The 72,089-nt window shown below is 44.2% G+C and overlaps 1 long non-coding RNA gene and 1 pseudogene across 2 annotated transcripts in view, besides 3 other annotated features; both read right to left on the reverse strand.

Annotated features, from left to right (window-relative positions):
- Nucleotides 1,736-2,606, reverse strand: HSPA8P10 (heat shock protein family A (Hsp70) member 8 pseudogene 10; annotated as a pseudogene).
- Nucleotides 21,869-23,068: an enhancer, noted in NCBI's record as "CDK7 strongly-dependent group 2 enhancer chr2:235673486-235674685 (GRCh37/hg19 assembly coordinates)". NCBI's record gives its function as "activates an origin of replication core promoter dependent on BRD2, BRD4, P300/CBP, MED14 and CDK7 cofactors, with strong dependence on CDK7, by STARR-seq in HCT116 cells {active_cell/tissue: HCT116}" and the evidence as "EXISTENCE:reporter gene assay evidence [ECO:0000049][PMID:35650434]".
- Nucleotides 29,330-29,831: an enhancer, noted in NCBI's record as "H3K4me1 hESC enhancer chr2:235680947-235681448 (GRCh37/hg19 assembly coordinates)". NCBI's record gives its function as "activates a minimal SCP1, AML or CMV promoter by ChIP-STARR-seq in primed H9 embryonic stem cells {active_cell/tissue: H9 hESC(primed)}" and the evidence as "EXISTENCE:reporter gene assay evidence [ECO:0000049][PMID:30033119]".
- Nucleotides 29,832-30,331: an enhancer, noted in NCBI's record as "H3K4me1 hESC enhancer chr2:235681449-235681948 (GRCh37/hg19 assembly coordinates)". NCBI's record gives its function as "activates a minimal SCP1, AML or CMV promoter by ChIP-STARR-seq in primed H9 embryonic stem cells {active_cell/tissue: H9 hESC(primed)}" and the evidence as "EXISTENCE:reporter gene assay evidence [ECO:0000049][PMID:30033119]".
- The window catches only part of LOC101927896 (uncharacterized), a 95,712-nt gene continuing 73,827 nt past the window's right edge, over nucleotides 50,205-72,089 (reverse strand). Inside the window, exons 7-9 of one of the 2 annotated variants that reach the window (XR_002959457.2) lie at nucleotides 60,932-61,113; nucleotides 55,771-55,887; nucleotides 50,205-50,829 (exon numbers count right to left, since the gene is read on the reverse strand). This is a non-coding gene — a long non-coding RNA (uncharacterized LOC101927896). Of the gene's footprint in view, nucleotides 50,830-55,770; nucleotides 55,888-60,931; nucleotides 61,114-67,643 lie in introns of those variants that run through there. The other variant, XR_007088126.1, reaches the window with a different exon arrangement.

A 72,089-nucleotide genomic window follows, 5' to 3' on the forward strand; every position in this document is an offset into this window, starting at 1 on the left:
TTTCTCAGAGATTCCTTTAAGAACCATCTCCATGAAAATCATTTCTGAACTTTCTATAAAACTTCACAAAACATTAGTCATTAATTTGCTTAATGTTCCCTTCAGAAGGATCCACAAGATAAATTCCTCTCTGAATTTAACACCCCAAAAAAGTCAGCCTTCTGAAGAAATGGTGTCTAGCAATGAGAATTATATAACTTGTCCTTAGCTTTAGCTCCTAGGGCTGAAAGTTTTGTGTCTACTTCAGGTAGGTTAATAACTGGAAGGACCTTCAAGCTGATGAACACTCTTTGAGTTTTTGTTAATGCTTATTCAGGAGATGAAAAGTGATTTATTCTCTTCCTTTTCTAATGTCAATTTTAAGTGGATATTTATTCTCTAGGACATGAGTTGCATTTTTTTTACTTTTTTATAGACCTGTTTGTTCGAACAGGTCTGTGAGAAAGTAAATTGTAGGAAAGTGTTCACTTATTTTTCTATATGCATAATCAAGTATCGGAATGCTCAAGAATTTGTATCACAGCTAAGATACTGCCACTGTAGGAACTTGGGTCTGAAGTCTCTCTTCCTATGTTTGACCAGCTGGGTAGAACGTGCATTTACTGGTCTTGGTGGTGGATGCAGAACCAGCACAGGGAGCTCAGCCCCTCAGGAACTCCTAGGACATCTTCTTGGTGTGGCTTCTGCCCTCAGGGCAGACTTAGGATGGTGGGTTGGCAAGACATTCTCTAGTTTATTTTTTATAGAAACTCCTGTTCTCAGTAGACTGACTCTTGTCCAGCCAGTTGATGATTGCATTGTACTTGTCTTGAAGTTTCTCCTCTTCCACAGTGGCCTTCTGATTGAGAGCACAGGAGTTCAGTGAATGGTTGAAACCCAGCTTGCCTCTGTGCTTCTCCTCTTCTGCCTGTGCCTCTCATCTTCTTGCTCCATGAACTCAGTATCTTCCTTTCTCAAAGACATCCTTTGTCTTCAACAATCACAAACTTCTTCTCTTTGCCTGTGCTCTGCTCTGCTGACACACGGGGCTTCCCATAGGCCTCAGAGTCATAGTTTAGATCAACTTGAAGAATGCTGTGGACCCTCAGGCAGGTTGTCATTGGTCATTGATTGCTGTCTCATTTTCATAAATCTGAGTAAGTGTATGATGCTGGTTGTCTGAGAAGCAATAAAGTCTGCACTGCTTAGTGGCCCAGCAGATCAGAACAGAAATAATTCCAACAGAGACTTCTATTCCAAAGATCCTTGAGAAAAAAAAAAAAAATCCTAAACATTGCTAGATCTGTGCCAGATTAAATTGTGGTCCAGACAGCTTTATCTAAGTGACAGTCTCATCCTATCATTGAGAAGTCCCACGTAGGTTTCTTATTCTTTGACATATGACAGAGTGCCCCACTAGGGTGATGTTATAAATCTGTGACCTCCTGGGCATGGTGGATCATGCCTGTAATCCCAGCACTTTGGGAGGCCGAGGCAGGTGGGTCACCTGAAGTCAGGAGTTCGAGACCAGCCTGACCAATATGGTGAAACCCCGTCTCTACTAAAAATACAAAAATTAGTTGGAAGTCTTGGCATACACCTGTAGTCCCAGCTACTCAGGAGGCTGAGACAGGAGAAATGCTTGAACCTGGGAGGCAGAGGTTGCAGTGAGACAAGATCATGCCACTGCACTCCAGCCTGGGCGACAGAGCAAGACTCCATCTCAAAAAAATAAAATAAAATGCAATATACAAATAAATAAATAAATCTGTGACTTGATGAGTTTGCTGTTTTGAAGGGCTCAGGTACCAGGGGCCAGTGGACAAGAGACCATTCAGTTCTTCAAGCTGAGGATGGATATGGAGAATCAGTTGCTTTATGGGGCAGGAGGGCTCAATCATATTCATGGTTAGATGCTTGCAGTAAGTGTGGAGGTAACAGAAATCCCTTTTGGTTTTTTCACACTTGAGTTTGGCAATGACATCATTGACCATTCAGTTGTCAAAGTCTTCTTTAACTCAAGTGGATTTGCTCAGATGAAGATTTGACATAAAAGATACCATCTTCAGAAGGGAGAATAGATACATCAAAATGCCACTTCCACCTTCGAAGATCAATATAACTCTTTTAACATCAACCTTCTTGTCTAAGCCATGAACAGATGCAGTGAACATTGTCTCATTGATGATTCTGAGCACAGTGAGACTGTTCATGCTTCCAATTAAGAGATGAAATAAGCAGACCCATGATGACAAAACAGTAACAATCCTCCCAGAGGTAGCTTCTGCAATCTTCTCCATGTTTTTCAGAAACGTAAAAGACACCTTCTTGGGATGGAAGCTTTCATTCCCTCACGTGTACTGTACCTGGGATTACTGCCACACGCCACCACCACCACCATCATGTAAGCCCCACCCAAATATCCAAACAGATCCTTAGTGATGAAATGGTCTTGGTAAGCTTCAACCACAGTTTGTTTCATTGCACTATCACTGATCATCCAATCAATTGTTTCGTGCTGGTGAGGACCACAAAGCTTGGGATGGTCCTGTTTTCCTGATCATTGCCTGGATTTCCATGTCCCCCTGCTGGAAGATACCCACATAGCAATATATGGTGCCAGGACCAACAACCTCAGATCCATGTGATATCATTGCTAGTCCTCACCCAGGAGAGCACCAGGCTCCAGGAGGATGGGTCTGGTTGTTCAGCAAGTGGTGTAAAAAAAACAGGAGCTCTGTGTGCTGAGTAGAATAAACAAAAACTGATTTTTGACAAATAAAACATTTATATCTCTTTATATTCTAAACTAGATATTTATTTCACACTAGACATAACATTACATTTTAACTCTTCAAAATTATTTTGCATCTGACAGTTTTCCCGTCACTCATAACTGAAGTGCATTAGTCACACTTATTAAGAGTAGAGATGATTTTACGTAGCTAAAGGGTCTTCTTCCTAATAGCCTCAGAAATGCTTTTCTTTTTACCTTTCATGTTGGCCACACACAAAAAAAATCCCAATTTTCTTATAGCTCTTGTTCTCATTTCTATTTTCTTTTATAATTTTTAAAATTATGTCTCGTCTTTTAAGAGTTAGGTGAGTGCAAAAGTAATTGTGGTTTTTTGAATTGTTGGAATTTGCCATTTGATATTGGAATACATCTTTTAAAAATGTGGTTATGTTATACATTGTTTTAATAGGCATTTCTTGCTTTATGTCTTTTTGCTAATGACTTATTACTTGCTGTTTATTTTTGTGTTTATTTTAGACTATGGAAATGCTGTTAGACAAAAAGCAAATTCTAGCGATTTTCTTATTCGAGTTCAAAATGGGTCATAAAGCAGTGGAGACAACTCACAACATCAACAACACATTTGGCCCAGGAACTGCTAAAGAACGAACAGTGCAGTGGTGCTTCAAGGAGTTATGCAAAGGAGACAAGAGCCTTGAAGATCAGGAGCATAGTGACTGGCCATCAGAAGTTGACAATGACCAATTGAGAGAAATTATCGAAGCTGATCCTCTTACAACTACACCAGAAGTTGCCAAAGAATTCAACATCGACCTGTCTGTAGTCCTTCGGCATTTGAAGCAAATTGGAAAGTTTAAAAAGCTCAATAAGTGGATGCCTCGCGAGCTGAGCGAAAAAAAACAAACAAACATCGTTTTGAAGTGTCATCTTCTCTTATTCTATGCAACAACAACGAACCATTTCTTGATCAGATTGTGACATGCGACGAAAAGTAGATTTTATAGGACAACCAGTGATGACCAGCTCAGTGGTTAGACCAAGAAGAAGCTCCAAAGAACTTCCCAAAACCAAACTTGCACCAAAAAATGGTCATGGTCACTGGTGGTCTGCTGCTGATCTGATCCACTATAGCTTTCTGAATTCTGGCAAAATCATGACATCTGAGAAGTATGCTCAGCAAATTGATGGATGCACCAAAAACTGCAACACTTACAGCTGGCATTGGTCAACAGAAATGGCCAATTCTTCACAACAATGCCCTACCGCACACCACACAACAAAGGCTTCAAAAGTTGAACGAATTGTGCTACGAAGTTTTGCTTCATCTGCCATATTCACCTGATCTCTCACCAACCAACTACTACTTCTTCAAGCATCTCAACAACAGGTCTCATCTTTTAAGAGGAATCTTAAATGTTTTAAGTTTAAAAAAATAACATAAATGACTCATTCCTATGAAACAGGATGACACCATTTGTTTTTTGGCTCCAGGATTTCCAGAGACTACATCAGCCCCCTTCCAACAAATTTCTGTTTGTTGGAATCTAGTTAAAGGCAAGCCTGTTATTGTGCAAAGTTCTCAGCAGAGACAGATCTAGGCCAAAGAGAAACTATTTCTCCATGTTTTGTTTTGTTTTCTTCAGGAAGGTGACATCTGCTTCTGCAGGAATAGCATCTTATCTACACTCTTTTCTTCACCTGTGTGAAGAGTTGCATAGGGAAACCTGAATTAATTAACTGTGCCATATTTCCAATTTATTCCAGGGATGTTTATGACTTCTTTATGAATTGGTACCTGCTTCTTGCTCTGGCTCTTTTTTCTAGAACAGAGCCTGGTATATATTAAATCCTTAGTAATTGTTGCTATATGGTTGCAATTTTTTTTTTTTTTTTTTTTTTTTTTGCCATTCTGCTTTGCTCTCTTTTGCCTATACTCTTGAATTTTCTCACTTTCTTCCTCGCTCCCTCCTGTGATTGCTCCTTTGCACACTGTGTTTCCTGAGATAACTTACATGTAATTGTGGCCAGCAAAACTGGAGTCAAGGGACACCCATAGTTTACGAATGGTGGCAGAAAATGTGGTATTTAAACAAGGGTTGGGATAGAGTCACCTAACGGATTCATTAGTCAGTGTATTAGTCCATTTTCATACTGCTATGAAGAAATACTCAAGACTGGGTAATTTATAGAGAAAAAGAGATTTAATGGACTCATAGTTCCACATGGCTGGGGAGGCCTCACAATCATGGCAGAAAGTGAAGGGGGAGCACAGGCATGTCTTACATGGCAGCAGGCAAGACAGCATGTGCAGGGGAACTGCCCTGTATAAAACCATCAGATCTCATGACACTTACTCACTATCACAAGAACCACGAGAACAGCATAGGAAAAACCCCCACGGGGTCCCTCGCATGACACATGGGGATTATGGGGGCTACAATTCAAGATGAGATTTGGGTGAGGACACAGCCAAACCATATCAGTTAGGAAGCTGTCCCTTAAATGGAGGACAAAGTGATTTCCCAAGAACTGCTTCTTCTCATCAGAGGATCTTAAGCAACAGAGAGAGTTTAACTCCTGACTTCACCCACAATAGTAGGAGGCTGGGTCCTTGGCTCATCAACAATCCAGTCATGAGGAGGGAGCAAAGGACAGGCATGTGTGTGTCAGCCAGAAGATGGATATAACCAGAGGTTTTCCCCCTGACATCAAGAGATACAGAGAGGTGAAGGTCCAGACTGTGGTGGAATTATGTCCAGTGACACAGAATTTTGTGCTAGGCACTGAGAACAGAGAGCTAAATGGAATTGACACAGTCCTTGACATCACAGTGCTTACCATCTTGGCAAAAAATAAAGAAAGATATATAGACATTTATTTCTGATGTATGACTGAATGATCCGGGGACTCCCCATTCCCCTGCTGAAACAAACAAGCAAATCCTGAATAAAATATCATTGAAAATGCACTAATAGCCTGGGAAAAAAAATAATGTCCTCCAAGAATTCATGTCTTCCCAATACCTTGTGAAGGGAAGTAAGGTATATAACTAACAAACTAGCAGAGGTGGGAAATGAAATAGGAAAACTACTCAATAATAAATCCAAAGAAAGGGAGAAAGGAGGGGGAAACATAGAAAAGGGAGGATAATAGAAAGTACAAATAAATATGGTAGAAATAAATCCAAATATATTAATAACTACAATTTTTGAAGGGAATGTGATACTACAGGTTTAAAAATATCAAATTACATTTTTAGATCAGACTAGATTTTTTTTAAATCCACCTACCTCTACTTACAAGAGGCACACCAAATTATATGTCAACAAAGATATTGAAAGTAAAAGGTTGAAAAAAATATACCAGGACAATGTTAAACAAAAATTAAACTATGGTATGTAATTAATAACAGATAAATCAACCTTAGAAAAGTATTACTAGAGATAAGAGTATCTTAGTCCATTTGTGCTGCTATAACAAAAATACCTGAGACTGGGTAATTTATCAAGAACAGAAATGTATTTCCTGCAGTCCTGGAGAACAGGAAGTCCAAGATCAAGACTTCTGTCTGGGCGCGGTGGGTCATGCCTGTAATCCCAGCACTTTGGAAGGCTGAGGCAGGCAGTCACGAGGTCAGGAGTTCGAGACCAGGCTGGCCGGCATGGTGAAACTCTGTCTCTACTAAAAATACAAAAATTAGCCGGGCATGGTAGTATGTGCCTGTAGTCCCAGCTACTGAGGAGGCTGAGGCAGGAGAATCGCTTGAACCCAGGAGGTGGAGGTAGTGGTGAGCCAAGATCACGCCACTGCACTCCAGCCTAGCGACAGAGTGAGACTCCATCTAAAAAAAAAAAAAAAAAAAAAAAAAATCCATACTTCCACAGGCTCAGCATCCCCTGAGGGCTGCTCTCTACTTCCAAGGTGACGCCCTGTCGCTGCATCCTCCAATGTGGACAAACACCACATCCTCTCTTTGCATGACAAAAGAGATAGAAGGGGAAAGAGAGCTGAACAACGCATGAAGCCTTTTTTATAAAGGTCACTCACATGACTTAATCACCTTTAAAGGCCCCACCTATTACCATCACATTGCTGATTAAGTTTCAGCACATGAATTTGGCAGAGGTGTGCCATATAATGCTAAAAGTACAGTTCATCCAGTAGATGTACCCATTAACAAAGCTTAAAAATATAGACAACAAAAATTTGACAGAACTACAAATAGAAACAAAAATAGCCTGTAATCCCTGCACTTTTGGGGCTGAAGCAGGAGAATGGCTTCAGGCCAGGAGTTCAAGACCAGCCTGGGTAACACAGTGAGAACCAATTTCTGTTTAAAAAAAAAATACCAAAATTGGCCAGGTGTGGTGGCATGCACCTGTAGTCCCTGCTACTTGGGAGGCAAAGATGGAAGAATCACCTGAGCCCAGGAGTTCGAGGCTGCAGTGAACTCTGATCACGCCACCGCACTCTAGCCTGGGCAACAATGAGATCCTATTTCTCAAAAAAAAGAAAAGAAACAAAAATATCCACTTTTATAGTGGGAGATTTTAACATACTTCCCTCAATAATTAATTGACCAAACAGATGGTTAACGTTAGGTCTAGGGCATAGAAAATACAAGCCTGAAATATTTTATTGTGCCAAGAAATACGGATGTTCTCACAGAATGATGGGAGTATGTCAAAAGAACACAGGAGCCAGTTTGAAGAAGCTTCCACTGGTCAAGTCTGGGATAATTTGAACATCAAAATTTTAAAAATAGGCCAGGTACAGTGGCTCACGCCTGTAATCCCAACACTTTGAGAGGCCAAGACAGGCAGATCACTTGAGCCCAGGATTTTGAGACCAGCCTGGGCAACACGGTGAAACCCTATCTCTACAAAATATACAAAAAATTAGCCAAGCATGGTGGCGCACACCTGCAGTCTCAGCTACTCAGGAGGCTGAGAGATGGGAGGATCACTTGGGAGGTCAAGGCTGCAGTGAGCTGTGATCGTGCCACTGCACTCCAGTCTGGGTGACAGAGTGAGACCCTGTCTCAAAAAAAAAAACAAAAACAAACAAAAAATTGTTAGTGATAGTAATGGAGTATAAGTCTCTGAGAAAAATAGTAATCAATTATCTGAATTAATTACTAAATGCTAACTAATTACTAATTGCTAATTAATTACTAATTTACTGAGCACTGACTATGTACCAGGAGAGTGCCTGGCACCTAGTAAGTGCTCAGTAAATTATAACTGCTTTTATTCTCATTTTGTTATTTGGATATATTATTACTTCTCCCAAATCTTTGGGGCATGCAAAGATTTTTAAGGTGCTAAGGTTTTTAATCAGTCTGTTATACTGTTTTATAAACTGTTACTAAGATAAAATTTTAAAAAAACAGTGTTGAGTAAAATTAATTGAATCAGTAATGATTAATTACTAATTAATTAGTAAAAGTTAGGGAGAAGCTCTTCCTCACAGTAGAATGCCAACTATTAAAGCTAAAAGAAATTATGGGATTAGAAAAATCACAGTTTAGCAACCAACACAGTCTTACTAATTCAAGCAAAAACTATCAGCAGATGAAAATTCTGGAGGGGCAAGTCTGATAAGGAATTAGAATATTTGTATAGTCTCAAAGTGTCTCCCCACATGCTACTTACTCCTTATTAACAAATAAGTTCCTCACACTTAATCAGTTTATTGAACAGCAGAGAAGCCTGACCAACATCATCTTGACTGGGTGATAAAAGAACTTAGTATGCCTAGTAATGGCACACACTGCCAACATCCACATTCCTCCTGATAGAAAACACTGAGACAGACACAGTCTCAGTTCTGTGAGATTCCTGCCAAAAATGCACCACCTGAATTAAATTATGAGAAAACATCAGACAAGCACACGTTGGGAGATGTACAAAGTAACAGGCCTGGATGCTTCAAGAATGTCAAGATTAGAAAAAGACAAGGAATTGGATGGAGACTGAAGAGGCATACCTACCAGGTGCAAAGCTTGATCCTGACTTGCATCCTGGCCTACGGAGGGCACTGTAGGGACAATTAGATGGGGTCTGGAGGATTTGATGGTGTAATGTATCAGTGTTAATTTCCTGATTTTCAGAGCTGAGCCCCACATGCAGAAAATTCCTTGCATGAAGAAAACTGAAGTGTTAAGGGGTAATGAGCCATCATGCCTGCAGCTTATTCTCAGTGCAGCCACTACCAATTGATTGGAGCTAACCCATCAGGAAAAACGCTCTCTGCCATTTTAGAACTATGTGACCTTGCAGTTTTCCTTCCTACCTGCATTTAATTATTATCATGACCAGATTTCCCAGTATCAACAAACACATTCATAGGAGAGATGGGGATAAAATTTGACTTTCCAAATACCTAAGGCTGATTTTGAGATGTGCTGCTATAGAAATAAATGAGAAAAAGAAGTGAAAAACTTAGGAGGAATGGAAATAATCTCTGAGAATAAAACCACCCACGCCTCTCATTTTGCAAAATGCCCCTTGCCTGAAACTGATGTGCTTTCTTCTGCCATAGACCTCAGTCACAATGGGTCTTCTTGCTTTAAAGGCAAATAACCTTCATATGGCGTGACTTCCCAAATACTGGTTATGCTCCTAAAATTCTCCATTACAAGTGAATTCCTAGCACTTCCTAGACAGCATGCTGTCGTGGAAAGAGGAGACTAGGGTCAGTCTGTCTGAGCTCCATGCCCAGCTCACCCAATTCTCAGCTGTGAGACCAGGGACAAGTGACTTCCTATTGCCCAGGTCAGCCTCTCATCTAGAAAGCAGGGTAAATACAAATGGCCTCAGAAGATTTATGAGGCTGCAATGCAGCCCCACTGTGGGCTGAGTGGTAGAGTGCCTGGCACATATAGCTGCTTTTATTCTCATTTTGTTATTTGGATACATTATTACTTATCCCAAATCATTTGGAGCATGAAAAGATGTTTAGGATACTAAGGCTTTTATTCAGCCTGTTATACTGTTTTGTAAACAATTACTAAGATAACAAATTTTAAAAACAGTGTTCTGAATAAAATAAATGTCAATGCAATTTTGTCATGTTGCTCACAGAACTGACCCTGTGTCTTCTAGGCTTTTCCCCTTCATTTTATGAATTATGTGTTCCTTCGACATCAAATAAATGCCCAACTGTTACCAGTTGAAGGTGTCCAGGTTCTTGGCATCAAAGAATTGGACAAAATGCACAAAGTAAGGAAAGAATGAAGCAACAAAAGCAGAGATTTATTGAAAACCAAAGTACACTCTACAGTGCAAGACTGCGCTGCAGCAGAGGGGCCAAAGAGCCCAGATACAGAATTTTCTGGGGTTTCAATACCCTCTAGAAGTCTCCCACTGGTTACTTGGTGTACACCCTATGTAAAGTAGTGACCCACAATCAGTCTGATTGGCTGTGGAAAGCAACCAATCAGAGACTGAAGTTACAAAGTTACACTCCTATGCAAATGTCTAATTGGTTGCATAAAGCAACCAATCAGATATACTTTCAATTTTCCATCTGCTACACAGATGGAAAGAGGGACGGGGTTTGCAAAGGGACTAGCCTCCCATCCTTTTGTTACTTAGGTGTGGAAAGTTGGTGTTTTCCTTTTGATTTAGTTTTAGGAAGTCAGCGTGAATTGGCCTTAGGTTCCCTGCCTCCAGACCCTATTCTCCGGCCGGCAACCCTCACCTTGGGCAGACCTACAAGAGCCCTGACATTGTGCACCTGCTTATGTGTGCGTCGTCTCCCTGGAAGGGGCACAGGAAGCTGATGATGGTGGTTGCCCCTGGGAAATCAGCTGGGTGGATGGGCACAGTTGGGACAGAGATGTCCTCTTCACTTTATACCCTTTTGCAGTTCGGAATTTTGTGCCCTATGAATCTCAGACATATTAAAATAAATAAATAAAATCAAAATGTAAAGATTTAAGATTTTAAAAAATTAAATCCTAGTCCTGAAACTCTCCAAACACCTTCTCCACCGACTGACTTGAGTCATATGTTTAAAGATCATACTTTCTTTATCCAAATGTGAGCAAACACATAATTCTTTAAATGTTGCATTACTGAGTTAGCAGGAAATTAAAGTAACATAGTGAAACCTAAGCACCAAATGTCAGTGTTCACTCAAAAAGAAACATGATCTATTCTCTTGAGAGTTGGTGAGAATGTGGAAGAATGTGAGGAATATCAGGCCAGTAGGGAGCTGAGGTGGGAGCCACAGCCAGGCAACAGGAGGCAGCCAGGCAGCCCCATGGTCGGGCTAGATAGGTCTTGGGATTTAAACGAGCTTGATATAAAAATCGAAAGTAAATCCACAAGTATTAGAATTTTACATTGGACTAACTTACAATTGGGAAGCCTTACAGTATAATAATAATAATGTATGTGGCTATAATCAAGATCTTTTCTAATTAGCTAGGAATTGTACCGGGCTTATAACAATTAGAGGTGCAAGACAGCACAGGAATTTATCATGTATGCACACGTGTGTGCGTATGTGTCTATGAAGTCTGGAATTTGCAAATTAACCAGACAGAAAGGCCTCCAAAAAGCGCCAGTCACGTCTGACTACACAAGGGAAACCTAAGAAGGGAGAGAGCGGGTGAGGGAAAGTGAGTGGGAAAGACAGAGCTGCTCAGAGAGAAGGAATGTCTGTGGCTTTGAGGGGTGAGGGGACAATTCAGGGAGCCAGTCCCCCACAGAAAGCCCCGACTGACATGATCCTCTCTAATGCACACCGGAGATGAAACCCAACACTGACACTCAGGAGTGACCAACCAAGAAGACTGCAGCCTGAGGAGAGGAGAATCTAGGTGGAAAGCTGGATGCGGTGGTTTGTGCCTTTTGTTCCAGCGACTTGGGAGGCTGGGGAGGAAGGCTCGCTTGAGGCCAGGAGTTTGAGAACAGCCTGGGCAACGTCGCAAGATCCTGTGTCCCTCCCTGAGAAAAAAAAAAGAAAGAAAACAAAAGAATTCAGGCTAAAATCACACACTCACTAGGGAGGCAATAACTTGTGGCCAAGACCCCAGACTCCCAGATATCCTTCCCGCACACAGGAGTTAAGAGGGAGCCCAGACAACCACCCCACCTGAGCGCCTGTCATTCTAATCCAAGTCACCTTCAATCTCTTGCTGGAGTTCTTGTATAAGTCTTGTAATGTGTCTCCCTGCTTCTATCCTGGTGCCCGACAGAGCTCTCAACACAGCATCTGGGGGATCCTTTAAAAATTAAATCTTGTCCTTGCGATAGTTTACTGAGAATGATGATTTCCAATTTCATCCATGTCCCTACAAAGGACATGAACTCATCATTTTTTATGGCTGCATAGTATTCCATGGTGTATATGTGCCACATTTTCTTAATCCAGTCTATCATTGTTGGACATTTGGGTTGGTTCCAAGTCTTTGCTATTGTGAATAGTGCCGCAATAAACATATGTGTGCATGTGTCTTTATAGCAGCATGATTAATAATCCTTTGGGTATATACCCAGTAATGGGATGGCTGGGTCAAATGGTATTTCTAGTTCTAGATCCCTGAGGAATCACCACACTGACTTCCACAATGGTTGAACCAGTTTACAGTCCCACCAACAGTGTAAAAGTGTTCCTATTTCTCCACATCCTCTCCAGCACCTGTTGTTTCCTGACTTTTTAATGATTGCCATTCTATCTGGTGTGAGATGGTATCTCATTGTGGTTTTGATTTGCATTTCTCTGATGGCCAGTGATGATGAGCATTTTTTCATGTGTCTTTTGGCTACATAAATGTCTTCTTTTGAGAAGTGTCTGTGCATATCCTTTGCCCAGTTTTTGATGGGGTTGATTGTTTTTTTCTTGTAAATTTGTTTGAGTTCATTGTAGATTCTGGATATTAGCCCTTTGTCAGATGAGTAGGTTGCGAAAATTTTCTCCCATTTTGTAGGTTGCCTGTTCACTCTGATGGTAGTTTCTTTTGCTGTGCAGAAGCTCTTTAGTTTAATTAGATCCCATTTGTCAATTTTGGCTTTTGTTGCCATTGCTTTTGGTGTTTTAGACATGAAGTCCTTGCCCATGCCTATATCCTGAATGGTATTGCCTAGGTTTTCTTCTAGGGTTTTTATGGTTTTAGGTCTAATATTTAAGTCTGTAATCCATCTTGAATTAATTTTTGTATAAGGTGTAAGGAAGGGATCCAGTTTCAGCTTTCTACATATGGCTAGCCAGTTTTCCCAGCACCATTTATTAAATAGGGAATCCTTTCCCCATTGCTTGTTTTTCTCAGGTTTGTCAAAGATCAGATAGTTGTAGATGTGCGGCATTATTTCTGAGGGCTCTGTTCTGTTCCATTGATCTATATCTCTGTTTTGGTACCAGTACCATGCTGTTTTGGTTACTGTAGCCTTGTAGTATAGTTTGAAGTCAGGTAGCATGATGCCTCCAGCTTTGTTCTTTTGGCTTAGGATTGACTTGGCGATGTGGGCTCTTTTTTGGTTCCATATGAACTTTAAAGTAGTTTTTTCTAATTCTGTGAAGAAAGTCATTGGTAGCTTGATGAGGATGGCATTGAATCTATAAATTACCTTGGGCAGTATGACCATTTTCACGATATTGATTCTTCCTACCCATGAGCATGGAATGTTCTTCCATTTGTTTGTATCCTCTTTTATTTCATTGAGCAGTGGTTTGTAGTTCTCCTTGAAGAGGTCCTTCACGTCCCTTGTAAGTTGGATTCCTAAGTATTTTATTCTCTTTGAAGCAATTGTGAATGGGAGTTCACTCATGATTTGGCTCTCTGTTTGTCTGTTATTGTTGTATAAGAATGCTTGTGATTTTTGCACATTGATTTTGTATCCTGAGACTTTGCTGAAGTTGCTTATCAGCTTAAGGAGATTTTGGGCTGAGTCAATGGGGTTTTCTAGATATACAATCATGTCATCTGCAAACAGGGACAATTTGACTTCCTCTTTTCCTAATTGAATACCCTTTATTTCCTTCTCCTGCCTAATTGCCCTGGCCAGAACTTCCAATACTATGTTGAATAGGAGTGGTGAGAGAGGGCATCCCTGTCTTGTGCCAGTTTTCAAAGGGAATGCTTCCAGTTTTTGCCCATTCAGTATGATACTGACTGTGGGTTTGTCATAGATAGCTCTTATTATTTTGAGATACGTCCCATCAATACCTAATTTATTGAGAGTTTTTAGCATGAAGGGTTTTTTGAATTTTGTCAAAGGCCTTTTCTGCATCTATTGAGATAATCATGTGGTTTTTGTCTTTGGTTCTGTTTATATGCTGGATTACATTTATTGATTTGTGTATATTGAACCAGCCTTGCATCTCAGGGATGAAGCCCAGTTGATCATGGTGGATAAGCTTTTTGATGTGCTGCTGGATTCGTTTTGCCAGTATTTTATTGAGGATTTTTGCATCAATGTTCATCAAGGATATTGGTCTAAAATTCTCTTTTTTGGTTGTCTCTCTGCCCGGCTTTGGTATCAGGATGATGCTGGCCTCATAAAATGAGTTAGGGAGGATTCCCTCTTTTTCTATTGATTGGAATAGTTTCAGAAGGAATGGTACCAGTTCCTCTTTGTACCTCTGGTAGAATTCGGCTGTGAATCCATCTGGTCCTGGACTCTTTTTGGTTGGTAAGCTATTGATTTTTGCCACAATTTCAGAGCCTCTTATTGGTCTATTCAGAGATTCAACTTCTTCCTGGTTTAGTCGGGAGAGTGTATGTGTCAAGGAATTTATCCATTTCTTCCAGATTTTCTAGTTTATTTGCGTAGAGGAGTTTGTAGTATTTTCTGATGGTAGTTTGGAATTGAACAATGAGAACACATGGACACAGGAAGGGGAACATCACACTCTGGGGACTGTTGTGGGGTGGGGGGAGGGGGGAGGGATAGCATTAGGAGATATACCTAATGCTAAATGACGAGTTAATGGGTACAGCACACCAGCATGGCACATGTATACATATGTAACTAACCTGCACATTGTGCACATGTACCCTAAAACTTAAAGTATAATAATAATTTTAAAAAAGCAAAAAATAATAATAATAATAAAATAAAAATTAAATCTTGGCCGGGCGCAGTGGCTCACGCTTGTAATCCCAGCACTTTGGGAGGCCGAGGCAGGTGGATCACGCGGTCAGGAGATCAAGGCCATCCTGGCTAACATGGTGAAACCCCGTCTCTACTAAAAATACAAAAAATTAGCAAGGCATGGTGGCACACCCCTGTAGTCCAAGCTACCCGGGAGGCTGAGGCGGAAGAATCACTTGAACCCAGGAGGTGAAGGTTGCAGTGAGCTGAGATCGCGCCACTGCACTCTAGCCTGGGCAACAGAGTGAGACTCTGTCTCAAAAAATAATAATAATAATTAAATCTCATTATATCCCTCCTCCATTCCTCATCCTCCCCAGCTCCTTATTTCCCTTAGAGAAAAATTAAGCCTTAAGTCTTCAATGACCCCACATGCCCTCCATGATCCGCCTCCCTCCTTCTTCCCCATCTCCTCCTGTCCCCCCATGCTCTCTTCCCTCCAGCCACACTGGCCTCCCTGCTCTCCCTTTGAGGTGCCAGGCACACTCCTGCCTCAGTACCTTTGCACTGGCTGCTGGCTCTGCCTGGAATGCTCTTCCCTGAGATAGCCACCCAGCTCCCTCCCTCACCTCCCCAGGTCTCTCTTCAAATGCACCTTTTCTATCAGGTCAATGGTCCAGCCGATATAAAGAGTATATTGTCAGCTCCCTGAACACTGATCAACTTTTCATCCTTACCACCTTCAAACATTCTACATACTTTCCTTACTTGTTGCTTTTTCATCTTTCTGCCCTACTAGAATATAACTTCTCTAAGAGCAGGGAAATATTTTTTTTTCCACTAATGAACCTAAGTACTTGATCAAAGTTTCCATAACTTTTACTCCCTTAAAGCTTGCAACTAGGCAGGGCCTCATAATTGCATATCTGTTCAGCTGGCCTTTCCTAAAAGTGGTAATATACCTGTCCCATACATCAGATATTCACAAGAGGTCAGGAGAGGGGAATATGCCAACACAAGCAATAAGTTAGAAAAATAATTGCTATGGGGAACTCACTGTCCTCAATCTTTCAGCAATAATGAGAAGGAATGTTTGTAGAGGGTTTTGCAGTTTAGAAAGAACTTGCAGTTCATTTTCTCACTTGAGCCTCTCTGCATCCCTGTGAATTATGCATTAGTATCGTTACACGTACTTTACGTGTGATAAAACTGACGCTAGGAGAGGCCTGAGGTCACTCAACCAGCAAAGGCTCAGGGAGAAGGAAAATGCTGGTCTCAGGACTGTTTGTACCAACACCACGCACCTGCCTTGCCAGAGCAATCAACACAGATGTAAGTGTCAGTGGGATTAACCATTTCAGAGAGCATTTGGTGCTGTTGTTTATTTCCTTCTGCTTGTCTTTTTACCCTTCACTGTAAGATAAATAGAGGAATCACAGAAAGATGAATCTACACTAAAGAAATGTGTGATTTCATGAATTATTATAAAATGAGCCTTGTAAACTTTGCAGCCAACCCAGAAGACCCCCATGGTCCCCATACCATCCCCACACAGCCCCTCTTCTCCCATCAAAAGTAACCATCATCCCAGCTTCTTCGGTAAAAGTTCTCTTGCATTTCTTTAGTTTCACCATCAAGATGTGTATCTTTAGACACAACAATTGTAGTCTTACTCATTTTTTTTTTCTTGAGACAGGATCTCTGTCACCCAGACTAGAGTGCAGTAGCACGATCAAGGCTCACTGCAGCCTTGACCTCCTGGGCTGAAGCAATCCTCCTGCCTCTGCCGCCAAGTAGCTGACACTACAGGTGTGTGCCACCATGCCTGGCTAATTTTTGTATTTTTTTTTCTTTTTGTAGAGATGGGGTTTTGCCGTCTTGCCTAGGCTGGTCTCGAACTCTTGAGCTCAAGCAATCCACTTGTCTTGGCCTCCCAAAGTGCTAGGCTTACAGGTGTGAGCCACCACACCCAGCTGCCTTACCCATTTTTTAAAAACTTGCTCTGAACTTTAAGTCTCTTAATCAACTGATTTCCCTGCCATTCTTTCTCTTCCTTACAATATATCTAATAAAGAATCTAGGCCTTTAGACCAGTTGTATACCCCACAACTGGAGTGTGTGTGTGTGTGTGTTTGGTGTGTGTGTGTGGATGAGCAGGTGTGGGTGTATGTGCACATACACATAAAAAATATCCCTTTGGTTTATACTGATATTTTAAATTCAAATTCAGAACTAAAGGGTTTGTACTTAATTTCTTTTATATTACACCTGTATATCCTGTCTTCCATACCAAGAATCCACACTCTCAAAAACACAAGAGATGATAGAATCAGAGTATTCCACAATTATTCATTTGCTTTATCCCTTATCACACACACAACAGTCTCAGAATATTAACACTAGCACTACTACTTATAAAGACTAATAACAGCAAACAATGTTCCCCCTATTTTGTAGTGGTTGTAACATATATTAATTGTCCATCCATACAGCCAGCACATGTCATCCTCTCTCCCTGTTAACCTTCATGTAGCCCTAGTCCTGCAAGTTCATATGTAGTTAGTGCTCACCAACAGTCCTTATGACTCTCTGGTCATTTGGGTTGTTGAAAATCATTTTTCAGTAGCTTTCTGAGGAGGGTCTCACAAGAACAGTATTCTCAGAAGGTTTTCATGTTGATAACAGTTTATTGTGTCCTCTTACACTTAACAGTTTTATTGGATTAAAACCTTGTCTGTTTATTTCTTTTATTGAGTATATTAAATATGTTACTCCATTTTCTTCTGGCACAAAGCAATACAGTGAAAGAGTCTAATGACAATGGAATGTTCTTTCCTTTATAAGTCAAGGGCTCATTTTTTCCTTCTTTTTCTTTAAAGTCCAATAATGGCATTAGAGTGTTTTGGTGTTAGTTGGTCTGCATTGATCCTCTCAGAAGCATAGTGAGTTCTTTCAATACATAATTTCAAGTACGTATTTTTCAATTTCAAGAAATTTTCTTTGCAGTATTGCTTTTAGTGCTAGGTTTTGATGGTCTTTCTCAGAGGCTCCTATTACCCATATTTTGGATCCTCTTTGCCTGTTTAATCTTTATGATGAAATGATTATCTTTCTTATTTCTAACTCTTAAGTCAATAAATCTTGAGTTCTGTCACCACATTCTGAGTTTTTCTCATTTATATCTTGCATATTATTCTTAATGTCTTTTAATTCCTTTTGAAAAGATGTTACAGTTTTGATCTGTTTATTTTAAACATCTTTTCCTAGTATACAAGGATGTTATTCTGCTCTTCTTTTCATAAGTTACTATAGTAACTTAGCATGGAATTTAATCTTGATGTTTTTTGGTTGCTCATCTTTGAGTGAATTCAATTAACCTGAATTTTTAGAATTGTTTTCACATAGTGTTAAATATATATTTGTATACATTGTGTTATTTATGTTAAATTATATATAGAGAGGCTAGCTTTCTGAGATTTTCTGGCTGTGTTTTCTTGCCCTGTTTTTATCTAAACCGTTCTCTTCACCTCCATGTCCACATGATTCTGCTCCAGCAGTTGCTCCTCACTGTAGGGTCCTATCCAGCTAGAAAGTTCCGGCTGGCCAGCGTCAAGTGTTCTCAGGATCAGACTCCTCCAGCCTTTCAGACCTTACCAAGGGCTCTGAGCATTTCTCTACAATCACAGCAGGTAAAATACTCTACTCTAATCTTCTCTTCTCTGGTTGGCCCACCATGCTTTCCAGTGAATAGCTGTTGGTTATTTTGTGGGTTCTCCTTTTCCAAGGTCTGACACCCTGATTCTTCATTCCAATTTATCTCCCAAGAAGCTGATAACACACAAGTCTTGTAGCTACTGGCAATGTGTCCCCACCAACTAAATTTCAGAGGTTATGAAAATATCTTGTCATCTAGCTCTTTTGTAAATGTTGTTCGTTAATTTTGTTTGGCTATGCAGATATTCTGTCTGTTTTCACGTGGGATTTAGGAAGATCTAAAAACTATGTGGCGACTGCACTACCGGCTTCCAAAAATCTTCTACTTGTTTTTTAAAAGAGGAGTGTCTAACCCAATTTGAAATTCTTGAATTGGTAAATTATATTATGTTCTGCTATATTATATTGTATTATATCATATCATATTATATCGTATCTCACATATATATAAACATTAGTAGGGACACTTTTATGTTTCTGTAAGCCAAAAACCTGTCCTGAATCTCTCCCCAATCCAGCAGGCCAGGGCAGTATTTTCCAGTTTTAATGTGCATGTGATACGCCTGGGAATCTTTTTAAATTCAGGTTCCAGGCCAGTGGGTCTGGCGTAAGGCCAGACATTCTGCATCTCCACCAGCTCCTGGGTGCTGTCAGTGGGATGGTCCACAGACCTCATCTCGAGCAATAAAGGTCGAGGTGTCAGCAAGTGATTACTCACTTTTGAAAGATTGCCAATACATACCATGTCTGCTTTTAATGAAGGACCACTCTTAGTAGTTTCCCAAAACATGTAGTACCCTTGTAAGAGCTTGTTCTTCTTTTTAATAATAAAAGAAACTGAAATCCAATACAGACTTCTCTGAGAGCGGTATTCTGCTGCACATTATCACAAACATTCTCTCCTTATTCCTATTATCATTTTTATAAATGATAAAATAGACTCAGATTGATTTGCACATAGGCTGGAATTGCAATGCAAACCTGAATTTTTGACTCCAAATTCCTGTCTCCTTCATCCTACATTGTGCTTGGGAGCATACAATTTCTATTTTGGTCTTTATCATCTTTACCCAATCTTTTCTCTATTTTTATCCAACTTATATATTCATTATTAAATTTTTAACAATTTCTGGCCAGGCACGGCGGCTCACAGATGTAATCCTAACACTTTGGGAGGCTAAGGCAGGAGGATCATTTGGGGTCAGGAGTTTGAGAGCAGCCTGACCAACATGGTGAAACCCTGTCTCTAGTAAAAATACAAAAAAACTAGCCAGGCATTATGGCGGACACCTGTAGTCCCAGCTATTCGAGAGACTGAGGCAGGAGAATCACTTGAAGCCAGGAGGCAGAGGCTGCAGTGAACTAAGATCGCACCACTGCACTCCAGTCTGGGCGACAGAGCAAGACTCCAACTCAAAAAAAAAAAATTAACAATTTCTCTTTGCTTCTTGCAATATGATCATCAGCTTTAAGGTACTGGTTAATTACTTCAGCTTACTCTTGCCCAGAGAAATGCAACTCTGTTACCAAATCAAGAGTTGATTTACTTCATTGTCATCTTGACTCGTATTAAATAAATTATGTTAACTGGCTCTGAAAAGAATTTAGGCATGCATAGAGAATAGCAGTGTTTTTATTGGCGAGAAAAGAAATCATGACTTTTTTAAAAATACCAGACTAATGATTAAATAAATTAACAGTCCTAGGGTTCCGGAAGTGGCCTAAAGCACGTAGTAGCCCTCCTTAGAGCTCACTGCCTTTGTGTTGTAGTTTGACAGAAGCAAAGTTAAGCCTTGCTCGTCCAGTTCCCATGGAGCATGTCCAATCCCTGAAGAGTGTTCGTGGAAATGCACATCTGCAGCCCCACCCTCCGGGTCTGATTGTGTTGGGCTGGTGGGGCCATAGAAACCACATTTTCCACAAGCACTGCAGTGACTCTGATGCTCAGCCCTCGAAGGAAGTCATTAGCAGGCTCAGCCTGGAGGGAGCCCCACAAGACCTCAGGCTCCAGGAAGCAAGTGTGCCAGGTTGCATGGCCATAGCACAGAGGAGTGTGACCAGGGTGCCACTTTTCTCATCTCTCACCATGCCTTTCAGTTTTGTGCAGCAGAGATATCTTCTCTTGGCCCGACTGTAAACTCCGGCATGCTCTCTCATGTATACATAGTCCCAGTCCAGCAGCCATTATAATTTTCCAGCACAGATGTGGGAATGATGCAGTTTCGAAATGCAAACTTCGAGATAACTCATGTATGAGTTTGCCAGGGTTGCTATATCAAAGCACCACAGATTGCTCAGCTTAAGCAACAGGCATTTGTTTTCTCACAGTTTTAGGAGCCGGAAGTCCATGATCAAGGTGTCAACAGGGTGATTCATTCATTCTGAGGGCTGGGAGGGAGGGTCTCTCGAGGCCTCTCTCGGCTTGCAGAAGGCCCTCTCCTCCTTGTGTCTTCACTATGCCTGCCTGTCTCTATGTTCAAATTTCATCTTTCTGTAAGGACAGTCCTGTTGGATTAGAACTAACTCTAATGACTTCATCTTAACTTGATTATCTTCAAAGACCTTATTTCCAAATAAGGCCACATTCTTGGGCACTGGGGGCTAGACTTTGACACCTTTGGAGGCACCCAATTCAAACCATAACAATTCATTTGATTGAAAAGATCTTTGTAATTTTTTTTTTTTTTTTTTTGAGACGGAGTCTTGCTCTGTCGCCCAGGCTGGAGTGCAGTGGCATGATCTTGGCTCACTGCAACCTCCGCCTCCCAGGTTCAAGTGATTCTCCTGCCTCAGCCTCCTGAGTAGCTGGGATTGCAGGCACGTGCCACCACACCCAGCTAATTTTCACACCAGCTAATTTTTGTATTTTTAATAGAGATGGGGTTTTACCATGTTGGCCAGGCTAGTCTCCAACTCCTGACCTCAAGTGATCCGCCTGCCTCAGCCTCCCAAAGTGCTGGGATTACAGGTATGAGCCACCACCTCGCCCAGCCAGATCTTTGTAATCTTAAGAGTAAGTTACAACCTTTAGGAAATGTGGGCTGGAAGCCATTTAAGGAGGTTTGGTTGAATGGAATGTATTTACAGGATTTTCATGATTGCATTACCCTGCTGTGGTTCCTGCTCAGAAGGCCTCCTGTTAACATGTTTATGATGATCCCCCTTGGTTCACCAGGTGCTGAGTTTAGGAGTACCTTTCATGCAACAAGAAAATATTTTTCCCCTGACACAATATCTTGCAAACACTCTAGGAAATATCAGTATTAAGAAAGCTAATTAACATAGGATATGTAAATCGGCATAAAGTCAACATTTGGCAGGTGAATCCGGTAAGCACCTTTGACACAAAGATAAATTCCCAATCTCCTGAGTGTCTATCTGGATGAAATTCAGGGCCTGGGGCTTGGCTCCTGGTGGATGTGGCTACAAGAAGCTGTCCCTTCCCCAGCCCCTCCCCTGGGCCTCCCTGTCCCCACTCTGGGATCCCCAATTCCTCAGGGACACTGACAGATTCCTGCTGTCTCACAGGGACCCCGGCTGTGGGCTGGCTTTTCCAGGGCATCCGCAGTTGTGCTGGCCTTCCTTCCCTGCTCCTGAGAAGCCTGAAGAGGACCCAAAGGGTATTCACAGCCCCCCACCCAGGGCTGGGGGAGAAGCAGCGGTCAGGAGCAGCCCCGCCGTTCCTAGCTTGAGAGCAGCTGCAGAAGGACTCGGCAGGACCTCTTCTCAGAGATTTCAAAGTGTGCAGGGACTTCAGAATGCATGGTCATCAACTGAATAAGGTTTATTTTACAGCTGAACCCACCTGCTTCCCACCCAGCCTCCTCCACCTGCTGCACTCCTTCCTGATTGAGTGAACAGTGCCCGCTTTGATGGCAGCCCCCAGCTGGAAACAAGGGCACTCTACTGGCCTCCCTCCTCCCCTCACACCCTACAGCCAGTCGGTCATCTCATGTGATGTGCTGGCCCCTCTGACCATCCCCACTGCTGTCCTTGGCCCCTCCCACTGCCCTTATTCACCCTTTATTGACTTCCCGTGATGAATCACGACAGCCTCCTACCTGCACACCCTCCCTGGATAAACCTCCTTCCTTCTTCCAGCAGGATCCAGTCCTCAGATGGAATGTAGGACCCGAGAGGAGGCTCCTGCACTTCCTAGCTGTCAGATCTTGGGTAAGATATTCCAACCCTCTGTGTCCCAGTGGCCTCCCCTGTAAAATGAAGAGGAGGATAACAGTGCCTGCATCACTGGGCTATTGAGAGGATGAAATGAGATAATCTATGTAAACCCCTTCACCTAATGAGTGCTCGCTCAGGTGAAGGTAGCTATGATTACGTCCTTCCCAATGTGCTCCCAAAGTAACATCTCCTCATGTCCATTGCAGTACTTACCATTCACAGAATAATTATTTTGTGTCTTTTCATCACTTAATAGAAGAGAAGCCTTCTGAAGGTAGGGAATCTCTTATTTATGTCTCATGCCCAGAAGTTAGGATGGTGTCTGGAATCTACTAGGTCCTCTATGAATATTTGAAGGAGAGATGTGTGGAAGAATGGATTCATAGAAAGGTGGATGGCTGAATGGTGACTAAATCCAACACCATTCCAGTGTTAGAATCATGTTACAACCCAACATGAAACATTAAGACTTTTTGTCGTATTACTTTAGTGGTAAATGCTCAAATGTAGTTTTGTCCTAAAATTAACCACTGATAAATCTTAGAAAACTAAAAGAGAAAGTTTTGATTTAATTAGTTTTTCCTTTTTTTTTTCTCAGTTCATGTTTCTGTTACAGAGGGGAAGTTTCTGAAAGTTAATAGTAGACATGACAGTAAATATTGACCATGAGGAAATGTTTTCACTCTTAATTATAGAGGATGCTATCTTTCTTTCTGCAATAATAGTGTTCTCAATAAAGAACTTTTAAAAATTATTTATATAAAGGAACATAACTTTTTTTAAAAAAACAGTATTTTGTATTGTGCAAACTGCAATCTTTATATCTCAGCTCTGTCTTTTAATAATAAGGCTTGATGCATGTGTGCAAAATACAGCAAACGCAGTTTCACATCATGGCCAAAACCATCTGAACTACCATCAAACTAATCCAAACAAGGCAAGGAAAGCATTGTCTTTAAGACTTAAATGGTGTAGCCATGTTCCATTTTACAGAAATGCACTTTTAGTCTCTGCAATGGTGAATTTTATGTGATCTTATTGGTTCTGTTTCCCTGGAGAACTCTAATACAATATCTTTTGTAAAATTCTAAATGGGTTTTTTTTTCAAATGCATAAATGATTAAACCTTAATTTGGGGGTGATTCCTATGAGATGAGTAACAATGGGGAAGATCCGCATCAGCATGGCGGGCCCTGACACAGCTTGAGATCACCCCAGTCTTATCTAACCCGCTTCTGTTGACTGTCTACTCCCTGTAGACACAGTACTGGCTTCTAGGTCGCCTGTGAGCAAATCTCATCAAATTCATCTAAATGACCACCAGGCATGAACCAGGATCACATTCTTAAAGGATTGCTGAGGACTTCAGAGTACAGTACTGGGCCTCTAAACACCCACATGCGCCCCCCAAGTGAGGGGAGGATCTTGGCTCTATCAGCTACCACTTCCAGCTCTGCTCCTAGCAGGCGCCATCCATTTGTCTGCCCCTTTGGGAAACTCCTTCCAATCACGTGGTTCCACTGGGAGCTGCTGTCTTCCTCCAGAACCTGACTCCCTGGCCACAGTGGTGGTCTAGGGCTGAAATGCCCACCTGGCTGATCACAGGGCTCCAATCTCTGCTCACAGGTGACTGATCCAAATGTAAGAACCTACACACCATGATTCAAGCCATCTTTTCCCAGGATTTTCTACCAGGAATCAAGGGAAGCCAGTCAGTTCTTCTCGAGTGGCCAAGATGGGCTGATGTGAGCAGCCAGGTCTCCTGCCCTGTGGGGCTGGGAGGAGAGAGAGCAGCCCACTCCGAGGGGCACTGACTAGGAAGAAGGACAGAGCCCAAATTCCACCATTGCCAAGGCCAGCTGGGCTTTCCTCCCTGAGGGGGGTCACAGGAAACACCTGCCCCTTTGCTGGAGCTACTTGGGTTGGGTCTTCATTGGCAGAAACCAAAGAGTCACTCTGATTAGTTCTAAACTACAGGAGCCATTCAGTCTTCTGGGCCTCAGTGTGAACTGGGAATGGCCACACCTCCCTTGAAATCTTAACACTTATGGTGGAGAGTGAGCTGAATGTGTGTGAACTGTGCACACATTACCTTCCCCATGGATCCTATGAAGAGCAGATAAGACTTTATAACCCAGAAAAATAGGAAATGTGTCAGATGTTTACTTATTTTTCTAATCATAATTATGAAAGTTGAGGTTACTTGGGATCCTGTTGTACTAGAATGAGGGATGTGATTGGATGGATTACAAAGCTCATGCATGCACACATAAAACAAACATAAGCAGACAACCCCTTGAGATGGTATATGCATGTCCTAGAATGACTATGACAAAGGACTGTAAAACTGGGTGACTTAAAACAACAGAAATTTGTTCTCTCATGGTTCTTGAGATGGGAAGTCCAAAATCAAGGTGTCATATGGCCAAGCTCCATCTTAAGGTCCTAGGGAGGAATCCTTGCTTGGAGGATCTTAGGCAAGAAATAGCACCTGGTGGCTCCAGGTGTTCCTTGATTTATGGCGGCATCTCTCCAACCTCTGCCTCTGTCCTCACACAGCCTTCTGCCCTCTGTGTCTGTGTCTTCATGGGGTATTTGTGTGTTCGTTCTCTCTCTCTCTCTCTCTGTCTTTTCTTATAAAGACACCCGTCACATTGGAGTAGGCCCACTCCAATCCAGGATGACCTCATCTTAACCAATTACATTTGTAGCATCTCTGTCCCCAAACAAGGTCACATTCTGAGGAACCAGGGTTTGGACTCAGACACATCTTTTGGGGACACAATAAACACACTATGATGGTGCACTCATTTTCCAAACTTCTTAGTGACAAAAAGTAAAGTAGTGGTAAAGTCACCACTGCAGCAAATGTCACCCTGGTCAGGCACCAGAGCACACTGCTCCCTGCTTCAAGCCATGCCCTGGAACATCAGGGGAAAGGATGAGATTGGGGTCATGGAAGTCCTCAGACGGGGCTCCCAGAAGAACCCCAGCAGCCACCACAGAAGGGTTACGCCTGCCTTTGCCTCTGGGGCTCCAAGTGCAGGTCCGCCTGAGACAAGACAACACACTCAGATCTAAAAAATCAGTGGAATCCTCTTGTTCCTCTTAGGTTCATGCAAAGCCAATTCAAGAGTCTGGCCAACTCGTTCCTCTCTGAATGAAGTGAGCTTTGGAACATGACCCACCATTTGAGAGTTAGTCATGGGGTGGTGACTGCCAGACACAATTCTACCCCTCCCTTTCCTTTCTAAAATAACCCCAACCCCTGTTGGTACAGCCGGGTACAGAGACAGCCTGCGAGCCCATCCCAGCCATCACAGCAGCAATCACAGGGTTCAGTCCAGGGCTGGCCATGACCCCCGAGCCGTCACCTTTCCCAGGACAAATGCATGTGTGCTGGTAGCAACAGTTGCTCTCTCCTGCAGTTTCAAGTTGGGAGGCTGTGAAGCTGGGACTCGATTCACCCTCTTCCTCCCCTGAGAAGAAGGTTTGCCCTGGTCTCACTGAGGCCCTGGCCCCTGAGCCTGGTTCTGCAGACCTGCTGGCTCTCCATAGCTCCCATGGCGCTCTGTTTCTACTCCTGAGACTTTCAACCTATTTGTACCTTGGTTCTGATACAACCTCCAGTGTCACTCCTATTGAGACTTGCCCATAGAGCTGGCCCTAGAAGTGGACGCCATCTGCCAAGGACAGTCCCCACTCCAGCCACTACCACCTCCCTCCATCACCTGCCCCACAAATACCTTAGGTGTAATACATTTTAAACTAATTTAACATTAATTAAGGCTAGGCACTGTGCTCATGCCTGTAATCCCGCGCTTTTCAAGGCCAAGGTGGGAGGATTGCTTGAGCCCAGGAGTTTGAAACCAGCCTGTGAAACATAGTAAGACCTCACCTCCACCAAAAAGCAAAAAAATTAGCTGGGCATGGTGGTGCGTGCCTGTAGTACCAGCTACTTGGGAGCCTGAGGCTAGAGGATTGCTTGAGCCCAGGAGGTCGAGGCTGCAGTGAGCTGAGATCACACCACTGTACTCCAGCCTGAGTGATAGTGTGAGATCCTGTCTCTAATAAATAAAATAAATTAACAATAATTTTGCTTATCTCCTTAGAATTCAGTTAGTTAATTGGGTAGGCTATTTTTTTTTTTTAAGTTAAGAGAAGTTCAAATGTGGTTTCTTCTGTTCTCCCACTTTGAAAGCCTCCCAGAACTCTTGTTCTTACAGCTGTCCTCAAATCAGGGAGGCATTTCCCATAGATCCTTTGCTGGATATAAATATTTCAGGCCTCACAGTGGATGCCCGTGTAGCTGTTTGAAAGACTCTTTTAAGAGGATCAGATGCGCTTTCTTATGTTTTAGCTTTTGCTCTCTTTTCCTCCCAATAACCTCTGCCCCTCAGCTCATGCCAAGAAGAGCCTGGGAAGCAGAATGAAGTCACAAAAGGAAAATGTGCAGGAGTTGGGAGGGAGGACCCGCACCCCTTTGCAGGGGGTACTTACTGGCTGGGGGAATTCAGCGCTGATAAAAAGAGATCTGTGCTGGGAGGCTCTTCGCCCAGCTGCCGGCTGGGCTGCCTCTCTCTCCACCTTCCCACAGCCTCCCTGAGGCCCTGGCCAGCTGCAGATGCTCACGGCACAGTCAGGCTTTGTGGAACCAGAAAATTAGTGAGTCAAAGGACCAGAGAATTAGAGCAAGTATGTTAATTGGATATGAGTATAGGCCTCAGTGGACGGCTGCCAAGTCCCCTTTCTCCCTGCGCTCTCCATGCCATCCTTACCAGGAGCCCGGAGCTCCCTGCTGTGAGTGCCGCATTAGCCCAGCTCCTACAGCGCGTGATCCTGCACCAGGCCTTGTGTTTGTATCCACTGTCTCCTACTAACCCCACCTAGCAATCCCACCCATCTCCATTCTGAATATAAGCTAAGTGGCTTGTCTACTTTACCCAGCTAGTGCGAGATGGAGCTGGGATCAAGATCAGGTCTGTCTGCCCCACAGCCTGCACTCTGCTTTCTCCTGGGACAGGCCACCAACTTCACTGCGTTACCTGCTGGTGGTCATCATCCTCTTAGCCTGGAGAGTTCCACTTGGAGATGGGTGTAATTGAAAGCCTCCCAGAACTCTTGTTCTTACAGCTGTCCTGTAAGAGCTGTGGCTGGCCCTGCAATGGAGATGACTGAGTGGTAGGGGGCAGGGGTGGATTTTGCCCCACAGGAGAAATTTGGTAATACCTAGAGACAATTTGGGTTGTCCCAACCTAGGAGTGGGGGGTTGCTCCTGGAATCTAGTGGGTAAAGTTCAGGGCTGTTGGTAAAAATCCTACAATGCACAGGACACCTCTTAAACAAATAATTACTCAGCTACAATGTTTCCATCTTGGTGAGGTTGAGAAACCCTGCCCTACAAAATTCTGCCAGAACAAAGTGCCTACCAGCATCCAAAATTAGCCAAAAACATGGCTAAAAGAGAGCAGGGACAGATCTATTTATTCATTCATCTGACCTGTATTTACCGAGTGCCAGCTAGGAGCCAGGCACTCCTCTTACTGCTGGGGGTTTAATAATGAACCAGACAGACAAGTCCATGCCCCCCACCCCCCAACCGGGGCTGATGTTCTAAGAGGGGTTAGAGTGGAAGGCAGAAATAAAATGAATAACAAGACACTGATAAGGGCCATTCCGAGCATTGCAATGGGGTGGTGTAAGGGGTGGGATGAGATGTCTGATTTTGAGCTGGGGGTCAAAGTGGCCCCCTGCAGAGGTGACATTTAAGCTGAGATCTGAACCACAGGAAGTAGTCAGTCACAGACCAAACAGGAGACAGGGCTTCCTAGAAAGAAGAGAGGGTTACTGCAAAATCTTTAAGATGGGGAGGAGCTTGCTGTATCTAAGGAACAGACAAAAGGCTGAAGTAGGACAGGAGGAAGGTAGGGAGGTGGATGGGACAAGATAAATGGGGCTTCTGTATGCCAGCCAGGGATAAGGGGCTCAGAATTTCAGTTCAGTGCAAGGGAATCGGCTAGAGGGTTGGGACAGGAGAATGATGGGCTCTGATTTGCCTTTTCAAAGAATGCTCACTGCTGTAGGGAGAATGAATTAGACGGCTTTAAGGGTTGAATTGTGTCTTCCCAAAAAAGATAGATTGAAGTTCTAGCCCCCGCAGTACTTCAGAATGTGGCCTTGTTTGGAAATAGGGTCTTTACAGAGATGATCAAGTTATAATGCAGTAATTCAGGTGAGCCCTTATACAATACAACTGGCGTCCTTATGAAGAGGGGAAATTGGGACAGAGACAGACACACATAGAGGGAAAATGATGTGAAAATAATGGCAGAAGCCAAGGTGATGCTCCTCTAAGCCAAAAAACTCCAAAGATTGCCAGCAAACCCCCGAGGCCAGGAGAAGGTCCTAGAACAGATTCTCCCTCATGGCCTCAGAAGGAATCAGCCCTGCTGATGCTCTGACCTCGAACTTCCAGGCTCCAGCACCGAGACAGTAAATGCCTGTGGTTTACTCCACCCAGTTGGCGGTGATTTGTTACAGCAGCCCTGACAAACTAACACAATGAGCCAGAAGCAGCCATATCCGTGTAGGTGGTTACCAGGGTAATCCAGGTGGGAAGGGATGATGGCTCGGACAATATGACACAGTGGGGGACAGAGAAGAGCAGAGCTATGACATGTTTCAGAAACAGGACTCGTTTAGAGAGGGGTGAGGGCAGGACAGGAACTAGGTAAGTTCTGTATTTGGCTTCAGCAAAGGAGAACTGGAAGAGAAACGGGTCCAGGTGGGGGATAAGGGAAGCCTTGGAAATGAAGCAGTGGGTTGGGGCCAATTCCATTTCAGTGCACCCTTGACATCTCCTCTGCTCCACCCCCCACACAGCTGTCAGCAGGCAGCTGGATTTAGTCGATGAACTGGAGATCCAAGGACAGGGCTGGAGAGACAGACTGAGGAGTTCCTCATGATTTATTCTAATGGATCCTCCTTCCCACTTGGAGGTTTTCACCACTAACCGGGCCACTGGCAGGGTGAAGGGTGAAATTGCTGCTACAAAGCAGGCTAGGTCAACCCGAAGATTGGCTTGCATACCACTGAGCTCTTCCTGAAAGTAGCAGCCGACTTCTTTTTCTTCTCTCCTCCTGTCCTCTAGAACCAGGATCCCCAACCCCTGAGCCACAGCCACACACCATGGCCTGTTAGGAACTGGCCGCACAGCAGGGAGGACGGCAGCAGGCTAGAAAGCATTCCCGCCCGCGCTCCACCTCCTGTCAGATCAGCAGCATTTGATTCTTATAGGAGCTTCAATCCTATTGTGAACTGCACACAGGAGGGATCTAGGTTGCACGTTCCTTACGAGAATCTAATGCCCACAGCCCCACTCAACTCACCCCACCTCCCCCAGCCAACATGGAAACATGGAAAAATTGTCTTCCACAGTCCCTGGTGCCAAAAAGATGCTGCTCTAGAATAGCCCAGTGCTGGGCTCTGCTGTCCAGTAATGAACTGGAGAGCAGGAATATTGAGAAGAGGCTGGAGGGGGGCAGAGTAATGGGAAGGACAGGGACAAATGCCCATGCTGAGACTGCATCACGCCCACTCTGCAGTGTAAATGGACTTCTCCCCAGAGGAGAACAGACTGCCCTCCAGGACCTTGGGAGACAAGGGAGCACGGTGACTTGCAGTTTCTGGAAATTTGCAAATGTGCCTGGAAATGCACCTGGCCTGTCTTGGAGAAGCAGCTCCCCTGATCTTTCAGTCACATCTGTCAATGACAGTGGCCAGGTCCCTTCGGTACCACCATCACTTCCACTGCATTGAAGTCCCCACGATATGCCAGATTGCCTGCCCCCTCATGTGACTTTCTGGACTCGAGAGGCAAACTCCCTTATCATGGGGACTAATTTCGTATAGTTAGTGACCTTTTAAGAAAGAAATGGCTCAGCCTTGTCTCTGTAATACAACACTTGTTGAACTCTTCAGGGAAATAGCTAGGTTTTATTCCTGCTTCAAATGCAAGCAGCCAAGGAGCAGAAATGGAAGCAGGAGAGAAAATGAACATTTTCTGACCATCTGCTATGCACAAAGCACTGTGCTCAGAGAAGCTATGTGTATCCTTCATGGAAGCTTCACAGTAATCCTTCCATAAGGGCATCAATTGAGCTATTGAGAACTTAAATTCAGAAAGGCTGAATAACTTGCTCAAGTAACCTAAAGATAAGTGGTGGGGAGGGGAACCCAACTCTGAGGTCATCTTAAATGCCTAGGGCCATGCAACTGCTGCCTGGATGGTTCTAAAGACATGTGACACTGGCCTCACCTGCCAGCAAGTCCTGTTTTGAAAGCTGTGGCTGGTGAACAACTGTGGCCTCTTTTTTGTCACACGATTTAATAGTCACATGATAGTCATGGATGTGCATCTACATGGCCGCCCGCTCTCTGCCATGGTGATCTTAGTGTTAGGATTTGTGTTGGGGCTGCCATGTCTTTGTGACATCATCCCCACCTGCTGCTCTGCTGGGACCAGGCTGCCATGCCCCTCATCCCGCTTTGGCAATATCTAGATTGCAGGCCGTACACAGACTTACATAACCTAACTAACCTTCCTGTTTGCCTTTGGTTGGTGAAGTTCCCTTTTCAGCAGAGTAGAGGATGGTTAACAACACAGATTGTTGTTTAAACTAGCCAACTTTGTAATGTAATCTGAAGGCAAATAGAGGAGAAATAAATGTACTGTCATAGACAAGGTAGAGAAAACTGTCTAGCATATGTGACTGAAATGTAGGCCACTGATCTATGTCTTCCAGGTACAGTTTAGAAGTGTTTGTAAGTCACTCTTGGTTCTGAGCCAACGCAAAATTTTCTCTGACATACTTGCAGTTTTCTCAGTGAATCTCATTGTGAGCTAAGTCTTTATTTTATGTAACAAACACATATTCCCAGATACTGTTCTAAGTGATTTACAAATATTAACTCAGTAGGCCTCATAATAAAGCTAAAAGGTAGGTACAGTAAGGTACGATAAGGAAACAGGGACAGAAAATCATCCAAGTTCATCAGGGCCCAAAACAAGCTCCACTCTGCTGCCCCTAAAATGAAAGAAGGCCAGGCGCGGTGGCTCATGCCTGTAATCCCAGCACTTTGGGAGGCCTAAGTGGGTGGATCATTTGAGATCAGGAGTTCGAGACCAGCCTGGCCAATATGGTGAAACCCCGTCTCTACCAAAAATATAAAAAAATTAGCCGGGCGTGATGGTACACGCCCGTAGTCCCAGCTACTTGGGAGGCTGAGGCAGGTGAATTGCTTGAACCTGGGAGGTAGAGGTTGCAGTGAGCTGAGATCACGCCACTGCTCTCCAGCCTGGGTGACAGAGTGAGACTCCATCTCAAAAAACCAACAATAAAATAAAATAAAATAAGGAGGGAGAAAGGGAGGGGGAAAGAAAGAGAGGAAGAGAAGGGGGAGGAGGGGGAGAAAGAGCAAAAGTCTCTATTTCTTAAGTAAATTTCAGGGAATGATTCTGCAGAGTTCTTCATTATTTTCCCCTTATAATAAATCTTATTCATTTTTCTTTTCTCTCCTTCCACCCTGTCTCTGCATTACTTCACTCCTTAAGCAGAAAAACTCTGCCTTCAGGGCTAACAGTCACCACGTCTTCTGCTTTGGCTCTGAAAAATATTCTATAGCCTATTAATAAACATGTCTCCATTTTTGGATTAAATTATTACTCAAGGCACACAGAACAAATAGAACTGTTTGAGGTTTGGCAAATAGTACCTCTCTCTTAAGATGTTCAAGTGACAAGATCATACCTGATAGATGAAAACAATTAGATACAATGGAGGAACAGCTCCAGTCTACAGCTCCCAGTGTGAGCGACGCAGAAGATGGGTGATTTTTGCATTTCCAACTGAGGTACTGGGTTCATCTCACTGGGGCTTATCAGACAGTGGGTACAGGACAGTGGGTGCAGCCCATGGACCGTTAGCCAAAGCAGGGTGAGGCATCACCTCACCCAGGAAGCGCAAGGGGTCAGGGAATTCCCTTTCCTAGCCAAGGGAAGCCATGACAGATGGCACCTGGAAAATCGGGTCACTCCCACCCTAATACTGTGCTTTTCCAATGGTCTTAGCAAATGACACACCAGGAGATTATATCCCAAGCATGGCTCAGAGGGTCCCACGCCCGCGGATCCTCCCTCATTGCTAGCACAGCAGTCTGAGATCGAACTGCAAGGTGGCATCGAGGCTGGAGGAGGGGGGCCCACCATTGCTGAGGCTTGAGTAGGTAAACAAAGTGGCCTGGAAGCCTGAACTGAGTGGAGCCCACCACAGCTCAAGGAGGCCTGCCTGCCTCTGTAGACTCCACCTCTGAGGGCAGGGCATGGCTGAACAAAAGGCAGCAGAAACTTCTGCAGACTTAAACATCCCTGTCTAATAGCTTTGAAGAGAGTAGTCATTCTCCCAGCATGGAGTTTGAGATCTGAGAATGGACAGACTGCCTCCTCAAGTGGATCCCTGACCCCCAAGTAGCCTAACTGGGAGACACCTCCCAGTAGTGGCCGACTGACACCTCATACAGCCAGGTGCCCTCTGAGACAAAACTTCCAGAGGAATGATCAGACAGCAACATTTGCCGTTCTGCAATATTTGCTGTTCTGCAGCCTCTGCTGATAATACCCAGGCACACAGGGTCTGGAGTGGACCTCCAGCAAACCCCAACAGACCTGCAGCTGAGGGTCCTGACTGTTAGAAGGAAAACTAACAAACAGAAAGGGCATCCACACCAAAACCCCATCTGTACGTCACCATCATCAAAGATCAAAGTTAGATAAAACTTTGATAAAAAAAAAAATGGGGAGAAACCAGAGCAGAAAAGCTGGAGATTCTAAATATCACAGTGCCTCTTCTCCTCAAAAGGAATGCAGCTCCTTGCCAGCAATAGAACAAAGCTAGATGGAGAATGATTTTAACGAGTTGAGAGAAGAAGGCTTCAGACGATTGGTAATAACAACTTTCTCTGAGATAAAGGAGGATGTTCGAACCAATGGCAAAGAAGCTAAAAACCTTGAAAAAAGATTAGACGAATGGCTAACTGGAATAAACAGCATAGAGAAGACCTTAAATGACCTGATGGAGCTGAAAACCGTGGCACAAGAACTACATGATGCATGCACAAGCTTCAGTAGCTGATTTGATCAACTGGAAGAAAGGGTATCAGTGATTGAAGATCAAATGAATGAAATGAAGCAAGAAGAGAAGTTTAGAGAAAAAACAGTAAAAAGAAATGAACCAAGCCTTCAAGAAATATGGGACTATGTGAAAAGACCAAATCTATGTCTGATTGGTGTACCTGAAAGTGACGGGGAGAATGGAACCAAATTGGAAAACACTCTTCAGGATATTATCCAGGAGAACTTCCCCAACCTAGCCAGGCAGGCCAACATTCAAATCCAAGAAATACAGAGAATGCCACAAAGATACTCCTCAAGAAGAGCAACTCCAAAACACATAATTGTCAGATTCACCAAAGTTGAAATGAAGGAAAAAATGTTAAGGGCAGCCAGAGAGAAAGGTCGGGTTACCCACAAAAGGAAGCCCATCAGACTAACAGCGGATCTCTCAGCAGAAACTCTACAAGCCAGAAGAGAGTGGGGGCCAATATTCAACATTCTTAAAGAAAAGAATTTTCAACCCAGAATTTCATATCCAGACAAACTAAGCTTCATATGTGAAGGAGAAATAAAATCCTTTACAGACAAATAAATGCTGAGAGATTTTGTCACCAGTAGGCCTGCCTTACAAGAGCTCCTGAAGGAAGCACTAAATATGGAAAGGAACAACCGGTACCAGCCACTGCAAAAACATGCCAAATTGTAAAGACCATTGATGCTAGGAAGAAACTACATCAACTAACGAGCAAAATAACCAGCTAACATCATAATGACAGGATAAAATTCACACATAACAATATTAACTTTAAATGTGAATGGGCTAAATGCTCCAATTAAAAGACACAGACTGGCAAATTGGATAAAAAGTCAAGACCCATCAGTGTGCTGTATTCAGGACACTGAATACATGTGCAGAGACACATATAGGCTCAAAATAAAGGGATGGAGGAAGATCTACCAAGCAAATGGAAAACAAAAAAAAAGCAGGGGTTGCAATCCTAGTCTCTGATAAAACAGACTTTAAACCAACAAAGATCAGAAGAGACAAGGAAGGCCATTACATTATGGTAAAGGGATCAATTCAACAAGAAGAGCTAACTATCCTAAATATATATGCACCCAATACAGGAGCACCCAGATTCATAAAGCAAGTACTTAGAGACCTACAAAGAGACTTAGACTCCCACACAATAATAATGGGAGACTTTAACACCCCACTGTCAACATTAGACAGATCCACGAGACAGAAATTAACAAGGATATCCAGGCATTGAACTCAGCTCTGCACCAAGCAGACCTAATAGACATCTACAGAACTCTCCACCCCAAATCAACAGAATATACATTTTTTTCAGGACCACACCACACCTATTCCAAAATTGACCACATACTTGGAAGTAAAGCTCTCCTCAGCAAATGTAAAAGAATAGAAATTATAACAAACTATCTCTCAGACCACAGTGCAATCAAACTAGAACTCAGGATTAAGAATCTCACTCAAAACCGCTCAACTACATGGAAACTGAACAACCTGCTCCTGAATGACTACTGGGTACATAACGAAATGAAGGCAGAAAGAAAGATATTCTTTGAAACCAATGAGAACAAAGACACAACATACCAGAGTCTCTGGGACACATTTAAAGCAGTGTGTAGAGGGAAATTTCTAGCACTAAATGCCCACAAGATAAAGCAGGAAAGATCAAAAATTGACACACTAACATCACAATTAAAAGAACTAGAGAAGCAAGAGCAAACATATTCAAAAGCCAGCAGAAGGCAAGAAATAACTAAGATCAGAGCAGAATTGAAGGAGATAGAAACACAAAAAACCCTTCAAAAAAATCAATGAATCCAGGAGCTGGTTTTTTGAAAAGATCAACAAAATTGATAGATCACTAGCAAGACTAATAAAGAAGAAAAGAGAGAAGAATCAAATAGACGCAATAAAAAATGATAAAGGGGATATCACCACTGATCCCACAGAGATACAAACTACCATCAGAGAATACTATAAACTCCTCTATGCAAACAAACTAGAAAATCTAGAAGCAATTGATAAATTCCTGGACACATACACCCTCCCAAGACTAAACCAGGAAGAAGTTGAATCCCTGAATAGACCAAAAACAGGCTCTGAAATTGAGGCAATAATTAATAGCCTACCAACCAAAAAAAAGTCCAGGACCAGACAGATTCACAGCCGAATTCTACCAGAGGTACAAAGAGGAGCTGGTACTATTTCTTCTGAAACTATTCCAATCAATAGAAAAAGAGGGAATCCTCCCTAACTCATTTTATGAGGCCAGCATCATCCTGATACCAAAGCCTGGCAGAGACACAACAAAAAAAGAGAATTTTAGACCAATATCCCTGATGAACATCGATGCAAAGATCCTCAATAAAATACTGGCAAACCGAATCCAGCAGCACATCCAAAAGCTTATCCACCATGATCAAGTGGGCTTCATCCCTAGGATGCAAGGCTGATTCAACACACGCAAATCAATCAGTGTAATACAGCATATAAACAGAACCAAAGACAGAAACCACGTGATTATCTCAATAGATGCAGAAAAGGCCTTTGACAAAATTCAACAGCCCTTCATGCTAAAAACTCTCAATCAATTAGGTATTGATGGGACGTAACTCAAAACAATACGAGCAGTTTATGACAAACCCACAGCCAATATCATACTGAATGGGCAAAAGCTGGAAGCATTCCCTTTGAAAACTGGCACAAGACAGGGATGCCCTCTCTCACCACTCCTATTCAACATAGTGTTGGAAGTTCTGGCCAGGGCAATCAGGCAGGAGAAAGAAATAAAGGGTATTCAATTAGGAAAAGAGGAAGTCAAATTGTCCCTGTTTGCAGATTACATGACTGTATATTTAGAAAACCCAAGTCTCAGCCCAAAATCTCCTTAAGCTGATAAACAACTCCCAGGATACAAAATCAATGTGCAAAGTCTCAGGATACAAAATCAATGTGCAAAAATCACAAGCATTCTTATACACCAATAACAGACAAACAGAGAGCCAAATCATAAGTGAACTCCCATTCATAATTACTTCAAAGAGAATAAAATACCTAGGAATCCAACTTACAAAGGATGTGAAGGACCTCTTCAAGGACAACTACAAACCACTGCTCAACGAAATAAGAGGACACAAACAAATGGAAGAACATTCCATGCTCATGGATAGAAGAATCAATATCATGAAAATGGCCATACTGCGCAAGGTAATTTATAGATTCAGTGCCATCCCCTTCAAGCTACCAATGATTTTCTTCACATAATTGGAAAAAACTACTTTAAAGTTCATATGGAACCAAAAAAGAGCCTGCATTGCCAAGACAATCCTAAGCCAAAAGAACAAAGCTGGAGGCATCACGCTACCTGACTTCAAACTATACTACAAGGCTGCAGTAACCAAAACAGCATGGTACTGGTACCAAAACAGAGATATTGACCAATGGAACAGAATAGAGCCCTCAGAAACAATATCACACATCTACAACCATCTGATCTTTGACAAACCTGACAAAAACAAGAAATGGGGAAAGGATTCCCTATTTAATAAATGGTGCTGGGAAAACTGGCTAGCCATATGTAGAAAGCTAAAACTGGATCCCTTCCTTACACCTTATACAAAAATTAATTCATGATGGATTACAGACTTAAATGTTAGACCTAACACCATAAAAACCCTAGAAGAAAACCTAGGCAATACCATTCAGGACATAGGCATGGGCAAGGACTTCATGTCTAAAACACCAAAAGCAATGGCAACAAAAGCCAAAATTGACAAATGGGATCTAATTAAACTAAAGAGCTTCTGCACAGCAAAAGAAACTACCATCAGAGTGAACAGTCAACCTACAGAATGGGAGAAAATTTTTGCAATCTACCCATCTGACAAAGGGCTAATGTACAGAATCTACAAAGAACTTAAACAAATTTACAAGAAAAAATCAAACAACCCCATCAAAAAGTGGGTGAAGGATATGAACAGGCACTTCTCAAAAGAAGATATTTATGCAGCCAACAGACACATGAAAAAATGCTCATCATCACTGGCGATCTGAGAAATGCAAATCAAAACCACAATGAGATACCATCTCACACCAGATAGAATGGCAATCATTAAAAAGTCAGGAAACAACAGGTGCTGGAGAGGATGTGGAGAAATAGGAACACCTTTACACTGTTGGTGGGACTGTAAACTGGTTCAACCATTGTGGAAGACAGTGTGGCCATTCCTCAAGGATCTAGAACTAGATATACCATTTGACCCAGGCATCCCATTACTGGGTATATACACAAAGGATTATAAATCATGCTGCTATAAAGACACATGCACACGTATGTTTACTGTGGCACTATTCACAATAGCAAAGACTTGGAACCAACCCAAATGTCCATCAATGATAGACTGGATTAAGAAAATGTGGCACATATACACCATGGAATACTATGCAGCCATAAAAAATGATGAGTTCATGTCCTTTGTATGGACATGGATGAAGCTAGAAACCATCATTCTGAGCAAACTATCACAAGGACAGAAAACCAAACACCGCATGTTCTCACTCATAGGTGGGAATTGAACAATAAGAACACTTGGACACAGGATGGGGAACATCACACACCAGGGCCTGTTGTGGGGTGGGGGAAGGGGGGAGGGATAGCATTAGGAGATATACCTAATGTAAATGACAAGTTAATGGGTGCAGCACACCAACATGGCATATGTATACATATGTAACAAACCTGCATGCAACGCACATGTACCCTAGAACTTAAAGTATAATAAAAAAAAAATTAGATGCAACAAAAGACTGCAATAAATTACTGCATTAGAAGACGGACTTCGTTTTTATTCTGAGACCTCTGACCAGTATCAAGAGTAGATGAAATGCATTCCTTTAGACGAAAGATAAGGTGTCAGAAAATTCTGCCTTGAGGCTGGGGGTGGTGGCACACTCCTGTAATCCTAGCCCTTTGGGAGGCTGAGGTGGGTGGATCAGTTGAGGCCAGGAGTTCAAAACCAGCCTGGCCAACATGGTGAAACCCTATCTCTACTAAAAATACAGAAAAATTAGCCTGGTGTGGTGGTGGGTGCCTGTAATCCCAGCTACTTGGGAGACTGAGGAAGGAGAATTGCTTGAACCCAGGAGGGGGAGGTTGCAGCAAGCAGAGATTGTGCCACTACACTCCAGCCTGGGCAACAGTTAGACTCCGTCTCAAAAAAATAATAATAATAAAATAAAATAAACAGAAAAAACTAAGAAAATTCTGCCTTGAGTCTAATTAATGAATTGACATGTGCTAGAATGAAAGAGGAGAGGATCCCCTATAATAAAAATTTTTCTTCAAAGTTGTTAGCAGCCATTTGTCATACTGTCTCATATCTGAAACCTTGGATTATACATTTTACCATCGTTTGATACTTTTATGTCCTCCCCTCCGTAAGCATTCTTCCTCCCTTTCTTACTCAGCCTGAATCCTGCTATTTAGCAAATAAGTTACACTTTTCTCAAAGCCCCTACTCCCTGTATCCCTGTCCTGCTATATTCAAAGAAAATTTCCACACCCTGGCCTAGACCTACAGTCTGCCAACTTCGTTCCCGGATTCCAATTCCTAAAAGTCCTAAATTACAGATTTCAGCCACAATAACTTCATGGTCTCCAGCCTCTGCCACACCTGAGTGCTTTTTTCAATTCTTTTACTTATTCTTGGCTAGCTACAGTGTTGGTAGAATATTATCCCCCCAAAGATGTCCACATCCTAATCCCTGAAATCTGTGAACATAGTAGCTTACATGGCAAAAGAGATTTTGCAGCTGTGATGAAGTTAAAAACCTTGGAAGATTATCCTGGGTTATTCCAGAGACCAGTGTATTTGCAAGGGTTCTTCTAAGAGGGAGGCAGGAGGAGAGGCAATGGTGGAAGCAGGGGCCGGAGACAGAGACACTGGGAGATGCTACACTACTGGCTTAGAAGATGAAGGATGGGGCCATGAGCCAAAGAATGTGAGAGGCCTCTGTAAGCTGGGAAAGGCTAGAAAACAGATTCTCCCCTAGAGCTTCCAGAAGGAACACAGCCGGGCCGACACCTTGATTTTAGCCAAGACAGACCCATTTTGGACTTCTCGTCTCTGGAATAAATTTGTGTTAAGCAAGCTGCTAAATTTCTTGTAATTTGTCGTAGTAGCAGTCGAAATCAATACAGTTACTTGTCCCATTTCCTCAGGAAACACACTAACATATTGCTTCTCTCCTCACCAGTTCCAGTGCCTCATGCACTTCTTAGTGGATCCCACCTACTATTTCACACACACACACACAAAAATAAACCAGATATTCCTTCATCAGTTTGTCACAGATCCAGCCCCTACCTTTGCCACTTATGCACACAAATGCATCTGTTCCTTACCCTGACTTTCATAAAGAACCACCATTTGGTTTTATTGATTTTTCTCTATAGTTTCTGTTTTCGATTTTATTGATTCTGCTCTTTACCAACTTTTTTCATCTTTTGGCTTTAGAATTAATTTCCTTTTTTAAATTTCTGAGATTTCTTAAAGTGGAAACATAGATGATTGGTTTGAGACCTTTCTTCTTTTCTAATATAAGCACTTTAGTGCTATTAATTTTCCTCTAAGCACTGCTTTAGCTGTATCCCACAAAATGTGATATGTTGTGTTTTTATTTAATTCAAAATATTTTTTAAGACTCCCTGTGATTTCCTTTTTGACCATGGTTATTTAAATGCTTCTTGTTTAATATCAAATATTTCAGGTTTTTCCAGGTATTTTCTGTTACTAATTTCTGGTTTAATTCTATGGTGATAAGAGAAACTCTTCCTTTCCATACTGTTTTTTTGTCTCTCTGCCAATAAGCATGCTCATGTTTTACCCATTCTTAAAAGGACACCCGTTCTTTGATCCTATTTAACCATACCTACTATTCTCTAACTTCCTCCTGTTGTTCTTCTTTTGTCTTCAAGGGTCTCATTCTGTCACCCAGGCTGGAGTGGAGTGGCATGATCATAGCTCCCTGAGGCCTTGAACTCTTGTGTTCAAGTGATCCTTTCACCCCACCTTCCCAAGTAGCTGGAATTACAGTCACCAGCTATCAGCCACCATGCCTAGCTCCTGCTTCTTAAGCTTCTCAGAGGAACAGTTTACACTTGCTGCCTCCCCTTTCTTCCTCCCCACTTATTTCTAAACCACACAGTGTTCCTTTTGTTTCCTTCTACTTTCCCAAGCCAGGACCTCTGGACTTTGTTTGCTTCCATAAATACCTATAGCCTCCTAAGAATTGTTATTTTTGTTAAAAATAGCCAGAGTCCATTTATTTGCTTCTAACCAAGAATTCTGACTGAGGTAGATTATGAACACTACAATCCTTTCCCAATTTCACCATCTAATCACCATAGCAACCACATCCTTTGATACATAGCAGCAGATGCAGAGACATGGTGTTAAACAGGCAAGTGAGAAGAATATTTCAAGGAGGGGGAGGAGGTAATGAGTCGGGTCACATTCTGGTGAGAGGTGGAGTAAGATGAGAGCTAAAAATGGCCATTTTGTTTGGCAATGTGGGAGTCAACAGTGGGGTAGTTATAAAAGTCATTATACAAACTGGGATCATTTTGAGAGACAAAGGAATCACAATTAATTAAACCAGAGCCACAGACCACAAGCCAAGATTGTGACAGGCAAGCTGAAACATGTAGTCTTCTGTTTTCTACGAAACACTTACACCTTTCCAAGATGGTTTCAGTGAAGTGGTGAGCTTGTGTGGATCAAGGGGAGAATGCAAAGTAAGAAAAGAGACAACATTTTTGAGGAGTTAGAGAATAAAAAGGAGCAGAGAAGTGGGGCAGAACCTGAGGGAGGAATGTAAGATTTACAAGTTTTATATCTTCTGGCCGGGCTCGGTGGCTCACGCCTATCATCCCAGCACTTTGGGAGGCCGAGGCTGGCAGATCACCTGAGGTCAGGAGTTTGAGACCAGCCTGGCCAATGTGGTGAAACCCCATCTCTACAAAAATACAAAAATTAGCTGGACGTGGTGGCATGCACATGTAATCCCAGCTACTCAGGAGGCTGAGGCAGGAGAATTGCTTTAACCAGGAGGTGGAGTTTGCAGTGAGCCAAGATGCACCCCTGTACTCCAGCCTGGGCAACAGAGCAAGACGCTGTCTCCATAAAAATAAAATACATAAAAATAAATATGTTTTATATCTTCTTTTTAAGATAGGCAATATAGCATGTTTTCATTTTGATGAGAATAATCCAATAGACAGGGATAATGGCAGGAAGGAATTTCCCGAAAAGCGAAGACTGAGGGATGCACTGGAGCGAGGGGTTGGCTGCAGGCAGGAGCAGGGACACATCATGCACTTGCACAAGAGAAGTGGCTGTGGGGGCCAAATGTTTCTCCTATACAGATGTATTGACGTCTCAAACCCCAGTACCTGTGAACGTGAGCTTATTTGGAAACAGGGCCTTTGCAGATATATTAAGATGAGATCATATTCAATTAGGGTGGGCCTTAATCCAAGATGACAGGTGTTTCTATAAGGCCCTGTGAAGACACAGAGACCCAAGGAGGAGAAGGCCTCATGATGGCAGAGGCAAAGGCCGGTTTACTGCATCTACAAACCAAGGGTGTCGGGGATGCCGGCAACAGCAGAAGCACTCTCCCAAGGCCCTCCGAGAAAGCACAGCCCTGCCGAGATAGCACAGCCCTCCGAGAAAGCACAGCCCTGCCTACGGGACAATTTTGGGCTTCCAGCCTCTGGAACCCTAAGAAGACATATTTCTGTCATTAAAAGCCACCCAATTTGTGGTAGTTTATTATGGCAGCCCTGGGCAACTCAGGCAGCGTTAAGAGCAGGGCTGGGACAGATGCTGGGAGACCTAGGGATGAGAAGAGGAGGCTGCTTCCCTGTGATGAAATAAGATCAAATGTCTGTACCTCTTACCTGTCAGCCAGGGGAAACTGAAGCCAAAGTATTCCTGGATGGAGGAGATCGGCACCCTGTTTCATATATCAACAAAGAGAAAGTGACAAAGGCTAGTAAGAGCGTCTCATGCGTGCAAGAGTCACAGGTGAACTAGGTTGGACCAACACTCTCCTCCCTCCCCAGAAAAGCAAGCAGCCCAGGAAAGCACAGCAATGATGCCGACAATCATCCTCAATACTGACCACCTGTTTCCTCAGGAAATTCCTCTCTTCTTGATTCCTTACAGTCACTCTCTGCATGTGCCCCTCTCCCTCTCCCCCACCCCCCATTGCATTTCCCCTACACTCTGCTCTTGGCCCACGTGGCACCCACTGCCCCTGAGGCCCCAAGCCATCTCACAGGTGTCATAGTTTTAATCCTTACAATGTTGGCTTCTGATAAGAGCTTATTGACGACAGGAGGGAGGCTCAGAGTGGTCTGCCCTCTACTTTTCCCAGAGTGAAAAGTGCTTCTTTGCATCAGTTGCATTCCAACTTTCTGCTTCTGCAAGGCTGAGCCAAAGAAAGACATTTCCTCCAGTGCACCTTTTTGGAGTAAATTTCTTGAGGATGTTCTGCAGCAGACACAAGTAAGGAAAACTGAGGAAGCAAAGACAGATGCTACCCACCACGTAGTGAAAGGATGTCCAGGGTGACAAAGAGAAAAGGTCCAGCTTGGAGTCAAAGTTAAAGGGCAAGAAGCCTTGGCTAGGGCTGGAAGCAGAGGTGTCTTCATAGAGCAACTGGTGGTGTCATGTCCAAGCAATGAGACCAAAGGGGAGCCGAAGACGCCCGTCCTAAGGTATTGTGCAGGGAAGGGACGTGGGGGGAGGAGGAGGAGCTGAAGCAGGAAGCTCAACAAGGAGGAAAGAACCAAGGAAGGGAAGTGTAAGCAGTGGAGCATTAGGGTGGTGTCTTAGTTCGGGCTGCTGTAACTAAATACCATAGACTGTGCAGCTTACAAACAACAGAAATGTATTTCTCACAGCTCTGGAGGCTAGGATTCCAAGATCAAGGTGCTGGCAGATTCGGTGTCTGCTGAGGGCCCATTCCTGCTCATGGATGGCAACTTCTCACTGTGTCCTCACGTAGTGGAAGGGGCAAGGGGTCTCCACTGGGCCTCTTTTATTTTTTATTTATTTTATTTATCTATTTTTTTGAGATGGAGTCTTGCTCTGTCACCCAGGCTGGAGTGCAGTGACTCAATCTCGGCTCACTGCAATCTCTGTCTCCTGGGTTCAAGCGATTCTCCTACCTCAGCCTCCCAAGTAGCTGGGACTACAGGTGCATGCTACCACACCTGGCTAATTTTTTGTATTTTAGTAGAGGTGTAGTTTCACCATGTTGTCCAGGCTGGTCTCCAACTTCTGAGCTCAGGCAATCTGCCTTCCCCAGCCTCCCAAAGTGCTGGGATTATAGGCATGAGCCACCGTACCCGGCCTGGGGCTCTTTTATAAGGGCACTAATCCCATTCACGGGGCCTCCACCCTTATGACCTAATCACCTCCCAAAGGCCCCACCTGCCAATACCCACACACTGTGGTTAGGTTTCTACATATCCATGCGGGAGCGGGAAGTGGGACACAAACATTCAGTCCACAGCAAGTGGGCAGATGAAGATGTCTGGGGAGATTTTAGACCAGAAGGCCACAGCCCGTGGCTGGGGTTTGTAAACCCCCAAGTGCTTGTTTTCTGGGATGGATGAAGCCCATTCAAAGGTGAAGCCTACTTTGCATTGCCCTTCAACCATCATACGGCACACTGTGGCCTCTGCCTCTGAGCCCCTGCAACCCTCTGTAAGCTCTGTGCACAAAGCCAGGGATCCTTTACCAAAGCAGGGGCCACCAGCCAGTGACGTGTCACCCATGCAGGTGTTGGGTTTTTCAATAAGATCATCAGCACACCCTCTGCTGCACACCCAAAGAACACATTTTCCTAGGTCTTATTTTCCTAGGTCTTACTGAATTTTTCTGATAATCCAATGAAGCTTCTACCCACAAGAAATGAAGCTGGGCTCCCAGGAGGCTCACCTTCTCCTGCTGGCCCAGCCTGAAGAGCAGGTCTCTACGTGGACTTACTGTTTTCATTGCAAACTGGTTCAGAGCTCAAAACTGTATGGGTCTGCATTTTACTAGCTCTGTAACCTTTGGCAAGTTACTTAAGATGGAGTTACTTAAGCCCTTTGCATCTCAGCTTCCTCATTTGTAAAACCAGGTTACTGATACAGTTATGAGGATTAAATAATATATATAAAACACGGCAGGACCTGTCGTGGTAAGTACCATACAAATGTTAGCTATTGATATGACTACTACTATTATTGTTATTGCTGCCTCATATGGCAAGAGACTCATCACACCTCTTGTCTGATTTGCGGAAGTTACAACTCAGGGCCCATGGCTTCTTTGTCCTCGATAATGTCAACCCTTAAGTTTTGGGAAAGTGTCACAGGCATGAGACTCTGACATTCCTGAGTCTCTACGGGGGCCAAATGCTCTTTTCGCCGTTCTATGATGTCTGAACGCTCCCATTTGCACACTGCAGGAAGCCTTTTTATCCCTCTGCTCACCCCATCTCGACTCCTGTAAGATTATTTTTAAAATTTGAACACAAAACTACATGCAACAATATGGATGAATTTCTCAAACATGATGATAAATGAGAGGAGACAGACAGATGACTGCCAACGTTATGATTCCATTTACAGAAAGCTCAAAAACAGGCAAAACTAATTTGTGCTGTTAGCAGCTAGGATGGTGATTATACTTGGCAGGGATACAGGAGTGACTAGATTCGATCCTGAGGAAGGCTTTCCGGTGGCTGGAAATGTTTAATTTCTTGATCTCAGTCTTGACAGCATGAAATTATTCAATCGGTAAAAATTCATTGAGCAGTACCATCATCATAGGAGTACTCTTCTGCAGGTACATTATATTGCAACAATTTTTTTTAAATGAAAATGACATCTGCATTAGTTTCAACATTTAAACATTATTCTGCTTAACTTGGAAATCTGGGTTGGAAGATCTGGCAATATCGAACCCACAACCCCACCAGGCAACAATGGGCGAGAGCTGAGTAGCCTGGGTGCCCACCCCCACCCTACCCCCACCATTCATTACACCCACTGCCCATCCCTACTGCCTCCCTGATGCTGAGGCTGCGGCCGGTGCCTGCCATCTGTCCTCACATGTACCTGTTGGTTCTCTTAGCTTCCCACCACTTCCCTGCAGGGATTTGTGTTTCCAATCCCATTAAAGCTCCATTCCAGTGAATCCTGACCAGCCAACCAGTCCTGGGACTTGGCCAGCACTTTGTAAGAGAAGTTCCAGAACCCTTGCTTTGCTCACAGCTCACTCTCTGGACCCTTTTTTGCCTTAGTTCACCTTCTACACCCCTCCCCTGCCTGCCCTGGTCGCCACTCCCCAAGACCCCTGTCCTTCTGTGCCATCTGAACCCCATGTTTGAGGTCATACCCAGGGTCTGATGGGGCTCCCCCTTTGGACTGCAAAGACAGTCACCCTCTGGACTCCATCTGCCCCCAGCTGCTCTGGGCAGGACCCCAACAATCTACTCTGATATCCCAGACCCCTTCCCTAGGATAAGTTATGGTCCAGTAATCGGGCCACGCTCAGGACTCCTGCGGCAGACATGACCTAGCTCCATGTATTACTCCTTAGGCTCACGTCTCACAGACTTTTAAAAATCTCATAGTATATTTGTCCTGCTCCCGATGTGGTCTCAGGGCCAGCTGGAGTCAGATGGGAGGGGGGTTCCATGATTCCCAAACCCCCAGCTTTTGTCTTTTTAAGTGACCTGATTCAAGCTGTCAGCCCTGTCACATTCTCTCCTGCCCACAGACATTTTTGTGTAAACTAATTATTTCATGATAGTGCTCTTCTATGGGCAAGTCAGCTTTCCAATTGATCCTTGTTGCTTATAAAGTGCCTCATTAGCTATCACAGAAGCTCAGCTATCCATTCTGACAGCCATGGAAGCAGCCATTCTGTGTGTGAGTGACGTGGGAACGTGCGGGTCTCTACTGGAGTCACCCCCATCAGGGATGCCCAGAAAGGCAGGTGCAGCATGCAGGCAGGTGAGCAATGCAGACACCTGTGCTTTGCAGTTCACCCAGCCTGTTGTCATTTCAGCGTCTTAAGTGAACCTCTAGCAGTGGCCAGATTACTGGATTTTGTGGGTGACATGCTTCAAAGCACAGCGTCCCTGCTCAAAGCTCATGACAGTAAGCCAGCATTGCTCAGGTGCCCAGGCTTGAAGAGTGTCCACCAACACATGGCCAACACTCTGTGTTCTCCAGAGTGCAGGGCACTGAGGGTGATAGGAGAGGTCCTGGGGAAGCCCTTGTCCTCCCTCTCATCTTCCCCCAGCATAGAACATCAGAGCCAGTCATGAAAGAGTGTGGCAGGCTGCGGGTGCCGGGGTGTGGAGACCAGGGTACAGGCACCGGGGTGTGGGTGCCATTGCCACCAGGCCAAGGAGAAAGAAATGAGAGGAGGAGGCTGGAAGGTGAGGAGAGGGAGGAAGGAGGAAGGGGAGAAAAGACGAAATAAAAGGAAATCCGCACGTCCTTTTGCATATTTGTAAAATAATACATCCTTTGAGTAGCTCATCCGCGTGCTGATTCGCTTTTTAACTCTCCTGTGGGTTCCCCAACCCACTGCAGCCATTCCCTAATCCATCCAGTGTCTGTGTTTCAATTAACTCAAGGCACAGCTTCATATTCTATTCTGCCCTGGCCTTAATGTGACTGAGAATAAGCCTACTGAGGTGTGAAGAAGATTAAATGAAGAAACAGGACATAAAGTTGGACTGTAGTAAGAAGGAAAGATCCACCAGAGACTCAAAATGCTAATTACTCATCCGAGTGGTCTGCAGAGGGAGGCACGCGGCCTGCCTGCTTCCTTTGAAGATCGTCTCCCTTCTGATCCTTCTGTTTATTCAGATAATATCCCATAACAAAGAAGAGAGTATAGAATATTAACGTAATCCTAGGGTGGGGTAATCCTATAGCAGTTGGGCTAGAGAGGAGTCCAAGTTTCCAACAAGGTCAGACACTGCATGAGAGGCACCCCGTCTCTCTCCCCATCTGGCCTGACCCCACATGGGGGGATGTGATTCCGAGAAGCCGAGCTCCAACCTTGCAGAATCTTTTTCTTCATGCCAATGGCTGGCCCTTTTTTCCAAGATTGCCCCGAGAAGGGAGTTTGTGTATGATTTTCAGATGTCTGCTCTCAGCTGATAAGAAGTAGCCTTATTCTGATTGTTCGTCTTACTGTCACAGAGCATAGAGGGTCTGGTTGATGCCATAACCTGAATCCCCAAGACCTCGCCAGCCTGGTGGCAGAAATTCTAACAAGTCAACCCATGGCGCCATGGTGACAAGAGCCTCCCCTCTCATGGCAGCCCTCTGGCCTAGGATCTGAAACCCTCCTCCAAACTTCCTCCACTCATTTCTGGAGCCCCCGGGAGGTTTCGTGTGTGCCCAGCATGACGCTTCCATTCCAGGGGTCCTCCTGCAGGCATCTGGCCCCTCTCTCTGTGCTTGCTGCTGGTCTCCTGTGTGAGAACGCTGACACCTGGCCAGCATCCTGCCTCCCGGGCACCCAGTGCACTCAAGATTCCTGCACGATGCGTTCTCTTCGGGGTCACATTGCCAGGACTCACAGGTTCCTCAAAGGCGCGTGTTTAGGTGACCTGCCACCATGACCTGAGGCTTCGGGAAACAGCCCCTGCAGTGAAAGACCCCTCGGCCACACTGGAAACTGGTGAAATTTACTTTGTGCATGCATACACTTTCTCTGGAGGGCTGCATTGGAGAAGAGCTACAGTGATTGTTGGGAGAGAAACTAGGAAACAGGGGGCAAGTGGGAGGGTCTTCTGTTCCCCAGGTATGGATTTCCTGTGAGGACTTAAGCTTAGAGGCCCCTCACAGCACAGCCCCTTTTGAGGCCCTGGGTTGGAGGATTGGCGTTCAGGCCATGTGCTCATACAAACATCTGTTTTTGTCAGATTTGCCAAAGACATTTGCTGTGTTGTTAAAGAGAAGGCCTTGCATGGTATAAACTTCTGGACCTGCACAACTTAGAACCACCCTGCTTTTCCCAAATACCCTCCTGGACATCTTAGTATTTTACCACGTTCACATGTTACAGTTTTACTTTGTTTTAATTGCTCTGTTACAACCTGAAATGAGCAGGAAAGGACGGAAGAAAGGGAAGAAAATTCACACGTGGTTCAGCTGCTAGATTATGAAGAAGAAATACCAGAGATCGCTGGGCACAGTGGCTCACGCCTGTAATCCCAGCTCTCTGGGAGGCCAAGGCAGACAGATCACCTGAGGCCAGGAGTTCGAGATGAGCCTGGCCAACATGGTGAAACCCTGTCTTTAACAAAATACAAAAACCAGCCAAGCGTGGTGGCGGGCGCCTGTAATCCCAGCTACTCAGGAGCTGAGGCAGCAGAATCACCTGAACCCAGTAGGCGGAGGTTGCAGTGAGCTGAGATCGTGCTATTGCACTCCAGCCTAGACCATAGAGCAAGATGCAGGCTCAAAAAAAAAAAAAAAAAAAAAAAAAAAAAGAAATACTAGAGATTAAAAAAGGGGGAGCATTCATTTTAAAAATCAGAAACTAAAATGAGATGGCCTACCAAAATCTCTTTTTCGTAGTGTCTGGTATAGAAAGAAAACAGGGGTTGCTTTTCCGGGCGGAACTACATCAGGTTGCACATGAAAACAGAAATTAAAAACTGACAGTCCAAGGCGTCCTTCCTGACCTCCTTCAGCGTGTGTTCCATGTCTCGCGGGGAAACTCTGGCCCACAAATATGGAACCACAGGATGCTGACACGCAAAGCAAGCCGCCTGGAAAATGACTCAGACGCTCCCGCCGGCTGAGCGCAGCCCGCAGACACCGCAGTGCAGGCCCCGGGGTGCGGGACAATGGCAAGCCCGGCAGATGTCTGGGGACATTGAAAGGAACATAATTACCGCCATCAATTTTCCTTTTACACAGCCCTTCGAAAGCGGTTTTCCCAAAAAGAGCAGTAGAGCTTTTCAATAAAAATGCTTCTTTGCAATTTTCATGCAAGTCAGGGTAGGCAGGCCGGCCCTTAGGGTTGTCCTATTTTCTCAAGCAGTGAAAACAATATTAGACTTGTGTGTTCTAGTCCCAGCTGCACCCCCGATCCACTAAATGGTGGCTTTGGGTTTCCCACTTAACCCCTTAGTCTCCTCCTCACCAAAAGGGAAGAAAATCTTTTTTTTTTTTTTTTGAGAAGCTCAAATGAAATAATGTCACTGAGAAAGCTGCTAAAAGCAGAGTGCTATAAAAACACACAGTTCTTTATTATTAATGTCTTTTTGTTTTGGTGAGCTAATGGTGGTTTTTATGAGCTAATGGAGCTAATTTAACCCAGAATTACCCAGGAGCTGAGAGCAAAGTTTTCTAGATAGATTGTCTGTCTCTGGGGAGATCATAATTCTCTTGTAAAGTCAGCGCCTCTTGTGATACTGCCTCATTCTTATGCATGCATCCACTCATCTTCTTTGTCTTCCAAACCCTTTGATTTGATTCAGGTGAGCCTTACCCGGTCCGTGCTTCACCTCTTTCTTCTTTCTCCATAATTCAGTTCTACTTGTTGGATCCATTGATTTGCTCAGCAAAGACTGATTGAGCCTCCACCATCTGGTAGGCCACAAGTCAGACGCAGCTCTCAGCTGGAGTGGCTCAGCCTTGGAGAAAACAGCCGCATAAACGTGGGTGACAACACAATGAAATTGTGCCAACATAAGGCCGGGCACTGCAGTCTCTGGGAACTTAAAAGAGGGTGAGATTGATGACACAGCTCGGTTTCATTAGTATCTTTTTAGTTCTCTTCCCTGAATACTTCAAATATACATGTATCTTTGAGTTGACTGAAGATTTGATGAGTTTGTTGAAAACAAACTGAAAAACAGAGTTATAATTTAAAATAACTGGATCAGTGATAAGGAAAAACATATTCCAAGCATAATGTGGTCATCACCAATTTAAATAGTTGGTCACCCAAGGACACAATTTATCCTAGAGATTCACAGGCAATTTAACGGGTCATGACTCAAAGAAATAGGCAGAAATTACTATTAAACTAGTCTTAAAAAGCGGTCGGCAAATGGTGATCCTTAAACAGTTGACACCAAGGTCCTGTGTTTTAGAATTTATGCACTGAAATTTTCATTTTGGAAGATTAAGAGAGTCATATAAATTGGTTGTGGGTTAATTCACCTCCTATAGCTTTTAAAAGTCAGGCATTGTGTTTGATACACAATTATTTCACTAAGAATGCATCGTTGCAGAACGATAGTTCTCATCTGACTGAAACCAGTAGACTGTACCATCCCTGTTGACTGCCTGATGTTTTTGGAAGCAACACAATTCTAAAAGCAAAACCACCAATTGTTATGAAAAATTACATGGGCTCCTATACTTTGTGTAACAGGTGAAAACCCCAAACAGGGAAAGGAAGACTCATTTAGGCTTCACTCTGGAAGGACATTTCCCTCCTAGTCTGCCCTCTCAGGGAACTTGAATCGTGATGCTTCTTGCCATTAGGGCCACCTGGTTTGAATCCTTCACCATTCTCTGAAGACCTGGGTTCAAATCCCAGCTTAGCCCCTACCTAGCCCTGTGGGTCAATTGATTTTCCTAAGTGTTCATTTTCTCAACTAAACTAGAGGTTATGGAGGCTACTTTCAAGGTTGCTAAGGGAATTCATCGTGACACCATGTGCTTAGCCCAACGGCGCTTGGTAAATGCTCAATAAAAGATAGATATCCTCATTGATTAATGCTCCCCAAAGGAGTCCTTTTAACACAAAATTTTGCCAAGATAGCAGAAAGGATTGATGTGGCATGAAGGGTATACATTAAACATCTCCCTTAATTATGACAATATCCGTGACAAATAATACTCTTTTTTTTTTCTTTTTTTTGAGACAGGGTCTCCCTCTGTCACCCAGGCTGGAGTGCAGTATCGCAATCTTGGCTCACTGCAACCTCTACCTCCGGGACTCAAGCAATCCTACCACCTCAGCTTCCTGAGTAGCTAAGACTACAGGTGCACTACCATGCCTGGCTAATTTTTGTATTTTTTGTAGAGACAGGGTCTCACTATGGTGCCCAGGCTGGTCTCAAACACCTGAGCTCAAGTGATACACCTGCCTCAGCCTCCCAAAGTGCTGTGATTACAGGCGTGCACCACCGCGCCCGGCCAAATGAGAAATCCCCCTGCCCTGCTTCTTTTTCTAGCTCTCCCTCTTGGTTGTATTTAAGTCATGATATTCTTCTGTGACCCTGCCTTGCCTGCTCTCACGCCTTCAGTCAGTTGCTCTCTCTCTCTCACTCTCTTTTTTAGCTGCGTGAAGTTCACAATTTAAGTATAGCCCCTAAGTCTTCATCACATACATTCCTACAGCTTTGGATTCCTCAGTCCCTAAAGGCTGCTACATAGATCCATGCAGTATGGGAGCTAAGGAAACTCGTTCTTCTCTCATGAGGGTTTAGCAGGAGGTGAGCTTTCAAAGCAGCTCTCCACTCTCCCTGCTCCCGTAACTCTGGGGTGGAACAGAAATACTGAGATGGACTGCCCGTTCTGTGTGTTTGTTCGTTTGTTTTTATGTTTGTTTTAGTGGGAAGATAATTTCCAAGTAAGATGATGGGTTTCTTAACTATGCAGAAGTCCCAGTTACTTCCTGTGTCTTTTGACCAAGCACTCCCCACTCTTTCCCATGGCAACAGCAGCCTGAGGTTTTTCTTTCAAAAGAAGAGTTAACGTGTATTTTAAAATTGTGTTGTGCTGCTGACCAGACAAGGATTAAAAAAACAAATAGATCTCAGTATTAAGTGGAATTTGGGCTAAATCCATAAGTCCCCATGCCTTGGTGATTGCTGTTTACACATTGACTTACTGTTTGCACAGTTCTCTGCTCTGCACTTCTAGACTCCAATCCATGCTGTACAGTGTGCATTTCTAAGACATGGGATTCTGTCTCTACAGGCTTTCCGAAATATCTCTTCTTTTTAAATACAAAACTAAAATCTAGATATAGTCACCATATGTGAAGGTTACCTGTGTCTGCAGACATAGATTTATTAACCTATTATCAATATTAATGCAAACTATCCTGCAAAACCTCAGGTCTAGAATAGTCTCCCTATGTTAAAGGGGAGATGATAACCAATGCAAAAAGCTTGTGTTTATAACCGGCAATTTCAGTGAAGGTTCTAAAGCCAGCTGCTACTGAAGAGACTCAGCTCAAAACAAAAGACAGACCAAGGGCTCGGATTTGCCCCATAATCAGAATGCCAGCCGCACTGTGCCGCTGTTGACACTGGCCTGGGAGGTGCCCGCTCGAATGGTCCCTCCAGCTCACTGGTTTTGCATACGATCACCAGGCTGCAGCCTCCATGAGTCTCCAAGGTAATCCTAGACAGCAAGAATCTTCCTCCTTATTAACAGCCCTGGCTGTAATTTACAGCTCTGTTTTCTATGCTGCCATTTCTAGCACTGCTATAAATTCCGCCACTAATCTTAGGCTCAGAAAAGTCTTTTTACAACTTGCCACCACTGCACAAATGTCAGTGGAGCCTGCTTTTAATAAACAGAGTGACTGGCAGAGGACCAAAGAAGATAAATGGTCAACAGGGCAAAAGTCATCTTGGATGTGTCTCCCTCCTCTATCTGAATTGCTCTTCCTAATTCCTACTACACTAACCAGAATTTTTAGGTTGCATTAACTCACTCTATCCATAAAGAAAATATTAAATACATTCATCTATACAAAAATGTGAGATGTAGGCTGGGTGTGGTGGCTCATGCCTGTAATCCCAGCACTTTGGGGGGCGAAGGCCGGGGATAGTTTGTGCCCAGGAGTTTGACACCAGCTTGGGGAACATAGACCTCTCATCTCTACAAAAAATAAAAAAAATTAGCCAGGTGTGGTGGTACGTGCCTGTAGTCCCAGCTACTTGGCAGGCTGAGATGGGAGGATCACCAGAGCCTAGGAAGTCGAGGCTGCAGGGAGCCAAGATCTCGCCACTGCACTCTAGTCTGGGCAACAGATTGAGACCCTATCTCAAAACAAAACAAAAAAAAAAGTGAGACGTAGTTCAGTAACCTCTCCAGGGGTATATGCATTTTCAAATCCAGAGTTTAGGGGTTAATTAAAATTAGTAATTTTCAACATATGTTTGCTCTCTTAATAAAAGAAAAAGATTTCTATGAATAAAAGTTGGGGACGATGGGTTTAAAATATCTTTATGTTAGGACTTCTCAGAATCATGAACATGCTAATATGAATCATATTTCTCCAAGGGACACCTAGAGTGTGTAGAATTTTCCAAATATCTTTGACCACGAACCCCATTTTTGAAAGAATATTTTGGGAAACAAGTTTCTTGGGCAATACTGATCTAAGAGATACATTCCTAAAAGTAAAACTACAGTGATGGGGAGACCCTAAAGGTATAAACGCCTTCCTGGTCATCCATTTTGTGTGGAAAAGAAATGTACCCCAAGTTGAGAGTATACATTGACTCATGGGCAGTGGCAAATGGCTGAACTGAATAGTTAGTGGCCTGGAAGGTACAAGGTTGAGAGACTGAAGATTCATGTAGAAAGACTGGAAGACTGGAGACAGGAAGTCAGGGAGAGAGGTGTGTGGATGGGCCTGTGGAAGTGGACATAAAGAGTGAAGACCTTTATATCACAAGTTAATGCCCACCAGAGAGCACCTGCCGCAGGGGAGGGACTAAAGCAACAAGCAGAGAGAAGGACTCAGGCAGTAAACGTCAGTCTCTGTCATTATCCACCCAGTGCTGGCCCCAGGGGTTTGTGGAAGGAATAGCTACCGTGACAGCAATGGAGACTATGCATGGCTCGACAGCAAGGAACTTCAATTCACTAAGGCCAATCTAGCTGCTGCTATTTCCAGATGTCATGTCTGCCAGCCACAGAAACCGATGCTGAGCCCGGATGTGGTACAATTTCAGTCCAACCAGCCACCTGGGGGCAAGGTGATTACATAAAACCCTGACACTCTGGACAGCACAGGGGATTCGTCTTGACTGAAATCGACGTATATTCTAGGTATGAGTTTGCCTTTGTTTGCAAGGCCTCGGTCAACTATCTGAAGACTTGGACATGTGTGAGCCGTCTGTACAAGATGCTGCATAGCAACGAGCTGCATCTAGGGACGCAGATGGGATTAATCACCGCATCACTCTAATCCTCACCCAGCCTTCCCCTCTGTGTTCCCTTCTCCGTATAAGGACACCTGTCCTTGGATTTAGGACCCATCAAGATGACCTCATCTTGAGCTCTTTAACTTAATTACACTTGCAAAGAGGCTTTTTCTAAATAAGGTTTCATTCACAGGTACTGGGGGTAGGACATAGATACATCTTTTTGCTCACTCCCATTCAACCCATAACACGTAGAAAGCTCACTGTGCACTTTGTGCTTACTGGGAAGCCCTGCAGAAGAGTCAGACTTAAAAAAAAAAAACTGCTGAGCACATTAACAACCCACCTGCAACCACTTTCTTCTCTCATCCCCTCCTCCCTTCCTCTTTTTTGCCCCCTTTTTCATTCTTCTATGCAGTCCAGCTTTCTCTATCTCCCCAGGAAGAAAGCCGATACCCTTCTCTGAAGCCCACCTACCCACAGTTCGAGCTTCTTGCAGAGACTGATTCATGCCTCTGAATCCCAGTTTAAAGTTTCTTGGGGGAGAGAAACTGCTTGCCCGGCTTGGATCAGGGTCCACCCCCAATCCATTGAGTTGTGACCCAGAGTCAGGACAGATGGTGTCGGTGTTCTCACCAGGTGTGGGGCGTAATTGCTAGTTACCTACCCTCAATGCCTGCTCTCCCTTCTTCCTTGGGATAAGGCTCTGGTTCTCCACTGGGCACATAAAGACTCCTTCCAAGGCTCCCTTGAAGTCAGATGTGGCCTCACAACTAAATTACGGCTAGCAAGATGAGAACAGAGGTGTTACATGGCAGCTTCCAAAAATATTCTTAAAAGACAGCAGGAACATGCCTTTTGCTTCCCCTTACCCCTTGTCCCACCATGCAGCATAAAATATAGATGTGTTGAAAGTCTAGCCACCACTTTCTATTTTTTTCTAATTAGAGATGGGGTCTTGCTCTATCACCCAGGCTGGAGCGCAATGGTGTGATCATAGCTTACTGCAGCCTCCACCTTCTGGGCTCAAGGGATCCTTCCCCATCAGCTTCCCAAGTACCCGGGACTACAGGCAAGTGCCACCCTGCTCAGCTAAGTTTTTAGTAGAGACAGGATCTTGCCATATTGTCCAGGCTGATCTTGAACTCCTGGGCTCAAGCGATCCTCCCATGTCAGCATCCCAAAGTGCTGGGATTACAGGCATGAGTCACCACGCCCAGCCTAACCTTCATTTTCAACCAGAAGATGAAGCCTCCATCCCAGAGGTAGCAGAGCAAAGTGTTGAAATGTGTCTGCACCCCTTAAAACCTCAGGGAGCCTCCGTGCCAGGGCTGGACTTCCTACCTCTGAACTTCCTTTACATGAGAGAGTAATAAATTTCTCTCTTCTTTCAGACATCTTCTATTTGGGTTTCTGTGTTATAGGTAGCCAAATTTAATCTTAGCTAATATAAAGGCCAACTTTTTGGGGGGACAATTCACAAAAAAAAAAAGACCAGGAGAGCACTGTGCACTACGTCGCCTTTCCAGAATGGTCTTTCACCAGGCACGAGGGCAGATCTCTACGTCCCCAGAAATCTGATGTGTCCTGCATTGTCCACCACCAGCCTCTCTGGGTCATCAGACTGGGGAGGCTGTCTAGGTCCAAGACCACCCATGCTGGTCTCTACAAGGCCAGGTGTTATCCCAGGAAAGGGGTGCCTCATTTCTCCACCAAAGGACAAATGGTGTCAGTGTTCTCACCAGGTGTAGGGTATAACGGCTGGTTACCCACCCCCAATGCCTGCTCTCCCTTCTTCCTTGGGATAAGGCCCTGGTTCTCCACTGTGCACATAAAGACTATCTTTCCACGGCTCCCTTGAAATCAGATGTGGCCTTATGACTAAATTCTGGCCTGCAAGATGAGAAAAGAAGTGTTACATGGCATTGTTACATGGCAGCTGGTATGTTTCTTGGAGCTTCTATGAAGCACTCGGCGTGGGGCAGCTGGAATCAAAAAGCCCTGCTGTCCTGGGGAATCAGCAGCCAGGTGGGTGGGTGGCATTATATGGGCTGCTGAAGATAACAGCAGAGCAAGGAGGATGGAGCTGGGACCATTATAGGCCAGAGAGAAACCAGGTATGAATGTCAGGCCATTTTCAGAGCATGGAACAGACCCAATGGGTTGGAATATGCCTTTCATTCTTCCTTTTTATTGAAACACACGGCCAATAAGTGTGTGTCAATAAGTGTTATTGAAGGTTCATTTTTGACAATACATGGACCTTCACAATCCTCACTAGCAGCAGCACTGGGACATTGGCCACCAATTCCAAAGGCTCAACCCATGCCTGGTACAGGGACAGCTTTCCTGCCAAGGCTGCCCAATAAGCCAGGACTATCCCCTTCTGCAGGGACCAGCAACAGGACAGAATGATGCAGCAGCCCAAGTATTCCAAGTGTTGTAGGATCATGGACCCCAATGAGCAAGTGCCGGTGCTGGGATAGAGTGGGAGATGAAGACTACAAAGGGCATCACCTCTGTGTCAAGCGTAGGCTGTCATGCACTCAGGACCAAAGACCATGCCCCCAGGTTGTGGCCACCTGGAATTCCTCCAGATCTACTCACCCATGACCCCCGGGAGCCCTTCCCCAGCCTCTCTACTTTAAAATTCTGCCTCCCACACCAGCACCTCCCATCCACCTCCCTTACTTTATTTTTGTTGCTGCCTCCACTCCTGTCTGACATCCTGTATGCTGCCTGCTTTGGAGATTAGCCCGGCTGTGGTGGAGGAGCTTGGCTGGATCACCCCAATGCACTTATTGTTTCATTTATTACCTGTCTCCCCATCAAGCTCCATTAGGACAAATGCCTTCCTCTCTCCCATTCTCTGCTGTATCTGCAAGGCTTAAAACAGCGCCTGGCGCGGTAGGTGTCCAATAAATACTTGTTAAATGAGAGAATGAATGTTCCGGACCTGCCGGTCAGTATAGTTATCTGCTGGGCCCAGGTCCAGATAGGAAAGTGACCTGAATCCTTGGATGTGAATGTTGCACAGACATCAAACAAGGGCCTGGCTTCCCATGGTTCCACCAGAAAAATCTGGGGACAAATCCAATGGTGGGAATGGGCAGAGCTGGCCCTCACAGGTACCTACTATGAGAAGGCTGATATGTTTCTTGGAGCTTCAGTAAAGCACTCAGTATGGCATGGCTGGAATCAAAGAGCCCTGCCGTCCTGGGGAACCAGCAGCCGGGTGGGTGGATGGGATTAGAGGGGCTGCTGAAGATAACAGCAGAGCAGGGAGGATGGGTCTGGGATGATTAATGACCACAGGGAAAGCAGGTATGAGGCACACACCCCCTCCTGCTCCCTTCTCCTCAAACTGTTAAACTGACTCAGCCGCCAGGCCAGGATGCCTGTCGTAAGGTTTGACTCGGTTCTTTTGGAGGGGCCAAGCTAGATCATGAAAAAATTGCTTGTGTAGGGCAGAATCATCCTGGACTAGTCCAGCCACCCAAACTCCAAGGTTCAAAACTTGAGACCAGTGACTGAGATCCACTCTGAGGAGGCAGCCCAGGGCATCCTCTGAGCTCCCTGCTGGGCCCAGAGGAGTGAAGGCTGTAGCACACCAGAGCCAGCTTCACCAGCAGGCAGCCTGTGCCAGCTCTCAAGGACCCATGCTCATAGGGCCTGTGCTTGGTTTAATTCTCCACTGTTGTCATTTTAAAATTTTTAATAATTTTTTAATAAAAGACTCTGCATCTTCATTGTGCACTAGGACATGCCAATTATGTAGCCAGTCCTGCAAACATGTACCTGGGTCTCCCAGGATTTCTGCCATATCTCTTGTACATAGCACACGTGAGGCTGACACCCCATTTCATTACTTTCAATCACTGGTGGTACAAAGATGCCTGCTGCTTGGAATTATCTAGTACCAGGAGACCCATGTGGCCAGAAAACCAAACAGGTCATACAAGTCAGACAGACGACTATCATGTAAGATAGTCACCTACTCTGTGCCAGGCACTGCAGTGAACCCACCCTTGGATCTTCCTATCACCCTTGAAAGGCTGATATTATTGTCCTCCTTTGGTAGATGAGCAGGCCTGGAGCCTCACCACCTAATGGTGCCTGGAATACATTAGGAGATCATTAAGTACTTGTTGAATATTCAAACATTATTTGCAAGGTGTACTTACTTTTTGCATTGATTGCAGATTTTGAGACAAGATATAGGTGAACTACACAATACTGGGCATGGAATGCTTGAACATCAACCATTCATTCAACAAACATTTATTGGGCCCCTTCATATGCCTAGACTATGCTAGGTGCTGGGGCACCCTAACAGACCCAGTGCTGCAGCTCATGGGCAGCACTGGCTGGCATTCCATAGGATGCATGATGGTCCATGTCGAAGAAGGATTCGTTTTCAGTTGGGACCTCCAACAGAGAAACTCTTCCTCTTCCCAAAGGGAGTGAACAGGTCAAACAACCCCCTTCACCACCACAGACCAGGAATGTGCATTGATTGTGCAGGAAACACAGATACCCTAACAAAGACTACTCAGATGATAAGAGGAGTTACTTTGGTGAAAACAAGTCAAGCAGGCAGCCCGCATTTTTACAGGGCAGACCGGAGGGAGCCAAAGCCTCTACACAATCTATTGATTTCCACTGAAAGTGAACTTTCAGCTATTGCATTAGCCAAGGCTAAGAATTACTCCCAAATAGCTATTTTTAAAACTTTTTTAAAGTGCTATATTTTTAGCAAAATATCTATGGGATAAGAACCATGGGAGGCACAGGGAGACAATCAATAGAAATTGGGAGAAATGAAAACCAGATGGTTCAGCGCTCAGATGATTCCCTTTGCCACATGGGACAAGAGCTATCACCACCTCCCTGTGCAGAAGAAATGGCACCCAGTGAACAGTAGTAGTCTTCCTGGTTGTTGCACATGATTGTACTCACATGACCAGAGTGTGGTTCTTAACCCAGGACAGTGTATTATCAACACAATCCTTTTTCACTTTCATGCCACCTCCATTAAGAATGCTCAGCAAATATTGACATATTTGGTTCCCTGGATGCACAAGATTTTAAGTGACAATCATTCAAGACTAGCCCCCAGAGACCAGCAAATTAATTCCCTTAAAGAATTATTTCCTAGGCCAGGCACTGTGGCTCACATCTATAATCCCAGCATTTTGGGAGGCCAAGGCAGGCAGATCACTTGAGGCCAGGAGTTCAAGACCAGCCTGGCCAACACAGTGAAACCTTGTCTGTACTAAAAATACAACAAAATTAGCTGGGTGTGGTGGTGCATGCCTGTAATCCCAGCTACTCGGGAGGCTGAGACATGAGAATTGCTTGAACTCAGGAGGCAGATGTTGCAGTGAGCAGAGATCATGCCACTACACTCCAGCCTGGGTGATAGAGTAAGACTCTGAAAAATAAAATAAAGAAGAGAGAAAGAGAGAGAAAGAAAAAGAAAGAAAGAGAGAAAAAGAAAGAAAGAAAGAGAAAGGAAGAAAGAAAGAGAAAGGAAGAAAGAAAGAGAAAGAAAGAAAGAAAAGAAAGAAAATTCTGTCCTTATAAGGACACATTTCAGACTCAGTTTCATTGTTTATTTGCTGTTGTACAACTGTATTCCTTTCCTACAGATCATTTGTCTCATCTCTACCTATTTAGTAATTAGGATATGTATCCATTATCTATTGCTGTGAAACAAATGACTCTAAATTTAGCAGCTTAAAACAACAATAAACATCTATTACAGTGTCTGTGGGTCAGGAAGTTGTGAGTGGCTTGGCTGGTGGTTCTGGCTTAGGATCACTCACACAGTTGCAGTCAAGCTCTCAGCCAGGGCTACCGTCATCTGAAGGCTTGATTGTGGCTGAAGAATCCATTTCCAGGATGATTCACTCACAAGACTGGCAAGTTGATGCTGGCTGTTGGCAGGAGACCTCAGTTCCTCAGAATTCATCTCTGCGAGTACACGCTACTTATTATAAAGTGACACCTTCATGGGGAATGAACAAACTTAAATTGTACAAAAGACTAGAAATATAATTTTGATAAAATTGGTTGAAATAAACATTTTGCAAATCATAGAATGTGTTATTCAATATAAAAGCTGGTCAAAAATTCAGTCAGAGCCACAAAGAGAGAGTTGTGATTGTAAGTGATGTTATAGGACAGTTAATTCAGACAGAGCACACCGCAAAATGAAAAATATGAAAATGCTGTTTGCAAAACAGAATCCAGTCCTTTGTGGTGAATCAGTTTCATTCATTTGATATGAATTCTGCACCTACCTAATTCCTACTGCTGTTCTAGGCATTGGATAGACAACAAGGGATAAAAGGGCAAAGACCCTCTTCTCACATCACTGGTGATGGCATATTCTGCCTGAGTGAGGTTCTAAAGAAATTATACATGTATTCAAGAAGCCCTTTCCATGTGAAGTCCTTGTGCCACGTGGCAAATATTGTCTTATTGTCAGCAAGTTATAACAATCCATAGGAAGATTCTCAGACACAGAAAATAAGCCAATGACTTCCAGGTCAGTGCATTCCAGCTCATGTGCTTCACTGCTTGGCTATGCTGCTGACTTTAAGGATACACTTCCAGCTCTGGAGCATCTAAGGACTCTACCACTTCTTACATGGGTTCCCCTAGACATAGAATCAGAAATGTTTAAGAGCAAGTACTGTATTTAGAAGGTGATACCAGGAAACAGAGGTGCAGGAGGGAGAAGTGAAACAGGGATGAGCAAGAAGCCAATAAAGGGTTTGTTACCAAATAAGTTTCCACTGTGGCCACTGTGTCTTGATGTTCTGGGGAACTCTGAGAGCCAGCTGGGATCATGCCAAGGGGTTGTCCCATGAAGGGGTGAAGGCTCAGAACATTTATCAACTAGCTTCTCTCATTCAGGGCTGCTGGGGTGGAGTGAAGGTTTCCCTGGCATTTCCAGCCTATCCGGCATGTGGGCAGAGTGGACAGAGAGGTGTAGATGGTGGCATTTGAAAGTCCACAGACTACACAGAAATGTAGGAGCCAGAAGAATGTAGGAGCTAGAAGGATGAGGCAGGGAGGGCGATGGACAACCATCTGCTTTAACACCTGTGTGAATTCATCTCAGTTGCAACCACTCATTCATTTCCCAACACATTCACTGAGAACCTAGTAGGTGGCAGGCCTGTTCTGGACACGGTTTCTTGTCTAGAGCTGACAAACAAGACTTCAGTATTCAATGTCCAGACTCTCTTTCTTCAGAGGCCCGGGCTGTGCTAAATTTTCAACCTGCATAGTTTAAATCAAGGGGGGTGCACCTCCATCCTAGCCTGGCCTCACAGCCCTGGCTGTTTGGTCTATAATCTTCATTCTCCATCCCCTGGGACTTCTCTAGCCTTCTCCCCTCCTGAGGCTAAGTAACTCAAGGATTCTCCATTTAAGGTTGAAGGGACACAGCAGTTGTGAGAGCGAAAATGAATAACAGAGCTTCATTTCATTGCTGTAAATGGAAATCAGTGTTGTAAGTATCATCTCCCAAACACTTTTGGGAGTACCTCAGATCTTCACCTCATCATCTGGGTCCTTCAAGCACCCCTCTACCACCCAACCACAATAATTCCTTTAAAACAGGAATCTAGTCCAGACACCACCCTGCTCAGAGGTTCCCCTCTACTCTGTGGGACACCCTACATTGCTCGTGTTCCTGCAAATGGTGTCCCTAATTTAGTTAAGCCTAGTCAGAAAAGTAAAGGTAGAAGAATAAACAGGCACATCCAGGAATTAAGAGAACAGTGGAATTGACATGAAATAGATTTTGTTGCCAAGAATGAGAATGACAAAGCCTATTGAAGAGGGCTGTCAACACAGTGAGTGGTGTGGGAAGCAAAGGGCCAGCTAGAGGAGAAAGCCACACTAATGACCACAGAAGCTGTCTGCCCATGGGCCATCAGTGTTTCTGATTATGGCATCTGATGGATGGAGGCAGAAACATTCTTCTTCCTGACCACACCACTGAATATGCACAATCACTTTCCAAGAAGGTTGAGCCAAGAGCCCAGGCAGCCCACTGTGGGCCATACAGGAGAGTCCCCATCCCCCATCTACACCAACGATTAGTTCTCACTTATTTTCTCTCTGCCAATATAAGTGAAAAGGGCCTCATTTCTCAAGTGTTTTATTTATTTGATTAACAGTAACCCTGGACATTTTTTTCATAAGTTTATTGTCCATTTGGATTTATTTTGTGAATTTTTTCTTACCAGTTTTTAGTTAGCCTCTTTTTTTTATGGATTTTCTGGTCAGACATGTTTCAAATATTTTCTCCAGTTTTTATGCATCTTATGTATTTTTAGCATCTTTTACCATTCCTAAGTTTTGTGTTGTTATTGTATTATTTTAGTTTTGTTTTGCTATAATTTAAATGTCTCTCCAAAACTCATATGGAAATTTAATTGCCTTTTTTTTTTATAACAATATGAAGAGGTGGGACCTTTAAGAGGTAATTAGATTATGAGTCTACACATCCGGTCACCCACAGCCTGCCACACTCTTTCTTGACTGGCTGTGGTGTTCTGTGCTGGGGGAAGATGAGAGGGAGGACAAGGACTTTCCCAGGACTCCAGAGATCACCATTAGTGCCCTGCACTCTGGAGAACACAGAGTGTTGGCTGTGTGTTGGTGGACACCCTTCAAGCCTGGGCACCTGAGCAATGTCGGCTCACTCTCGTGAGCTTTGAGCAGAGACACTGTGCTTTGGAGCATGTCACCCGCAGAATCCAGTAATCTGGCCACTGCCAGAGGTTCACTTAATTTATTGTAGAAGTGGGTTAGTTATTGTGGAAGTTGCCTTCTGATAAAAAGGTTGAAGTTCAGCTCCTGTGTTCTCTCTGTCCCTCATGCTTCCTTGCCCTTCCACATTCTGCCATGGGATGACAGATTAAGAAGGCCCTCACCAGAAGCAAAGCAAAAGCCAGCACCAAGGTCTTGGACTTCCCAGCCTCCAGAACCATAAGATAAATAAATTACTTTTCTTTATAAATTACCTAGTCTGTGATATTTTATTATAGCAGCAGAAAATGAACTAAAACAAGTTTTTTTAAGTTGTGTGCAGTTATATATGAATAATTTTAGCCTTGATGTTATGCTAGAAACGGTTCTTCTCAATGGTTTTTTGTTTTGTTTTGTTTTGCTTGCTTCCAATTTGTTTTTTGTTTTTTGGTTTTTTTTTGAGACAGAGTCTCACTCTGTCACCCAGGCTGGAGTGCACTGATGCAATCTTGGCTCACTGTAACCTCTGCCTCCTGGCTTCAAATGATTCTTCTGTCTCAGCCTCCAGAGTTGCTGGGATTATAGGTGCACAATGCTGTAAATGGCAATCAGTGTTGTAAGTATCATCTCCCAAACACTTTTGGGAGTACCTCAGATCTTCACCTCATCATCTGGGTCCTCCAAGCACCCCTCTACCCACCCAACCACAATAATTCCTTTAAAACAGGAATCTAGTCCAGATACCACCCTGCTCAGAGGTTCCCCTCTACTCTATGGGACACCCTACATTGTTTATGTTCCTGCAAATGGTGTCCCTAACTCAGTTAAGCCTAGTCAGAAAAGTCTAATTTTTGATATTTTTAGTAGAGATGGGGTTTCACCATGTTGGCCAGGCTGGTCTCAAACTCCTGACCTTAAGTGATCTGCCTGCCTTGGCCTCCCAAAGTGCTGGGATTACAGGCGTGTTAAGAGATTGGTTGGGAATGAGGAGGCTATTTGTTGCTAATTTAGCCTTTAAATTCAAACATTAATTATTGCTCTTAAAACAAGAAAGAAATTCAGAAGATCACCTGGGCCAAACTCCCTGCAGGTAAATATCATTGTTGCCCCTTAGCAGAGAAGGCTCAGAGAAATTAAGTCACCAGAACAAACTCTGTATCTAATGACAGCAAGAAACCCTTAGGATGCAGCATCCTCTGGCAGCATGGAAAGGAGATGCCTTCATGGGTCAGGAGACCAAAGAAGACTTCTCAGGGCCTGGGAAACGAGTCTTGAAGGAAGATTCAGAGTCCACCAGGCTGACATAGGGAAGAGGATTTGCTGTCAGATGAGCAGCATCTGCAAAGACCTAAGGCTTAATACAGCATACACAGCACAGCATGCCAGTGTAACTGCAATATAGTGCAGCACAGTGGTCTCATGGAGTCACCTGTGGGCCTGAGAAAACTCAAGTTGCTGGGCTCCACCCAAGAGGTTCTCATTCAGGAGATCTGGGGTGGGGCCTCACGAAGTTGCATTTCGTTTTGTTTTGTTATTGTTGTTTTGTTCATTTCCTTTTTTTTGAGAAAGGGTCTCTCTCTGTCACCCAAGCTAGAATGCAGTGGCACAAACGCAGCTCATTGCAGCCTCTACCTCCTGGGCTCAGGTGATCCTCCTCCCTCAGCCTCCTGAATAACTGGGATGACAGGCATGTGCCACCACATCCAGCTGGTCTTTTAATTTTTGTAGAGAGGGAGTCTCACCATGTTCCCCAGGCTGGTTTTGATTTCTTGGGCTCAAGTGATCCTCTCATCTCAGCCTCCCAAAGTGGTAGCATTACAGGTGTGAGCCACTATGCCAGGCCAAGAAGCTACATTTCTAACAAGTGGCTGCATGGTGCTGCTGCTGCTGATCTGGGAATCACAGGTACAGTGGTCAAGAGCATGGGGTCTGGACCTTACAAAAAGAACCTGGGATCAAGTTCTAATAGTCTTTTACAAGCCATGAGAGCTTGAGAAATTTACTTAATGTAATTCTTAATTCTCTAAATGTCAATTTTCTCATCTGTAAAGTACAGGTAATGATACTAACTACCTTGTATAGTTTATGTGAGCATTAAGTGAGATAATTCATGAAAAGCATTCAGCATGGAGCTGAGCACACAGGGACATTCAAGAAAGTGTGTTATTTTCATTGTTATGATCATAATTCCTGAGTGTTGCTGGAGCATGACTTGCAGAGAAGAGTGAGTGGATAAGCCAGGCCAGGAGAGGCCCGGGATTTGAATTGTATTCCAAAGGTTATACTGAGCCTTAGAAAAGCGTGCAGTGGCAGTAACACAATTAGATTCATGTTGCAGAGAGATCATTTGGGCAGTGGAGTGAAGGATGAACTGGTGGAGAGAGGTGAGCCAGGCAGCAGCAAAAGCCATTAGAAAGGCAGCCAATGGCCCCAGGCTCACCCATAATGGGTGGCAGGAGCAAAGAAGGGCAGATGCAAATGAGGATACCAGCCCCTCTTTTAACCAACCAAAGACCTGCACGCATTTCAGCCAGGGCTAGAAAACGTCCTTCCACACCGGGCATTGTTGATGCTGCTTGGACATCGAACGGGCAGTCACATTTAACATGGCCAAAGCAGGCTCCCGGTCCCTCCCTCCCTCCACATGACTGCCCTCCCCACTGTCAGTCTGTCCATTTCAGAAAATAAACATCAAGATTTCCAAGGTTCTAGGCCAAAAACCTTGGAGATTTCCCTCCCTCCCTCCTTCCTTTCCTCTCCTCCTTCTTCCTCTCCTCTCCTCCTTCTTCCTCTTGTTTCTTTCTGCCCCCAACTTTCTCTTTCTCACATTCTCTCTCTGTGTCTCCTATCCAATCCTTCAGCAAATCCTACAGGTTCAACCTATGCAACAGAACCAGAACTCATCTGTGTCTGACCACCTCCTCTGCTCTCCCCTTAAGTTCCCATCACCTCTTGCCCAAATCACTGTAGTTTCCTCCTTACTGCATTCTCTATTTCTACTTTTGATCCTCTGATATTTTCTCCAAATGGCAACCACAGTGATTCCTTTAAAACAGCAATCTAGTCCAGACACCACCCTGCTCAGAGGTTCCAACAAGTCTCCATCACAGTCTCAAGTCCTCATCACAGCCTCCCAAACCCCCTCCAGTGAAGTTTCACACCCCTCCCACTTGCTCTGCTGCGCCCTAGCCTTGCTCCTGGTTTTGCCTCCAGCCCTATGCACACACCTCAGAGTCTCTGCATATGCTGTCCTCTGCCCGCAGGTGTATGTGTCACTCAAACCTTCTCTTACCCTTCTCTTCAGATGTCTGCCCCCCCCGCCGAAACCTTTCCTGAACACCTCATCTAACACAGCACCTTGTTGACTTGCTTCCAATCTGTTTCCTGGCTTGCACGAAACTCCATGAGCTCAGAGCTTGGGCTTGCTCTATTCAGATCTTACCCTCAGCTACTGAACAATGCCTTCCATCAGCGGCCATCATCATTAAACGTGTCCCCAAAAGACTGTGCACGTGAACCAATACGGCAAATGGATGAAACCCCACTCATGGATTCGAGCTTTCTCCTTCCACTCAAGTCCCCAACAGAAGTGACTCAGCAGGCCATGCTAACAGTGGCACTGCTCAGCCTCTCTTGAGTTTGAAGAAGTCATTGGGTTTTTGTGACGTGTGGTGTGTCTAAGGAAATGAGTACCATTTGCCAACACATCAGGTGAGACCTCAACAAACTACTACAGCCTGGGAGAGAGTCACATTTCGTCATCTGCAATTTGTGAGAAGGAAAAAAGTATTTATTATATCACACAATTTGATTTTTCTCTCCAGCTCTCGTGACTTCTGAGAAATCCTGTTTGGACAATTTCATGACTTGGAGGCAGCCTCGATGTGCCCTTCTCCAGCCGGGTTCTGGTGTCAGGAATAATGAATGGAAGGTCAGGAGAGAAGCCAGTGTTGATTTGACTAAATACTCCAAGCGCCTAAGCAAGAGGAGAGCAGGCTGATAAAGTACTCCCCTACTGCCCAGGGCAAAACCTTTAGCTGAAAGGCGGCCTCGCTGTCCATATTAATAAAGCTCAGGTTCAGAAACTGGCATCACAGAGTATTTGCAGGAAAAGCTCGACTCAAAGCTTTAGAGCCAACAAAGCTTCTTTAAAACATGGTATTGAATTAAAAATGGAAATCAAAAACATGATGTTTTTAAAACTTTAGCTAAAAGGCTAAAGTATGAAAGTTTCTGAAACTTGAATCGATAATACATCATTTTGCACGTAAGATTCTAATCTTACAAACTTCAAAGACCCAAGGTATACCAGACTCAGGAAAAAAAACCAGAGTTTCATTCTCACCGAAGATTCCCTGCATTAGCCTGGGAACATCCTCATGCAACTTGGGTTGAACTTTTCATCTCATTTCACCGTCATTGCAGGTGATGGAGAGTAAAACTGGGAAACCCCATCAGAGCTGCTGTGTGCCTCCACACCGTTAAGGACTTGCAACCGCACTCTTCTTAAAGCAGGTAGAATATAATTTGTACATCTGACAGTCATCAGACGCTGGCAGTTCCGTCTTTTACAAATGATAAAAGGCAATAAAATATGCCGCTTACACAAAAGTTGTGATTGATGTGGGCCTCAGATTTCTAACCCACTCTTCTTCTGGTTTTTCTTATTCGATGGTAAAGATCTGATTAACCTAATAAAAACATGCTGGCTGGTTTACCTTCCCTACAGCCTACAGAGGGAAGACAGGTAATAACTCTCCATAATACAGAGTCCCCTCCAGATAGTTCCAGTGCCTGGATGAGCACAATTACCTTCAGTGGTACAGAGTAAGCTTCAACGCTTTGGTTTTGACAAATCAATCATCATTCATGTTTGTAGGCTTGACATGCATGTCTCACTGTCCATCCAAGTTGACTTTATTAATTTCCCATGGCTGCTGTAACAAATTAGCACAAAGTCAGGGGCTTAAAACAATACAAATGTGTCCATCGTGTTAGAATTCTGGAGGCTGATGTCCCGCATGGGTCTTGGGTCTCGCTGGGCTGAAACCAAGGTGTCAGCAGTGCCAGGTTCCTTTCTGGAGCCTCTAGAGGAGAACATGCTTTCTTCTTGTTTTCAGCTTCTGGGGACCCCTGCACTCCTTGGCACATGGCCCTCTTGGATCTTTAAAGCTGGCGAGGTTGGGCTGAGTCCTTCTCACAGCACATCACCCTGAGCTGCTTCCACTGTCACCTCTCCTTCTCCAACTCTGACTCCTCTCCTGCCCTCTCTTCCACTTTTAGGGGTCCTTGTGATTACATTGGGACTGCCCAGGTAATGTAGAATAATCTTCCAATTTTAAGGTCAGACGATTAGCAATCTTAGTTCCAACTGCAACTTTACTTCCCTTTTGCCAGGTAAGGTAACAGGTCAGGGCTTAAGACATCTTTTGGGGGGCCTTTATTCTGCCTACTACATTAATCAAATTAACTGCAAAGGCACCCTGTTCCCAGCAGATACACACACACACACACACACACACACACACACACACACACATCACACCCAAGCTCCAAGCTCCAGGACGAATTGGGCAGCCAGACATGGTGAGTACAAGCTCACTGACCACCATGCCTCAGCCTGCGTCCCCTTCTTCTTGTACCTAAAGCAACATTTAATCACAGCAAATGCCTTTTTTGGTATCTGAACCTTTAAAATGTCAAGAAAGAGAGATAAAAATGCTCAAGAATATGCTTAGTACATTCTTGAAGGGATAACATGAATGACGTTATGAAATTCTAATTAACTGTGAAACAAAATTTCCAATGATGAAATTTCTTTGCAGACACCCAATAACTTTATAGGTAAGATAAAAAGGCTTTAAACCTGTTACTCTTCATTTAATCTCTGAACAGACATTTCCTGTAGCACCTTCAATATGCCAGGCACATTGCTAGGGACGTAACAATACCCAGGAGAGAGAAGGTGACTGCCAGTTTGGAGTTTACATTAGAGAGGAAAGGATCAGCTGATCATTCTTTTTCCATCCCTGTAACAAAATCCATCTAATGTTTTAGAGGCACCAGGCAATGAAGCTCAGTTTTGCCTATTGGCATCATTTTTATTTGACCACCTAATTATATTCTCTTCCCTCACACGATTATGTTCAGGGCTGGGATCTGGCTTGAGCTCAGCCACCGATTAGCTATCTGCTGAGCAAGGAAAAACCATGAAGCCTGTCTCAGCCTCACTTCTCATTGGAAACAAGAAAGAATTACAGAAGTGACTTCCAAGATCTTGCTCAACTTATTCATTCATGCTCCAACCTAAGTTACAACAGCAAAAAGAGACACTTGGTGGGGAAAAATACCAAAATTCTATTAGATGCTCAATATCCAGACATATTAGTGAAATATTACTATTGCAGGGAGGGTTGACCAGTAGTTCCCAGCCAGGGCCACTTACAGGACACAGTATCTTCGGCTGGTCAGAATGTTTCAAAGAGAAAGAATGCCAGGAAAAGACCAGCCTGTGCAGAATTCTTTGGAGCAGGGCTGGTGGCTTACACCTGTAATCCCAGCACTTTGGGAGGCTGAGATAGGTGGATCACTTGAGGTCAGGAGTTCGAGACCAGCCTGGCCAACATGGTGAAACCCCGTCTCTACTAAAAATACAAAAACTAGCCAGGCATGGTGGTGGGTGTCAGTAATCCCAGCTACTCGGGAGGCTGAGGCAGGAGAATCACTTGAATCCAGGAGGCAGAGGCTGCAGTGAGCCGAGATTGCACCACTGCAGTCCAGCCTATACCACAGAGTGAGACTCCATCTTAGAAAAAAAAGAATTCATCGGAGAAGTAAGGATGATGCTGCCTTTGCTGGGGCCACCGATTGTTGGGCTGACTCTGTCCTGGGCGTCTCCCTTTTGTGGCTCCTGTGACCCAGGCTGATGCACGCAGGCTGACATGTTCCTTCCTCCTAGCCCCAGATCTGTGGCATGCACAGTACTGCTGGGGTGGGGCCCCTTGACCCTCTCGGGGGCCTTATGGACAGGATCCAAGATGACTGACACCAGTTGTCTCTTCTGTGTGGGCTGCATCAGGTCCCCAGGAAGCATTTACATGCTTATTTTTAAAATGTAGGCTTTATTATTATTCGGGTATGGTGAGGCAAACAGACCAGAAGACAGCCGCTGTTGAAAAGTTTGTTACAGTTGCCAAGAAGAGGAGGCCACCATCCCATGCAGGGTCACATGAGGAAGCACTGGGGTGGCCAGGAGGCAGGAGTGAGGGAGAGTGTAGCAAGAGTCTTTATTGTGTTTTTTGTGGAGAGAAATGGGTAAAACAGGGTGGGCAGGGCTAGGGTGGCGAGTTTGAATAAGGTCAGCAGGCTCTGGGGTATAGGACCTGTCCCTCGCTGTCTGGTACCTGGCCTTGGAGTGATTAGGACTGGGGAATGCCGGCCTGGAGTGGGAGAGATTGATAAAGAAGGCAACTGGGGGATACAGGCTTTGGATGGACTGGTTTGCATATGGCAGGCAGGCTTGCAGGAGGCAGGAGGAGTTACTCTCTCTAGGAATCAGCTAGCTTGAATGGGGTGGCCTCTCCCACATCAGCAAGTCCACAACATGTCAAAGCATCATAAAATACAGAAGCTAAAAAACACGATTAATACAGGGCTCCTCATCCTGACCACACTTGGGAATGCCAGTCAGTCCCAGCCCGCTGCTCTCTGGCAGCCACAGGCTCCAGGGGGTCTCTCACAACCACAGGTGCAGGCGTCAGCCTCTCCAGCTGCAGAGACACATTTCACCTTGCAGGGCAGCCTTGTGAGCACGTCCTGTCACCGTGCTTGAGTGGTCCCTTCCCAGCTTAAGGGAGGAGAACAGTGGGGTGGGACAGGGGTGGGGGACAATCAGTCTTTATCTTCAAAGAAATCTCTTCACATCTTTTTTTTCCATTTTCTGTTTGAGTGCTTAGGAGCGGTGAAACTTCTTTTAGAAGGCTTCCTTTTGTAAATTCCACCTATGAAGATTTGGCCCCATAGGTTGATGTGGTTTGGATGTTTGTCTCCTCCAAATCTCATGTTGAGACATGATCCCTGGGGTTGGAGGTGGGGCCTGGTGGAAGGTGTTTGGATCATCAGTGGACCCCTTATAAATGGGTTTAGCCATCTCCTTGGTGATGAGTGAGCTCTTGCTCTGAGTTCACATGAGATCTGTGTAAAAGGGTGTATCCC

The sequence above is a fragment of the Homo sapiens genome, chromosome 2 (assembly GCF_000001405.40).
Source record: "Homo sapiens chromosome 2, GRCh38.p14 Primary Assembly".
NCBI classification, from domain to species: Eukaryota; Metazoa; Chordata; class Mammalia; order Primates; family Hominidae; genus Homo; species Homo sapiens.